The sequence below is a fragment of the Ochotona curzoniae genome, unplaced genomic scaffold (assembly GCF_017591425.1).
Source record: "Ochotona curzoniae isolate NIBS_2020 unplaced genomic scaffold, NIBS_Ocur_1.0 scaffold_2453, whole genome shotgun sequence".
NCBI lineage: Eukaryota > Metazoa > Chordata > Mammalia > Lagomorpha > Ochotonidae > Ochotona > Ochotona curzoniae.
Genome location: NW_024467094.1, coordinates 29,381,916 through 29,450,531, shown reverse-complemented (window position 1 = coordinate 29,450,531; position 68,616 = coordinate 29,381,916). Strand labels below are relative to the sequence as shown.

Below are 68,616 nucleotides of genomic sequence, written 5' to 3'. Positions count from 1 at the left end.
AGCAGAGGGTCAGACCAAGGCTTGGCCTCGAAAGTGGAAGGTTTAGAATAAACAACAAGACCCTCTTTGCTTTGGAGTAGTGGAACGCTTAGAAGCTGAGCGAAGGTTCCTACAACTAAGCCTGGCCTCCCACGTAAGGGGGCACTAACACTTGCTCACACAGCCATTAGTGCCCAAGGATCCACCACCGAGCTCTCTCCTATCAGCAACGTCTCCCCCATCTGGGCTTTCAGTGATGGACAGGAGGGTCCCCATACAGAGGAGAGTGTCCCATCCCTGGCCGCCTTCTCAAGGCTGGGAGGAGAAACAAAATGCCGGGAGCCCCTGTTCTTTGTCCAGAGTGGAATAAGCAGTCAGCTGAGGACAGAGTTGGAGCCGGGGGTGCTGTGCCCTGCTTATTCCAAACAGAACTTGTGGGGCAGCGACACTTGCAGCTGGGCCCCCAGCTGCCCTGCGCAAGTGGAACAGCAACAGCTCCTTCACTATGGAGCTTACACATGACGACACACGTGTAGACCCTCTGCATGCACAGGGGCTCAGCCAGGACCCCAATACAGTCAGGTGTCGAGGTTACGCCTGGCTCCACATGGGTGCCCAGCGAGGATGGCAATGCTGGCACACATCCATTTCCAAAGCCTTACACATGGGGCCTCACACACTCATGGAACCTCCACACACACTCTCCACACTTGATCTTAGCCAAAAGGCCGAGAAGCAATCACACACACTCTCCACTCCCACCTGGATAGGCAGGTTTTGTCATAGTGGATACCTGCCACATCCCAGACCTGGCCAGCACAAAGACACATCAACATGGTGCCTCTGAGTGTTGGCAAGATGATGGGATTCGAAAGTAGATTGCTACAAAGTAGAGTGTTAGGTGCTGGGAGAGGAGAAATAAGCATCAGGTACTGTGAGGATTAACTCACTCTTGGGGGGAGGTTACAAGAGCCTATCCAGGGCCCAGCGCGGGGGCGCAAGTGGTTAAGTCCTCGCCTTGCACGCCCGGGATCCCATATGGGCGCCGGTTCTAATCCCGGCAGCCCCGCTTCCCTTCCAGCTCCCTGCCTGTGACCTGGGAAAGCAGCAGAGGACGGCCCAAAGCTTTGGGACACTGCACCAGCGTGGGAGACCCGGAGGAGGCTCCTGGCTTCGGATCGGCATAGTATCGGCCCGTTGCGGCTCACTTGGGGAGTGAATCATCGGACGGAAGATCTTCCTCTCTGTCTCTCCTCTCTGTATATCCGCCTTTCCAATAAAAAATAATAAAAATAAATCTTTAAAAAAAAAAAAAAAAAAGAGCCTATCCACGTACGTGGGCAGCCAGGGCAGAACTTCCAGAAGCAGAGCCTAAGTGCTCCTGGCCACCATTATGGATTTGAACTTTCTCCCTCAGCTACTCCCTAGTGCATCTGAAGAGCCCTTCCAAGGTCAGCTGGCCCTAGCAGTCCAGATTGTACCCCCTCAACCACACACAGACGCCCACCTTGCACCTGCTGCTCCCCAGGCCCTCCTTCCCAGGAGACAGGACCACTGGTCATCAAAGGAGCCATAACTGGCAGGTGCTGAGGCTGTCGCCAGGAACTTTGGAACAGGCAGAAGGGAGGGAGAGGAAGGGTTCCTGAGGCAGGGGGCTTGGGAGCTGGTACAGGGGGGAAGAGGGAGGGGGCTGGCTCCAGTGCCCTCTCCTCCGCTCCGCAGGTGTAATTAGCCCTGGCAGATGAAAGGGCGTCTTTGAAAGCGGGCGAGATCCTTGTCTGTCAGCAGGGCGCTCTGGGTGGCATCGGCAGCTTATCCTGAAACCACACACGGCACCAGAGCCGGGCTGTCTGGGCGCTGCCCTGGAGGTGGGGAAGCAGACCCCAAGGGATGGGAGCGCTGGCTCCCTACTCCCCCAGAATCCCAGCCCTGGGGTACCCATCTCTCTGGGCGGCAGCTTCTTAGAGCAGAGAGGGTTCCAGCACCCGCCAGTGCCTCTCCCAGCAGGGCTGCTGCCCCATCCCTGGGGCAGAAGGGACAGGGTGCTCTTTCTCCTCCCCTGCCAAACTGGACAAGAGGCCAAGGACAATGGCCTGAGGCAGTCCTTTCATCCTCAGATCTCAAAGCGCCATCTAATGAACCCCGCCCAGGTCGGGGACTTCCTCTGGAGTCCCTTTGGAGGGGTGTGGTCTGGGACCAGCCAGTTCCCAGATCCCAATGTGGATAGGAGCTCCCAGAGAATAAGGTCTGTTTGGCATCTGGAGAGTCTGGAGGACCAGCCAGGCAGCTGCTGACATAGAACTCTGCAGGGTGGATCTCAGGGGAGCCTGTGTGAGAGATCCCCAAAGGGGACGATGTCTGGTTTATCCATCCTTCCCAGCACAGATGGATTCGATGACTCTTGCACATGTGCAAACTGCAGGGCACTGGATGTAAGGGAGAGAACATGATTCAGCATTCAGCCTTTGTAAAGCCCTGAAACAGGCCCCTAAAGGGGTGGGTGAGCCCCTGCTCAGGACACCTCATCTCACACTGGAGTGCTTCTTCCAGTCCCAGATATTGTACTTCTGATCGAGCTGCCTGCTAATGCACTTGGGAAGCGGTGAATAATGCCCCAAAAGCTTGAGTTCTTGCCACTGACATGGGAAACCCAGAGGGAGTTATTCTTCTGGCTTTGGCCTGGCCCAAGGCCTGGCTTTTGTAGACATCTGGGGGAATGAAGCAACAAATGGCCCCCTCTCTTTCTCACTGTTAGTCTGCCTTTCAAAGAAATAAAAACTTGGAAATGCTCCCTCCTCCCCCATATTCAAATCTATGCTGTTAGAAGTCAGAATGGAGATTCTTTACCTGTGAGGGGTCTAGTGACAGAAAGGGTGTACAATGGGCACTGTACAGTGGGCACTGGGGGTAGTAACCACATTCTGGTCCCTGAGCTCTGTCTATTACTTAGGCATGTGCTCTTGGTGAAGATCCATCCAAGTTTTTTTTGTTGTTGTTGGTGGTGGTTTTTTATTTTTTATTATTATTTTTTTTAATTTTTACTTTTCATAATACAGTTCCATGGGCCCAGGAATTTCCCCATCCACCCTCCCGGATCCATCCAGCTTTATGGCTGTGGTTTATGTGCGTCATGTAATGTTACAACACTTGTCTATATGTGTGTCATGGATCTATAAATATTTACATTGAGGACAGCATGGTGGTGCAACGGGTTAAGACACAATTTGGGACTATTTCATATCAGAGGCCAGTTGCAATCCCAGCTACTCCATTGCTGGTCCAGTTTCTGTTAATTTGCCTGAGATGGAAGCAGAAGAGGGCTTAAGAGCTTGGGTCTCGGGGCCCGGCGGCGTGGCCTAGTGGCTAAAGTCCTTGCCTTGAATGCCCCGGGATCCCATATGGGTGCCAGTTCTAATCCCAGTAGCTCCACTTCCCATCAAGCTCCCTGCTTGTGGCCTGGGAAAGCATTCGAGGACGGCCCAAAGCTTTGGGACCCTGCACCTGCGTGTGGGATACCCGGAAGAAGTTCCTGGATCCTGGCTTTGGATCGGCATAGCATTGGCTGTTGCGGTCATGTGTGGAGTGAATCATTGGACGGAAGATCTTCCTCTCTGTCTCTCCTCTCTGTATATCTGACTTTTCAATAAATAAAATCTTAAAAAAAAAAAAAAGCTTGGATCTCTGCTACCTACATGGGAGACCTGGGAGACCTGGTTAGAGTTCTGGGCTCCGGCCCAATACTGGCTATCTGCAGGCATCTGGGAAGGAAACCAATAGATGCAAGGCTTCTCCCTCTCTCTCTCTCTCTCTCTCTCCCTCTCTCTCATGCCTGCGTACACACACACACACACACACACACATACTCTCTCTCCTTTTGCTTTTGGAGCTGGCTCTGTTGTACAGCTGGTGATGCCACTGCCTACAGTGCTGGCATTGTATATGGGTCCCAGCTGCTCTACTTCCGATCCAGTTTCCTGCCAATGACCTGGGAAAGCAGCAAAGGATAGCCCAAGTACTTGAGCCCCCACCACTCATGTGGGAAACCCAGATGAAGCTCCTGCTTCTTAGTTTCAGACTGACTGTTGCAGTCATCTGGGGAGTGAGCCAGCAGATAGATCTCTCTCGCTCCCTTTTTCTTGCTCTGTAACTCTGCCTTTCAAATAAAGAAGTAAAAGTTTAAAATGAAGAGACAAATCTTTGAGAGTGAAAACTTTTTGCATGTCAGGGCAAGATTTGATTTGATTTCCTTATATCTGTCTCTCTCCCCAGCTAGAAGCTCAGCTCACTCCAGCATGAAGGCCTGATAAGGCCAGATTTTGGAGAATTTCTTTCCTGTGTCTGTGAGTCAGGAGGAATATGAAGCTGTGCAGAGTCAACACGCTGGTGCAACACCTTGCACCCCGCCCCGCCATATGCTGTTCCCTGTCCCCCCACTCCGGAGCCTGCCAACCCCTTACCTGTCCAACCCTGTTAAAAGCCCCTGCCAGGGGAGCCAGTGAGATGGGAGGCTTTTGTTTGGCCCCACCTCTTCTATTAGCTTCTGACATCCGTTGCCAATGGGATCCCACCCTCTCTTTTCCCTGTGGTCCACTCTGCCCTCTTCCTCTCCTTCCTGCACTTCAAGGTCTATCCAAGGCAGTGAGGGTGAGCTGGAGGGGTTTGGGGAAGGAGCCAGTGCCCCCACCCCGGATTCATCAGATCACACCCTGCTCTTTCTGCCTTTGGCCTCCCAGGAAAAGGCCAAGAGAAACAGCTTTCCTCTGCTGCTTTGGGAGGAGTGGGAAGTAGGGCTTGGAGCTGGACTTCCTGGTAACTGGTGTGTGTGTGTGTGTGTGTGTGTGTGTGTGTGTGTGAAGGTCTTAAAGGAGGTAAGGAAACAAGCAAAAAGCCAGAGGGGGAGATGAGATGCCATCTGGCGTTCAAAGCTTACTGGGCTTTGGCAGCAAGGAACTCCTCCCAACACGCATGAACACAATGCCCACATGTGTCCTTGCTGCTCCCCAGAATCCACAGCCCCATCAGACATGGAAAAGCTGACCTTTGGCCTCATCAGACCTTTGGCCTCATCAGAATGCCCCCCCACCCACCCAACGTTTTCCTTCTAATGTTTATTTATTTGAAAGCCAGAGTTAGAGACAGACAAACTTCCATCCACTGGTTTACTCCCCAAATGGCCACAATAGTCAGGGCTGAACCAGGCCAAAACCAGGAGCTTCATCTGGGTCTCCCACATTGGGTACAGGAGCCCAAGCACTTGGGCCATCCTCTGCTGCTTTCCCGGGAGCATCAGCAAAGAGCTGAACTGGAAGTGGAACAGCTGGAACTTGGATGGGTTCCCATAGGGAAAGCCAGCCATTTGGACAGTATCTTTATGTGCGATGCTACAATTCTGGCCCCATGGGGGACCCCCTTTCTGCTCTGAACTCAGTGAGTGTCCCCCTGGTGACTTGGTCTCCACTGATGTGATGGTTACCATCCCCTGGAGTCTAGAGCGTACCACCTTCCCTCCTTTTTGGGAAAATCCCAGCCCCCTCCCCAGTCTCATCCTCCCCAAGTCCTTTCTTTATGGAGAAGGATGTGATTACTTCTGCTCATCTTTCCAGCAAAAGAATCATAAGCATCCACAACCACGTCTGGAGCTCTGAAAATACCTGGGTGAGCAAAAGATGCGTGTGTGTGTGGGAAGTTCCTCCTTCCTCCATTCCTGTTGCTGCCCGTTGGTTGTTCTGACTCCCAGAGAGAAGTGTTGCCCACAGCCCTCAGTCACTACGTAGCAGGATCTGCTGTGCGCCTGTGTGATCGCCTTTTCCCAAGGGTCTCCGTGTCTGCCAGTGCCTCTGATTCCTCCTTCCCTTCTATAACTCAGGTTCCTTTCTTTCTTTTTATTATTTTTTTTTAATTTTTACAAAGTCAGATATACAGAGAGGAAGATCTTCCGTCAGATGATTCACTCCCCATGTGACTGCAATGGCTGGTGCTGAGCCGATCCAAAGCCAGGATCCAGGAACTTCCTACAGGTCTCCCATGCAGGTGCAGGGTCCCAAGGCTTTGGGCCATCCTTGACTGCTTTCCCAAGCCACAAGCAGGGAGCTGGATGGGAAGTGGAGCTACTGGGATTAGAACGGGTGCCCATATGGGATCCCGGGGCGTTCAGGGCGAGGACTTTAGCCACTAGGCCAACATGCCGGGTCCTCGAGCTCCTTTCTGACGTTGATGGTTTATTCTCCAGGAGGGACCCAAGAGTTAATGTAATGTGACGAGAACGGGAGGTTGATTTTCTCTGACTAGAATTCCATTTGTCCATTCAATTTCTTCTTCCTATATGGGCACTGGTACAAATCCCTACAGCTCCACTTCTGATGCAGCTTCCTGTGAATGCACCTGGGAATTAGCGGAGGATGGTCCAAGTCCTTGGGCCCCTGCACCCACATGGGAAATCCAGAAGCACCTGGCTCCAGGCTTCAGACTGACTCAGCTCCAGCCACTGTAGCCATTTGGGGAGTGAACCAGCAGATGGAAGATCTCTCTCTCTCTCTCTGTAACTCTGCTTTTCAAATAAATACAACTTTAAAAAAAGATTTAGTAATTCTGTGAAAGGCCAGGGGGTGGGCTGGAGGCAAGATCTTCCATTTGCTGTTTTATTCGCTCCCCAAATAGCCACAATGGTTGGGTCTGGGTCTCCTACCTCCTTTGCTGCCCTCACAGGCCTATGAGTGGGAAGCAGGATCAGAAACAGAGCAGCCACAACTTTGATCACTGTTCCCTTATGGGATGCTGGTGTCACAAGTGGCATCTTAAGCCAGTAAGTTACAAAGCCACCCCCTTGGTCTCCATTTTTGTCTTTTATCTCCATTTCTCTTTTTGTCTCTTTGTCTAGGTGCCTTTGCTCCCACATCATTGCTCCTGCAGCCCAGGAGCTCCCTTCAGTTTCCCATTGTCTCTGGGGGCTCCCATTCTGGGGGTAACTGTGTCTCAGCCTTCTCCCTCTCACCCCTTTTCAGCACACAGGTAAACAGGTGGTTGAGAAATAGAAAAGAAAAAAAAGAGGGAAAGGAAGCGCGAGCCGGGTATCTTCTCCCAGGTATCAGGGTCGCAGGTAGCTCCAATCCTAACTGGGAACGAGTCCGGACAGGTGCAGCTCCTGTCCCCCGCATTGCGCAAGGCCAGGCGCGTGCCCGGAGTCCCATCTCTGCGCGGGTCCAGGGCCAGCAATGTCCTCCCCTCCCGGAGAGAGACCCCCGGTGGGACTGCTCCACCTCCACCCCCTCAAAAGCCAGCCTGCGGGGGTAGGGGACAGCAGCAAGGTTGTTTGCCGGGAAAGGCCAGTCTGGGCCGTGGGGGGAGCTGCAGGCCGGAGGGTGAGTAAGGCCCCGCGGACGCAGGAGGCTGTGGCGGCGGCGGCGGCGATGGGAGGAGGGTAATTACGCGGGGAGGCTCTCGCCACAGCACGTCCCCACAAATGAGAGGCCCCGGGCCCCAGACACCACACAACAAAGCAGGAGGCAATTATTTGGCTCCAGTGGGAGGGGACAGCCCTTTGCCGGCCCACTGCTGTTCAGCGCCCCGGCCTGGGCTGAGGGCGCGGCAGGTGGGGTGCGGGGAGGGGAAGGGACCACTCTCACCAGCTCCAGAGCCAGGGCCCCGAGGGACTCCCGCTGGTTACCCTCAGAGAGGGGTCGTCCGGGTGCGCGTGCGAGAAGGCAGAGCCGATGGGGGCGTTCAGCCAACGTGGAGCCTCCCTCCAGGACTGGGGAGGCATCCTTGGGCATCTCGCGGAACAGCGTTTAGGGCCCGGGGCCCGGCCTCGTTAGCAAGGACGCAAGGCGCTTTGTGGGTCCTTGGGCAGTCAGTGGCCAACATGTTAACCGCCTCCCCTCGCCCGCGTCTCCAGCTGTGGCCACACTACTGGCAACCTAGAGGCTCGGAAGCAGGTGGGGGAACCACAGAAGAGGGAACAGAAGCCAGGGAGATTCCAAAGCACAAGGCCTGGGCCCGGCAGCCACGCAATTAGTATGCAAATCGCATGCAAATTCCTTATCCGCCCCTCCCCCCCAGGACCAGGCCCATTTGGGAGAAGCACAGGTCTGATCATTTGGAGTGGGGTGGGGGCGGGGACCCAGAGCCTGCTGGCCTCTCTCTCCCTGCACGCCCTCCTAGCCACACCGGAAGGCTAGGAGCCAGTCTGACCTATGCCTTGGAGTCTCTTGGGACCTTCCTAGGAAGGACTTTCCCCGTCTTAAGATGAAAGAGCCCAAAGTACAGATGGGGAAAAAGAGGCCTTAAGAGATTAAGGGACTTTCCCGCACTCTCACAGCCCACCTGGAGGATGATGGGGCGCCTGGAACCTTCTCCCAACAGCCTTAGGTCATCAGCGCCTGCCAGCAGGGGGAGGAGGTCAGGTTGCAACTAGGAGCCTGGAATCTGGTCCCTACTTCGCTTGCACCCTGCTGTGTTAGGCTAGACCAGGTCGTTTCTCCAGTTGGATGGCCAGCCTTCTGGGATCAGAGCCTCGGGGGTGCCACCAGGAGCCCTGGCAGCTAACAGCATCCTCCCTCATCCCTCCCCTTTCTGTTCCATATCCAAGGAGAGTGATCCCCAACCTCTTTTTTTTTTTTTCGTTTTCAAAATCCTGCTCTAAGTTTCCTGGGGGACACTGCCCCTCATTTACCCTGTTCCTTTGTGTTAGGGTCTCCTCGGTCTGGGAAAGGCCCTTGGCTTGCCCTCAGCATCTCTGCCTGCGCCCCCACCCCATCCCTTGTGCCCCACCTCCACCCCAGGCTGGAGGAGGGGCACTGTGTCTCCTCCATTAGAGTAGGGGCTTCCAAGGAACAGGGGCTGCCTTCAGGGTGGTCTGTGCCTCCACTGTGAGATTAGAACCTGTGCAGGAGGTCCTTTGCCTCTTCCACCTGCCCCAAGCCTAGGTTGGGCGAGAGCCCTTGCACAGAGTGGAGGGGGCATGGACAGGCTCCCTTTTGCTGATTCCTCCTCAAACCGCCCCCACCCCCGCAAACCTGAGCACCCACCACAGCACCTTCCTCTTCTGCCTAGAAGTGGTTCTTCCTCTTTCAGAGAACTCTGGCTTGGCAGCGTCCTGCTCATCCTCTCCTAGTCCTGTCTCCTCCATCCCTGTGTAGGGCCTCAGGGCAAGTATTTTCCATTTCCCAAGTCAGTGCATTCCAGGTGTTGGCTCCCAGGCTCCCTACTGCCCCAAGGGGCCTGAGAACCCAGCTTATCCTCTTGTTCCTCCACTATCAGAGCTGCCTGACCAGCCCAGAAAGCCTGGAGCCTTTGCTCCCCAGCGCCCCCCTCCCTAAGGGCTGCCACCCCCTGCCACCCCAAGGCGCCTGAAGTCCTCCCCATCTGGCAGCCCTGGGGTGCAGCTGCAAGTGTCTTCCTCCTCCACACCCTCTCTGTCTTCACCTCAGGGAGTCTCCCCCTTTGCCAGCCCCCACAACTGTTTGCCTAGTACATTTGTTGATGGAGCCCAAGTTAATTGATTGCAAACAAAATACCAAGAAGCAGCAGGCAGCCTTGGTACCAGAAGGGATTTCACACCTGAAAGACTGTTGTATCCTGGATGTGGTTTGGGAAAGCTGGGGCTCAGAGAATGAAAGGGGCTTGCTCATGCCTTCCTGACAGGGCTACCTGGCATGGCTGAGCTCTCTTCTTGCCCTCAAAACAGGAGCCCTGCAGCCCACCTTGTGGGATCTGAAACGAACCGAGGGTCTCACCTGTTCCTGAGAGAGCTCCCTACTCACCTGCAAGCTGGTTGGAAGTCTCTCTTTCTGACATGCTGCCTTTCAAATACATAAATAAATTACCAGCATTGTAGCACAGTATCCTACGCTGCTGCTGGGGATATTGATGTTGATGCTGCTGCCGTTGATGTTGAGTTTGGGGCTGACTGCCATGCTTCAGATCCAGCTCCCTGCTAACGTGGCTATCTAGCTCCCCGCTAACGCAGTAAGATGTGGCCCTTGTGGGAGACTCAGATGAAGCTTCTGGCCCCTAGTTCTGGCTTGGTTCAGCCCCTGACTGTTGCAGGCATTTGGGGAGGGAACCAGCCCCTGGAAAATCTGTGTCTCTCCACTTTTAATATTCTACTTTTCAAATAAGTTAGCCAAATCGTTTAATAATTAAATAATTTTAAAATAAGTATGTATTTTATTGGAAAAGCAAATTTACAGAGAAGGAGAGACAGAGAGAAAGACCTTCCATCTGCTGATTCACTCCCCAAATACCTGCAATGGTCAGTTCTAAGCTGATCCAACGCCAGGAACTTTTTCTGGGTCTCCTGTATGGATGTAGAGTCCAAGGCTTTGGGCCATCCTCTGCTGCCTTCCCAAGCCTTAAGCATGGAGCTGGATGGGAAGTGGAGCAACTGGGACATGAACTGGTGCCCATAGAGGATCCCAGTGCTTGCAAGGGGAGGATTAGCCTGTTGAGCCATAGCATCAGACCCTAAATAATTCTTTTATTTTTAAATTCTTTTTAAAGATTTATTTTATTTTTATTGGAAAGGCAGATATACAGAGAGGAGAGAAAGAGAGGAAGATCTTCTGTCCGATGATTCACTCCCCAAGTGAGCGCAACGGCCGATACTATGCCGATCCGAAGCCAGGAGCCTCTTCTGGGTCTCCCACGTGGGTGCAGGGTCCCAAAGCTTTGGGCTGTCCTCGACTGCCTTCCCGGGCTACAGGCAGGGAGCTGGATGGGAAGCAGAGCTGCTGGGATTAGAACCGGCGTCCATATGGGATCCCGGGCGTGCGAGGCGAGGAACTTAACCACTTGCGCCACCGCGCCGGGCCCCTTTTATTTTTTTTAAAGAATCTTTTATTTTTATTAAAAAGTCAGATATACCTAGAGGAGGAGAGACAGAGAGAAAGATCTTCCATCTGATGATTCACTCCCCAAGTGGCTGCAATGCCCGGTGCTATGCCGATCCAAAGCCAGGAACCAGGAACCTCTTCCGGATCTCCCACATGGGTGTAGGGTCCCAAGGCTTTGGGCTGTCCTCGATGGCTTTCCCAGGCCACAGGCAGGGAACTGGATGGAAAGTGGGGCTGCCAGGATTAGAACCAGCTCCCATATAGGATCCTGGCATGTTCAGGGCGAGGACTTTAGCCTCTAGGCCATGCCGCTGGGCCCCCTAAATACTTCTTTTTAAAGAACATTTCTGTGAGTACCATGTTCAGCTTAAAGACATGTGACACAGGGATTCTGGCTGACATTCTGACAACATCACCTTAACAGAAAGCAGAGACTCGGGATCTCCTGGCAGTTCTGAGGCTGTTGCAAAGGGCAGAGGAGGAGGCCTGGAGTGACAGGAGGATTAGCCAGCCTGGAAACAGTCAATTAATGACTGCTTACTGAATTCCTACCATGTCCATGGCACAAGACCGGACACTGGAGGCGGGTAGAGCATGAGGGTGGGTGCGTCCCAGCTTGAGTTACACAGCACCATGCAGACTGCTCATGAAAACCTAAGATCCCGGGGCCAGACATGTGGTAACTGCAGGTTAAGCCTCCACTTGTGACACCAGCATCCCAGATGAGCAACAGTTCACATCCTGGCTGCTCCATCAGTTTGCCTACTGATGCACCTGGGAAAGCAGTGGAAGGTGGTCTGAGACCTTGCACCCCTGCATCCATGTGAGAGACCCAGACGAAGTTCCAAGCTCCTTCCTGGCTTCCACCTGGTTCAGCTGTGGCTGCTGTGGCCACTTAAGGAATGAATCAGAAGATGGAAGATATCTCTTTGTCTCTCTCCCTCTCTCTATCTCTCTTTAACTTTCAAATAAATTAGTAAGTCTTAGGCCTAGCGGCTAAAGTCCTCGCCTTGAACGCCCCAGGATCCCATATGGATGCCGGTTCTAATCCCGGCAGCTCCACTTGCCATTCAGCTCCCTGCTTGTGGCCTGGGAAAGCAGAAGTTCCTGGATCCTGGCCCCAGATTGGCATAGCATCGGCCATTCACTTGGGAAGTGAATCATCAGAAGGAAGATCTTCCTCTGTCTCTCCTCCTCTCTGCATATCTGACTTTCTAATTCAAAAAATAAATAAATTAGTAAGTCTTAAAAAACACAACAAAACCTGAGTTCCCAAGCCCTTCTGTATGGTCAGTGCTTGGGGTCCCAGGAAGCTGCATGTAAACCAGCACTGCCTCTCCCTTTTCACGCTGGCAGGTGCCCTGCTTCTCTCAGAATCCCCAAATCCAAGAGCCTTTAGGAGGCAGCAGGGCAGGGAGGGCGCAGGGAACAAGAGTCAGCTGGGGCAGCAGGTGACACGCAGCGTCTTCTCCAGCTCCTGGTGCTCCAGCACCACCATGGGGGGCTGCCTGGCTTCCTCCCCAACCACAACCCTTTTTCCCTGCAAGCTGGTGCATACCCTCAACCTCCACAACTGTCGTCTCTGGGGTCCCAGGGCTCCTTCTCCTGAGTCGGCATGTGAGCCCTGGTGGAGAAAGATGGCAGAGACCCCCTGAGGCTACAGTATATCCCACCCTCCTGCCCTGGCTCTCAGAAGGCCTGCTGGAGTCAGCCTGGAGACAGAGGCTGAGAGAGGAAGGGGTCTGAGAAAGCAGAGCTGGAAGTAGAGAGGCCTGGCGAGGGAGAGGCTGCCCCTCCTCCCCTCCAGCACCCGCCTGGCTTTTGCTTGGTGGGGGGGAAGGGTTGCGGAGACATCTCCTCTCCCGGAAACTCCAGGCCAGACAGATAAACACAGTTGGAGGCAGAGACTCGGCTGCTTTATTTATGGGCCGGGTGACAGGCCCTCTCCTGTCTCAGAGTCACTAATCTACCGGGCGGAAGAGACACCCACCCCCTCACCACCCTCATTCCTCCTTCCTGGGACTGGGGCTCAGCCAGGCTCTGGCCTCCCCCCCCCAGCCAGTTGGGCCCCCTTCTGTGCCAACTCCTGCTGGGCTGTGGGGAGACACCAGGGGTTCCAGCAACTGCCGGTTCTTCCCTGTCCCCCATCAAAACCGGGGACAACCCACTCAATACCCCACATCAGGTCAGCCTACTCTGTCTTAAGTGAGCCCCCAGGAAACACAGGCTCTGCTGGAGATGGCATCCTGGGAATGCAAGGTGCCTGGGACATCTCAGGTGGTCCTTCTGGCCTACAAGGGGGACAATGCAGGTGCCCTAACTTGGCAAGCCCAGCTGGGGTCTGTCCAGACACTGTGGTGCCCCCAAGCAGAGCTGACGGTGCTACTTCACGCACCACTTCCCTCTAACGCACCCCTTATGCCCGGGTCTACCCCAGATGTCTGCTCAGAGGGAACTAACTCAGCCTTAGGGAGTTTGGATCCCTCAGGCCTGCAGGTCGGAGGTCAGAGAGCACCAAAAGGTCAGGGAGAGGAGAGGCGAGGGAGGGGGCAGATCTGTACCTGTCAGTGGCTTTGAGGAGGGCACTCAGGAAGCCTTTAAGAGATTCCTTAAAGATTCAGGGATTTGGCTCGTGGGATCAGACCGCCCCGGCTCCCTGACTCACTGTGGCCTGACCCAGACGGGACCTGTTCGACTCGCCTCTCTCTTTCATTGAAGTGACTTTGGGTCATCCACGGGCCAGGGAGGAACTTCACCAAAATGACAGGCTCCCCACCCCCTCACTGCCTCCCCAGTGGCTGGCACCTTATCCTATGCCCCCCTCCCGCCCCGCGCGCCCCGCACCCCCCGCCCTCAGCTTGGAATCCTGGCTCAGATTTGCTATGACGTCTTTCTGGCGCTAGAGTGGGAACTAAATGGCACTGGCTGGCTCTGTGATCCCCACAAACCCAGTTCACATTCTCCAGGAAGCTGCTCCTCAGTAATGCCACGCAGCCCTCCGCCCCCTATCTGTTGCCCGCTGTTGTGGCGTCACTTCAAAAATTCCATTCATGTGCTCTCTGCCCTTGCTTCTGGTCTCTGCTGCCGAATCAGGGATGCTGTGCTGACTTCCCTCTCAGACTGAGAAGGCTCTGTGGTTAGGAACCACGCCTCCACTCTCTGACTAGCAGCCCTGCAACTGTGTTCCTCCGGGTCTTCTGAGCAGAGGCACCTGTCCACTGGCCGGCGGGGGAGCCACTGGTGGCTGGGTGGGGGGTGACGAGGGAAGGACTTCAGTAGAGGCACATTCTTTTTTTTTTTCTTCTTCTTCGATACAAGGAATCAGACGACAGCAGAAGCCAGAGAGAGGGCTTTTCGATGGAATTAATTTTCTGTCTTTTTAAAATTAAGATTTGTTTATTTTTATTGGAAAGTCATATTGACAGAAAGGAGATAGAAAGATCTTCCATCTGCTGGCTTACTCTCCAGGTGGCCCCACCAGTAAGCCAGCTGAGCTGATTTACTGATCTGGAGCTGAGCTGATCCAAAGCTGGAGCCTCTTCCAGATCTCCCACACGGGTGCAGGGTCCCAAGGCTTTGGGCTATCTTCCTCTCCTTTCCCAGGCCACAAGCAGGGAGCTGGATGGGAAGTGGAGCATCTGGGACATGAACCAGCACCCGTATTGAATCCTGGCACATGCAAGGTGAGGATTTAGCCACTAGGCTACCATGCTGGGCCCATCTTTTATTCTTTTTTCTTTCTTTCTTTTTCATTTTACTTTATTTATTTATTTATTTGTTTTTGATAATCTTACTTAGTTACTTAGGGCACAAAGGGTCAAGGGCTACAGGAAAGTAGGCAATACCATTGTTTTCACACTAATATCATCATTTTTTCCCCTGTGTCTGGGGTCATCCCAGGTCCCCGAGTTATCTTAATTCATAAATTATAATTGCATATATTCCTAAATAGAGGTGATTTCTAAGTTGCAGTTGAAAAGACAAAACAGAAAAAGAAAGTGGTTTCGCAAAGGTGTCCCCAACAGCTCCAGAGTCCTTCCTGCCCCGCTCCCTTCCACTCCTGCCTGGGCACCCTGCTCACCAAGTGTCAACCTCCATGGCCCCACCTGGGGGTCTATACTCAGGATACTGCCAGGATGGGGAAGCAGGCCTCTTCCCAGGCACAGCCGCCAGCTTCTAGCATCGCGCTGTCCAGAGAGGCAGTTTCGATACTTGTCAGAGTGGCTTGGGGACCACTTGGATGCCACACACGTGTTTCTACTTAGGACAGGCAGTGGCTGTGTGTTCAGCGTGGCTGTATTTTCACTTCCACCTGTCCACTCCTGCCTCTTCAGGTGATTCTGGGAGAGTCTGCAACCCCCAACTACACCACCTGCTGGGTGAGCTACTCTATCAGGTTAGAGACCATCCCTCCCACGCCCTGCGGCTGTGGGCGCTTGAGGAGTGAATCAACAAAGGAAAGATCTTCCTCTCTGTCCTCCCCTCTGTATATCTGACTTTCCAATAAAAATAAAATCTTTAAAATGAAAAAAAAAAGATTAAAAATTTTTATTGGAAAGTCAGATTTACAGAAAGAAGGAGAGACAAAGATCTTTTATCCACTGGTTCACTTCCCAAATGAGTGCAACAACTAGAGCTGAGCCAATTCAAACTCGGGAGCCAGGAGCTTCTTCCAGTTCTGCCATGCGGGTGCAGGATCCCAAGGCTTTGGACCATCTTCTTCTACTTTCCCAGACCACAAGCATAGAGCTGGAGGGGAAGTGGAGCAGCCAGGACACAAAACAATATCTATATGGGGTGAAGGTGGGGGATTAGCCAATTAAGCCACAGTGCTGGGTCCCCTTTTCCCCCATCCATCCTCTCCTTGGTCCTGCTACCCTTTCTGCTGTATGGCTCAGGGCTACCCTCGCCTGTCACAGCTTCCCCTGCCACCTTCTAGAGAGAGTGGACTTCACCTGTCCACATGGGTCACAGCTCATTCCCACCAGGCTGGAAGCCTACCCCTCTGGCTATGGCCTGCTAGATCCCCTAACCCCAGTTTCTTAAAAACAAACAAACAACAAAAAAAGTGGTTTTCATTTCCATTGGTCTAATTTTATGATCTAATGGACTAAGGTCTTAAAAATTTCTTTACTGAAAGAGAGAAAGAAAGGGAACTCTCCCATCTACTGGCTTACTCCCCAAATGCTCACAATAGCTGGGACTGGACCAGGCTGAAGCCAGGAGTCAGACTCCATCAGGGTCTCCCAGCCACCTGTGCTGGCCCTGTGGGCATACATCAGCAGGAAGCAGAGCTGGGGCTCCAAGGCCTTCCAAAGTGCAGAATGTGGATGCCCCGGGTAGTGGCTTAACCCCTATGCCACATGCCCGCCTACGTCCAGGTTTCTGATGGGCAAAGCTGCTGCTAAGAGGAGAGGAGACGTGGGGGCTGGGAGGACTCCCTTTCTCTCAAAAGTTGTCTGCAGTGCTCGCCAGAGCTCTCCCATGCTGAGATCTTCCTAAGGAACTCACCTACACGGTTTTCCTTATTTATTTATTTATTTATTTATTTATATTGGAAAGGCAGATTAACAGAGAGGAGAGAGAAAGATCTTCCATCCCCTGGTTCACTTCCCAAGTGGCCTCAACAGCTGGAGCTGAGCCAATCCAAAGCCAGGAGCCAGGAGCTTCTTCTGGGTCTCCCAAGTGGGTCTAGGGTCCCAAGGTTTGGGGCTGCTTTCCCAAGCCACAGGCAGGGAGTTGGAAGAGAAGTGGAGCAGCTGGGACACAAACCAGCATCCACTGGGGATCCCAGTGTGTGCAAGGAGAGCATTTAGCTACTGAGCCATTGAGCTGGGTCCTGCATATTTTCTTCTCAATCCTCACAACCCAAGATGGGTCCTATTATCACTTCCTTTTACAGACGAGTGAATGTGGGACAAGCTGTGGCTTGTGGGGGAGCATGGTCACAGTAATTTTTCTGTGGTCAGCCAGGAGTGACTTATGGACAATGCTCCACCTTAGAACATTTAGGAGAGAGGCAAGGGATAGGCAAAGCTTAACCTCCCTCTCCTGGGAAGACACCTTTCTAGGTGGGGTTCCAGCCTGATGTGGGGCAACAAGACATCATACTCTGGGAGTTTCTTGTCTGAGCAAGGTGTCATGTTGTACTTGGAAAATCAGGAATGCCTGTATCCCTGCTGCCAACATCTAATGTGGCACCAGAGGCCGCCACAACCCCGCATCCCTCACCAACGCTGTCCTGGTGTTCTTGTTGGAAGGATGGACACACGCACCTGATCCCCCATCCCTGCTGACCCGGAAGCAGGAAGACAGCTGGGAGCCACTGCAGGCATCTTGGGATTCCCAACCTCTCCCATTTCCTCCTCTTCGTCCCAGCCAAACTCCCAGGATTATGACAGCGTGGGCAGTAAAAAGTGCCTAATTGGTTGTTGTCCAGCCGAGGAGGAGGCTGTTCCCCATTTCCCTCCGCGGGGGCGGGAAACCGGCTGAGTCAGTTTCACTTTTGCTATTGCCCAGTTTCCCCGTGGTTGCTGGGTGCTAGTGGAAGCGCAGGGTCCGGTGGGAGTCAGCAGTCTGCCTTGAGCCTGCGCCCCCCGCTGGGCATCTCCCGGGATGAAAAGGACTCCCGGGTGGGGGGGTTAGTGTTAAGGCTAAAGGCCAAGTGGCCGACTTGTCCCCACTGGCCCCTGTAGGAGCTGGGAGAGGTCCTTTCCCCCTAGACTCCATAGTGCAACGTTGTCCAGCTGCAGCAGCAGAGGACACTCAGGTGGCATTTGGGGCTTGGTTAAGATGCAGGTGCTGCGCCCTGCGCCATAGTCTAGCGGCTAAAAGTCCTCTCCCTGAACCCTCCAGGATCCCATATGGCCACCCGTTCTAATCCCGGTAGCTCCACTTCCCATCCAGCTCTCTGCTTGTGGCCTGGGAAAGCAGTTGAGGACGGCCCAAAACCTTGGGACCCTGCACCCGTGTGGGAGACCAGGAGGAGGTTCCTGGATCCTGGCTTCATGTGGCACAACACTGGTTTTTGCAGTCACGTGGGGAGTGAATCATCAGACGAAAGATCTTCCTCTCTGTCTCTCATTCTCTATGTATATCTGACTTTCCAATAAAAATAAATAAATCTTTTTTTAAAAAAGATGCAGGTGTTATGGCAGGCAGGCTCAGCCGCTGATTGAGACGCCTGCATCCTGCTGGGGACTGCCTGCTGTCCTGCACTTCTCTTCCAGCTTCCTGCTGATGTGCCTGGGAGGCAGGAAGTGATGGCTCAGGTGTTTCGGACCCTCTGGCTCACAGGGAAGATCCACATGGAGTTGGAAACTCCTGATTTCTTTCACCTTGGTCCAGCCCTGGCTATGGAGGGTTTGGGGAATGGACTAGCAGTTAATTGGGAAACCTCTGTCTCTGCCTTTCAAATAAAATGAAAATTAAAACAACAGGGGTTCTTATGCAGTGGTGTGGCAGGCTAATCTTTCATCTGTGGTGCCAACAGCCCATATTAGCATTAGTTCATATCCTGGCTGCTCCACTTCTGATCCAGTGCGCTGCTTTTGGCTTGGAAAAGCAGCAAAAGATGGCTCAAGTCCCTGGACTCCTGCACCACTGTGGGAGACCCAGAAGAAGCCCCAGGCTCCTGATTTCAAATCGGCTCAGCTCTGCTGGTTTACTGCATTTGGGGAGTATGGGAGTAAACCAGCAGATGGAAGATCTCTGCCCCACCTTCTGTGTGATTCTGCCTTTCAAATAAAAACAAATGAATCTTTAAACAACAACAAGAGCAGAAGATAGAGACTCTGGAGCCGGACTGTCTGTCTGGAATTCTGACGGTGCCAGTTGTCAGCTGTGTGATCTCTAGCAAGCTACTTGAGCTTGCCATGCCTTGGTCTGCTCATTTGGAAAGTGGGGGTGGTTATGGCAACAACCCTACAGGGCAAATAGGTTGGAATGGGGTCGATGCCTGTAGAACGCTTGGAGCATGACTGTGTGTGTGGCACCTGCTCGGTGCCCACTGGTACGGCCCTGATTTGTAGCTGGGATGTGGGGCTGCGGCACATGCCTGGGTGGGGAATGCCGACTGAGATGACCCCGCCTCACAGGCCCTGGTCTTCCCAGTACCCTCTCCTCTCTTCTAGTAGCAAGGACCCCAAGAGCCAGGAGAGTGGGTGTAGCCTTGGTGTGTAAGCTCCCTGCCTGAGAGCCTGCCCCCCCCCCAAGCCCCTGCACGGTGCAGCCCCTTGCCTTCCTGGGCCCACACCCAGGCCATATCTGCTGAGCACAGGGGGTGTCTTGAAACATATACGTTGCCCCCCCACACACACACACACACCCCTGGCAGGAGACTTGCTCTGTAACACTCACCATTTCTGCCCTCCCCAGTGGGTCCTATCCTGCTTCCTCCAGCAGGACATCGCCAGGCTTGCCCCAGGCCTGAGGCCCACCCCAGCACCTGCCACCTGACCCCCTTCCTGATGACCATCAGACTGGGAAGTTAGAACCATGTTTCATTATTCAATTCACTGGACTGGATGGACGGGTTACCAGGGACCCTGTGGTCTCAGCCATGCCTGGCCCCCCTCTTCCCATCCCGTGGCCCCCCTCTTCCCATTCCCTGCTGGGATCCAGGAAACCGCTGTGCTCACTGGGCTGGCTGCCACCTCCAACTGCACCTGGGGGCTTGGCAGACACATAGCCACCTGTCTTCGGAGGCTCAGGTGGAAGCAGGCAGACAGCGGAGGCCATGGACCTGCCCTCCAGACACCCCCTTGGGCACTGGAAGGTGGGAACACACCATTCAGTTACTGGGTCCCAACCAGCAAGGCAGTGGCAGACAGGAAGGCAGCAGGAGATCCCGGGAAGTCCCTCACTCACCCCTGACTATCTCAAAGGGGCCCTTGCCCCTTCCCTGCCACTGCTTGGCCAGGGACTTGCTTACAAGTGTGTGTATGTCTGTGAGTTTGGGGGTACATGTGTGAGGGGGAGTAGGAGGGAGCTCCTTGGTCCCTGGGGGGGGGGGTGGCAGGGAAATTTATGGGACTGGGAGAGGCCCCAGGCAGAAGCTATGGAGCCAACAGAGGAGCAAGGGAGAAAACCTCTCTGACATCCTAACATGAAAGTGGCAGCGCAGCCCCAGGCTGCGGGGGTGAAAGATTTACAGCTCTTGCACAAGGTCTGGAGGCCCGGAGCTGCCAGGACACTCCGGAGCCAGAATAACTCCCCGCCAAGGCCTTCACCTTTCTCCTCTAGGAAAAAAAAAAAAATTACTCACCAATAGAACAGGTTGGAGCTGCCAGGAAGATGGTTATCACATTGGGACCCCGCCCCAATGGGAGGCTGGGTTATTCCTGACTTCCTCCACCTCCCCCAACTCTCTCCTCTTTGCCCCTCAGGTCAAGGGGAGGCACCTGGGGGTGGAAGGGGAGCCAGGGGTCACTTTCCAGTCCTCTCTCACCGCCAAAGCAGACTCAAGTCTCTGTGCCCCCATTTCTCTGCCAAGGGTGAAGGCAGCAGAGATGTGGCGCTGGATGAGCCCACTGGCCTGGAAGCGGGGCAGAGGGCGGGCTGGGGCGGAGGGCCAATTCTGGGACAGCCCTAATCCTCCGGGGATATTTTCAGTGTGTGTCTGGGGGAGTGGGGACATGGATGACTGGATGAGGACAAGAAGTAGAGTCCCTGGGGCTTGATGATCACCTCTCGTTGCAGCCAGGAAGCCCCAAGTCTGTGTTGGGGGGGTCTCGTGACTGGGAGCTGCGAGCCCCCGTCCCACTCCTCCCTGCAGCTGTTGCCCACCCTCATGGGGCTGGGCTGAGTGTCTGCCTGAGAGCTGGCCCTCTGGCTCCTTCCTTGCCCCTGGGAAGGTGGCTTTAGGGTAGCTGCCCTGTACCACAGGGGCAACCCAGATGACTAAAGATGAGGGTTAGACTCTGGATTCCACGCCCCATCACACTGGTCCCCTGCCTGCTTGGAGGAGCCCCAACCTCAGCCAGGAGGGAGGCGGGAGCATGGCTAACCACTTAAAAGGGCCAGGTACAGCATGCAGAACAGGTGAGCAGCCAGAGCCTTTGAACTGGAGGGGGTGAGGCTGTTGCTACCCGCCTGGAAGATGGCAATTCCAGGCCGGGACTCACAGCTCCTGTGGAGAGGGCTGGGACACCACAAAAGCCCCCCTCCAGTCCTGTCTCTCACAGAGACAGCCAACTGAGTAATGTGTCAGCTGCTCAGCCAGGTGGGCACCGACTTGCCCACTGGCAGGCTCTATCCAGAGTGGCCCATCAGTACTCCCCAAGGGGCAGGCTGGGAACTGTGGGGAGGGGACAGAGGACAACTCTGCCTCTGGGGTGGTATGGGCGAGGAGGGGGCTAGCCAGCAACTGTGAGATCCCTTGGCTTGCTGATCGGCAAACTGGGAAGGAAAGATGGCCAGCTCTGTGGCCTGGAAGGCAAAGAGGACCCAGGGCCTTGCCCCTGCCTCTGGCTTCTGACTCCAGGCTCGGAGTGGGTCGGGCTGGTCAGGACCTGCCTCCAGCCTGCCTTCCTTCCCCAGCAGGTCGGTGATGGTGGTGGAGGAGAATTACTCTCCCAGTCCTGCTTTCCCCCCCCCCCCCCCCGTTTTTGAAGCCAGATCAAAGGTGGGACCCAGCTGGGCGCCCTAGTAAAATCTCAGCAATGTGGAGCCGCAGAGTTTCAGAGGTGAAACCAGGAGCTGGGGGTGGGACCATCCCAGGGCAGGCTGGCTGTAGGGGTCAGAGGTCAGATGGAAACCAGAGCCAGGTGTGGAGCCAGTGGGCCAAGCTAGAACCAGAGACCCAGAGGTGCACACACACCAGTCTGCTCCGCCTCGGTGGGCACTGCTGCTGCTCGACTTCCAGCCCTCTCCTCAGCTCTCTGCCCCCTCGGACACCTGCTCCCTCCAAAGTCTTACTTCATACAAGCAGGAAGTTCTCAGCTGTGACAGACTCCCTGTGCCCACTTCTCCTTGCGGCTTCCACCTCCCCCATCTGCCTCGGAGCACTTTCCTAATGAAAAATTGAAGAGGAAGTCTTTGGCCATGCCCCGGAAGCACCCCCTTCTCTCTTACCCTGTTCTGGTGTTGTCAGGGAGGGGAATCAGAGGAATGCCACCTTGACACAGGCCCATCTCCTGCTAGGAAGTCCCTTACCACTGTCTCCAGTGTGGTGGCACCGCAGGGGTTAGCGAGGTGCCACCCAGGTGTCTGGTGCTGTGAGGGCTGCTCTTGCAACCAAGGTCAAACACACTGTTGGGGGATTCCTTTCCCATCCTGAGAAGTCGCCTTTCCTTCCCCCACCACCTCCCAGGCCAGGAGTCCTGCAGGCTGGATGGAGAGGCATGGTTGGGACCCACGCTCTGCCAAGTCACGAGGTGTCCCACAGAACTGAGAAAGTCCCCCAAGCCTTGATTTGCCAGCCAAGCCTCAGAGAAGCCCCTGGTGACAATGGGGACTTCCCTGCTGCTCCGTGCTCTCTTTGCTCCACTGCTGCTCCTGAGGTCACTGGCAGAGTTGGGACTGACTGAGCACAGGTGTGTGTGTGTGTGTGTGTGTGTGTGTCTGCAGGCAGACATGCTTCAGCGGGTCTAGATGTGGAGGAAAGGCAGCTGAGTGCCACTTACAAAGCCTGTCACCAGGGCACATGCCACGATGGCCACTCCTCCCCCTTTCCTGAATCTTGCTTTCTCTCTCCTGCTGTAAGATATGGGTTCACTGTCCCTGCCAGGGAGGCCAGGAGGGCTACTGGGTAGGGACTCTGAAGAGCTTGGGCAGAGACAGATCCGCAAATACAGGGGATCATTAGAGGCATCGCACCGCCGTTTTGTGGGCTCCAATGTTGTTATTAATTTGATTAGTGTTATTGTTATCGCCATCATCGCCCACTTCCTGAGTCTCTGCCAGCTGGGTCCACGCTCCCAGGTGAAGATCCTGGGTTGGCATTAGCCAGCCATGGTGTCCTGTGGCCCACCCTCCAACATACAGGGTCTCTGGTAAGCCCCCTGGGAGGTTACTGATGTGGCTGTGTTTAAAAAAAAAAAAAAAAGTTGGCGGCATGGCCTAGTGGCTAAATTCCTCGCCTTGAATGCCCCGGGATCCCATATGGGCGCCAGTTCTAATCCCAGTAGCTCCACTTCCCATCCAGCTCCCTGCTTGTGGCCTGGGAAAGCAGACGAGGATGGCCCAAAGCTTTGGAACCCTGCCACCCGTGTGGGAGACCCGGAAGAAGTTCCTGGATCCTGGCTTCAGATTGGCATAGCATCGGCCGTTGCGCTCACTTGGGGAATGAATCATCGGACAGAAGATCTTCCTCTTTGTCTCTCCTCCTCTCTGTATATCTGACTTTCCAATAAAAATAAATAAATCTTTAAAAAAAAAAGTTTATTTAGAGGCTGGTGTCTTGGAGTAGTAAGAACTAGTTCGTATCCTGGCTGCTCCAACTTCCTATCCAGCTCCCTGCTAATGCCTGGGACACACAACAAAGGATGGCCCAAGTATTTGGGGCCCTGCAGCCATTGGAAAGGCAGACCTAGACTGAATGGGAACTAGATGGAGGCCAGGAACCAGGTCTCCCTCCCTGATTGGCCGGCCAGGGCTTCGTTTGCTGCCTCCCAGGCACATTAGCAGGGAGCTGGATCAGAAGCAGAGGCAGAACTAAACCCCACACGTTCTGACATGGGGATGCAGGCATTCTAGATCAGGTATCTTTAAGCTTTAATTTTAAAAAATTCTTAAATTAAAAAAAAGATTCATTTTATTTATATTGGAAAGGCAGATTTACAGAGAGGAGGAGAGACAGAAAGATCTTCCATCCACTGGTTGACTCCTCAAGTGGCCACAATGGTCAGAGCTGAGCCAGTCGAAGGCCAGGAGCTAGGAGCTTCTTCCAGCTTTCCCATGCAGGTGCAGGGTCCCAAGGCTTTGGGCCATCCTCGTCTGCTTTCCCAGGCCACAAGCAGGGAGCTGGATGGGAAGTGGAACAGCCTGAACACAAACTACCACTCATATGGGATCCCAACTTGTGCAAGGTGAAGATTTAGCCATTGAGCCATCATGCCAGACCCAATCTTTAATTTCATTTGTGAGGCAGAGAGGGAAATCTAACTACTAGTTCATTCTCTAAATGCCCAATAGCTGGGGCTGGGCCAGACTAAAGCCATGAGCTTGGAACTCAAAATTGGTTCTCTCACATCGGTGTCAGGGACCTGAGTACTTGAGCCACTGCTGGCTGCCTCCCAGGCTGCGTTAACAGGAAGCTGGAATAAGAAGTGAAGGTGGGACTGGCTCCAGGCTCTCAGATGTGCGCTGCAGATATTTGAAGAGGTGGCTGAAGTCCTGGGCCAGAAGGTAGTCCCTGCAATGGCAAGGAGTCACCCTGCAGAGACCTGAAGGTATGCGCCATCCACAGAGGAAGCGGTGAACAGGCCCGGACCACAGCAGGCACTTGCTTGGTAAAGGAACCTCCACTTCAGCAGGTCTGAACAGTGTGGTGAAAACGTTGGGCAGCTGCTTCTGGGAATGCCGTGGGCGCCCCCTGGTGGAGCCCAGGATAGCTGAAGAGACAGCTGTGCCTTCACCCCTGCAGCCTCATTTTCCCTAGGCTCACAAGCCTCAGCCCAAGGGAACTGGGATAGGGAGAACCAGGGAAGAAATGAGAACACTGTGAGGGGGAAGGATAGGGGGAATGTCGTGCTGGAAGATTCCATGGCAGTTGGTGGACAGCCACTACTGCTTTGGGCTGGGCTGGGCACCAGGGGCAGAGGAGTTGGTGAGCCAAGCTGTGGCTCAGGACCCAGTTCCCTGGGCAGTGGAGGGTGGGGACAGGGGGTGGAGGGCAGTGATGTGCCCTGGTACTAGGGAGTGCCAAGGAGATGTGTCTGCTGGTCTTCCCTCGTGCTTTACACTCACAGCCGAGGGGGGCTGAGCTGGACTGTGGATGGACTCACCTCTTCGGGTGGCTGTCCCCACAGCGTCCTCATTCTCTGGTTCTTCTTTGTAACAGTCAGGGATGCTTTGCTGAAGTCTGTGACCCTGACATGCCCGTGGGTGGGAAGCAAAGAGACAGACGAGGAGGCAGAAAATCGTTGGGGGGGAGGGGTGTTGGCAGAGGCTAGGGGGGTGACCTACAGTCTTCCCAGCCTGTCTGCCAGGCGGCCTGGGTGGCCGCCAGAAGCAAGGGGCGCCGCGGTCAGGGCTGGCCTGGCAGTGGCGGCCCCGACAGCACCAGCAGCGCCTTGCGGTTCCTCCCCCAGGAAACCCCAGAGACGATGGCTCTGGGTTTCCACTTCCTTCTCTCTCCGGTGCCCTCAGCACCCCAGTGGGAGAGACCCTCATGCTCACCCCCAGGGGGTAGAGGGGGTCAGCCACCTGCTGAAGAGGACAGGACATGGGCAGGGAGATAAATGGAGTCAGGGCAGTGGGTAAGAAGGCCTGAGCAGGCGGTAGGACTGTGAGTGGCTTTCAGAGGAGTCGGTCACTTAGTTACTCAACAAGCCCGTTGTGCAGCTGCTGTAAGGGTGGGTGAGGCAAACACAGAGAGGAAGGGCGAGTGGCAGAAATGAGGGGCTCTGCAGACCAGAGTTGGCACAGGACACAGAGCAGCGACAGCGCAGAAGGACCGGCATGGGAGAGAAGCGGGGCACACCTGGCCACAGCAGGGATCCGGCTGGAAGCACCCACAGCCCTGACTGCAGGAGGACCCAGCAGGTAGGGGACCCAGCGATCAGAAGGGGGCGTGTGGGAATGAGTGCGGGGAGTCCTCCCCTCCCTGAGACCCTGATTTCCCATGGCTGCAAGGCAGACTTTGGAACGAACTACAAGTTCTCAAGTCACAAGCATGGCCAGGGACACAGCGGATGTTCAGTCTGGCCTCGATGTCTGCTGAGACCAATGGGGCCATCTTGGAAGATGAGAGTGTGGTGGTGTCCGGGCCCTGGCTGGTCCATACTGGGTATGGGGGTACCACCTCCTTGGAGCCTCCACATGTACGCACGCTCTCGCTTACACATCCAGGGTCTGGTGCCACAGCCTGGAGGGAAGCAGCAGCCTGGTTTCTTCCAGCTTCTGTCCCCCGAGGAGGCCTGGCAGTGGCCCAGCAGGATGCCTCCCCCAACCTGCCCTAGCACCCCTGCACACCAGCAGGGCTGAGTCACTGAGGCTGGGTGGAGTCCAGCTGGCCGAGGCGGTGAGGCAATCTGAACTGGAAAGCTGGCCTGGGAACAGAATGTATGTTCCCAACCACGTGCAGATGTAATATATGCAAATCTTCATTCTTTAACTCTGCATACTTTCCTAACCATCCTCCCCACACTGGCCTCAATTCTTCTGGTTTTTTTTTTTTTTTTCCAAAAAAGATTTATGTATTTATTTTGAAAGAATTGCACAAAGAGAAAGAGATTCCATCCACTGGAATCCATCTGCTGGTTCACTCCCTACGTGGCCACAATGGCCAGTGCTGGGTCAGGCCAGAGCCAGGAGCTTCTTCAGAGTCTCCTGCTCAGAGTCTCCTGCGTGAGTACAGGGGCCCGAGGACTTGAGCTTATGCCAGCTTATGCCAGCTGCCATTAGCAGGGAGGGAGCTGGATTGGAAGTAAAACAGCTGGGACACAAACCAGTGCCCACATAGGATGTCGGCGTCACAGGCCACATCGCAACACTGGTCATTGGCCTCAGCTTCTACCGCAGCTCCCACACTGGCAGGAGTCAGTAGTGAAAACGGGAGCGTGAAGAACAGTGTGATGGAAGTTTTCCGCACGTGGCAAGAACCGCCCAGGGCGGCAGAACTCTCCAGCCAGGTGGGAACAAGGTTATGTGGCTTCTGGGCAGGGTCTGAAAGGGAGGGTGCCTCCGAGTTCAGTAAGGGTGTGGTGGTGCAGGAATGAGTGGAGAGAACCTGGGGCTTCAGGGACTGGCTAGTCTTTCCTGGAGGGCAAATCTGTGGGAAGGGAACGGAGTGGAAGAAGGGGGAGAAAAGGCTGAAACCACACCACGTGCACAGACTGACAGGAGCCAGGCACTGGCCGGCAGGGCGGAGGATCTGCTCTGCACGAATGATACCGCCTCACATCTGGTCAAAGGTCAAGATGGTGGACAAGGAGAGAGAGTACTTAAAAGATTCATTTATTTTTATTGGAAAGTCAGATATACAGAGAAAAGGAGAGACAGAGAAGAAGATCTTCCACCCACTGGTTCATTCCCCATGTGGCCACAACCACCAGAGCTAAGCAGATCCAAAACTAGGAGCCAGGAGCTTCTTCCTAGTCTCCGTGCAGGGACCCAAGGCTTTGCACTGTCCTCCACTGCTTTCCCAGGATACAAGCAGGGAGCTGAATGGGAAGTAGAGTAGCCGGGATATGAACCAGCGCCCATAAGGTGCTAACAGGTAGAGGATTAGCCAGTTGAGCCACAGCACTGGCCCTGGAAGATCAACATTTATTCCCAGGAACTGTGCTGACACAGCAGGGGAGTTAGAAGTGGCTTGCAGCCCCAGCATCCCGCGTGGGCACCAGCTTGGCTCCTGGCTGCTCCACTTCTGATCAGACTCCTCGCTAACACAGCAGTTGAGGATGTGTAAGTCCTTGGACCCCTGTGTGGGAGACCTGACATAAGCTGGCTCCTGGCTTCAGCTGAGTCCACTCAAAGAAAATTGAGTGGGGAGTGAACCCAGCAGATGGAAGCTCTCTCTTTCAAATCTTTAAAACACACATTTATTCATCAGTTACTGGGTATTAGGCCTTCTGCTCAGGGTTTGATTTTAACATACTGCCCCTTTCTGGCTATGCTGTCCACCCTGACAATTACGATGAAAAAAAGGCAGGGCAGAATAGAAATGTGTAGAATGGCAAAGAAAATGTGTCTTAGTGCAGGGGCTGTTGTGCCAGTACGAAAGGGTGCGACACATACTTCTCTCCCAGGGTGTGGGTGGGAGCCAGGGAGAGCGGGGTGGGTGGTGGGTTTCCAACCCCGGCTCTCACTCGGTAACGCACGCACAGGTCCCCAGAAGCCCACCTGCACAGTGCCCACCGGGCGCGCCCACACACCCAGGAGGTCAGCGGGCATAGCCCAGGTCCTGCTCCCCACCCCAGGCACTCTTCAAAGGCAGGCAGAACGGAGCAGGGCCGGCAGCCCCGGGAATGCTTCCAGACTCCCCAGCCCCGTGTCTACAGGGATGGCGGGGACGAGGTCCTGGTGAAGATTAGCCCGGGGCTTGGACTGTTGGAAAAATCCCTTCAGGAATGTCCCGCAGCTCCATGGCGGGCGCCAGATAGCCTAGCTGTTCCAAGGAGCCTGTCCCCAGGCGACGAGGCACTGAAGGGACGATTGGCGGCTCTTCCACTCCCCCGGCCTGGGGCTGAGTGGGCGCCGGCAGCAGGAGAGCAGGAGGAAGCCCTGCCACACCTGGGCGAGACTGGGCTGAAGGCGAAATGCATATGCTATTTATAGGGCCTCACCCTAAGGACTTGTGATTGGCTTTAGGGCAGATCGATCACTCATCTTTCTGGGTTAGAGGTGGGTGGAAGGTCAACCACGACCAATACAGGAACATTCTTCAGCTAAGCCCCACCCTACCCAGCTTCCCGTTGCTGTCCATCAACGAGCCAGTAGGCGGGACTTTACTTCCCGCCAATTGGCCGAGGAACACGTCGTTCATTCTGCCTTAGGTTTCCGGTTGGTGCGCGCTACCGTCCGTCAGTGACACTCCACAGCGCTATTGGCCAAACCAACGTCGCTCTAGATGCGTCTCGGAGATTGGCTCGTCGTGCTGTCGGTCCCCAATGAACCCAACGCTTACTGGTGGGCGCTGCCGTCGCTCGGGCGGTGGCGGGCTCCGGGATTGGCGGGCTCTAGGCGGGCGGTGTCAGGCTCTCGGTGGCGGCGGAGGCGGCGGAGGCCAGGGAGGAAGATGTCGTAATGAGCGGTGGGTCCTGGCCGCTGCCGGCGGGGTCTTTCCGGCCCCCAAGGGTCGGGAAGACGGGCAGAGGCCGCGGGGACGGGGAGTCGGCGGCGGGGGCGCCCCCCTGGGGCCGGGCCTGGCGTCGGGGCCCGGCTGCGGGAGGGGCGGGGGAGGGAGGATTCCCGCCCGGAGGAGGAGCGGGGCTGGCCAGCCCGGGCGGAGGCACCCGGAAGGGGGCGTTCGACTCCCCGCCCCCTCGGAGCCCGCTGGGCGGGAGGGCGGCCGCTTCCGGGGACTGGCGAGAGCCTTGGGCACCTGGGGCGAGCCTGGCAGCCCACTCGGAGCCGGAGGGGATGGGGGGGCCCTCCTGCGACACGACTTAGTGACCGTCGTGTCCTGGTCTGGGGTCGGGGGTCGGGGTGGTGTCCTCTGGCCCCGGAGCGTGGATCTGCCATCCCAGGCAGGAGGAGGACAAGTTTGAGAATTGGCTGATGTGTATGGGGGCGGGGAGAGAGAACACCCACCATCCCAGAAATAAAAGTGGATTCTTCGTGCGCCCCACTTTCGCCCCAAGGGTGCCTGCTGGGGCTCAGCTGCGCCCCCGCACTTCTTGCGGCTCCAAAGAGACTGTGGTGGGCAACCAGGTGATCTGTCCTGGTGGCATTCTTTGATTTTTGATTCAGAGATCCTGCCTTGTTTAGACCCTCGAGGTTCTTGGAGAAAGGCGTGGGCCGGTAGATGTGCTTTAGATCAGGAACTGGCCCGGTGACCCCTTAGAGCAGGGCTTATCTGTTTGAAAGGCTGGAGTAGGAGAATCTTCCATCAACTGATTGTGCCCTGGCCATGACAGCCTGCCCCCGGCCAGTGCTGGAGCCAGGAGCTTCAACTCCCAAGGACTTGGGCCATTTTTTTTTTTCCTGCTGCCTTCCCGGGAGCAGAGGAACTGGATTAGAAGTGAAGCCGCTGGGACCTGATCCAGCACCTTCAAGGGATGCAAGTGTTGTAGGCTCGAGACAGGCTGAGTTTTTAGGGCTAGAAGGTGGAGCTGAGGAGCTGTTTCACAGCAGAGCAGTCCTTTTTGATAACTAACAAAGAAACCCATTGTCTGCAGTGGTGCGCCTCACAGCAGTGCCTTTGACATTCTTGGGTGTTAGGAAGGGGGTGAAGCTGGTAGACCTGTCAGTTGGGCCGGTGATGTCATTGTTCCCCTAGCTTCTGACAGGTTTTAACACCTGTTGGAATTGGGTGCTTGGCAAGTTTTCTAGTTTCTGGCTGGCTGAACTCTTGTGATTTAAAGTGACTACAGGAAGAAGTGACTGACCCTAGAGCTGGGCTGCTGAAGGCACAGCCTCTGCTAAGGAGACCCATGTAGCATTTGTTCATGACCCAGTTGTCACCTGACTGCTTGGCGGGGACAGCTAGCCCCAGGAGAACTTTGGCGTCACTGTAGGCAGCACACAGAGGTCAGCTTTGTTAGTGTTTGGGGTCCTGGAGTCCTGCGAATGCAGGGAGAGAAACTTCTAGAGGATTTTGTCAAATATCTTGGTAGAAGAACTTTATGGGAATTGGCAGGTGAGATAGTGTTGGAATGTTGGCGTATTCCTTTTTTTTTTTTTCCAAAGACTTATTTTTATTGGAAAATCAGATTTACAGAAAGAAGGAGAGACAGAAAGATCTTCTATCCACTGATACACTGCCTAAATGGCCTCCCAGGTTGGAGCTGAGCCAAACTGAAGCTGGGAGCCAGGAGTTTCTTCCAGGTCTCCCACACAGGTGCAGGGTCCCAAGGCCTTGGGCCATCTTCAACTGCTTTCCCAGGCCACAAGCAGGGAGCTGGATGGGAAGTGGAGCAGCCAGGACATGAATCACCAATTGTATGGAATCCTGGCGCATGCAAGGTGAGGACTTTAGCCACTAAGCTACCATGCTGGCCCCCCTCCCCCTCATTTTTTAAAATGATTTATTTTGGAGTTATAGAGAGGTAGAGATCCTTCATCTGCTAGCCGACTCCCCAGTGGCTGCAGCAGGCCAGATTGCTCTGGGTCTCCTGGTGGGTGCAGGGGCCCGAGCACTTGGGCTATCCTCTGCTGCTTTTTCGTAGATGTGCCAGCCAGGATCTAGATTGGAAATAGAGCAAGTCTCAAAAACTGGTGCCTGTATGGGATGCCGATGCTGCAGGCTGTGACACAGTGTCGGCCCCAGCCTTGGACTTCTGGATTCTTTCTGTGGTTCACAGCAGCCTTTTGGAGAAGTTGCAGGGTCCCTGGCACCAAGCAACAAACAGTGCTTTGCTGTAAATGTGTGAGCAGTTAATTCCCAAGCTTACTTTCACCGAGTATTGCCCAACTAGTGTCCTAATAAAAACATTTTAAGATGGCTTCAGCCAACCAGCCAGCCTGCCAGTATTGGCTTGGGCTCAGCATACTTCCAGACCTAATTCACCTTCATTTCTATGAGAGAAATGCAGCAGGTTTTTTGTTTTTACTTTTTTTTCTTTTCTTTTTTAAGATTTGTTTTATATTTGAAAATCAGAGTTACAGAGAGAGAAATATCTTCTACCTGCTAATTTACTCCTCAGATGACCAGAATGGCCAGGCAGAAGTCAGGAACCTGGAATTGCGTCCGGATCTCCTGCGTGGGTGGCAGGAGCCCAAGCACTCGGGCCGTCCTCTGCTGCTTTCCCAGGTGCATTAGCAGGGAGCTGGGGCAGAAGTGGAGCAGCCGGGACTCAGCCTGGGCTCCCATGGGTTGATAAGTTGACAGTGGACAGTGATGGACAGTGAACACGGAGTGAAAACCACAGAGACGTGTTGCACTGAAGCGTGTGCAGCACATTAGAAAGTTTAGGGGTGTGGACTGTACAAGGGTTACGTGGTCTCATCCAAACCTCATTGACTTTCTTAGGGACGTGTCAGGGTGGCCTGTTTGGGGTGTTTCCTTGGGTGGGGCTTATGAATGTGTTACCTGGATTTGAGAATTTGTTCCCAGCATGGGCCAGACCACGCCTGTCCATTTGTGGACCTCGAAGTATATAGCATTAGGGAATACATGTGCTGCTATTTCTGTTTGCTATTGATTTTGGAAATGCATGTAAGTCTCTGTGTGATTTCTAGATCGGTTGCAGGAAGGAAAAAGAAGAAAAACCTTTTCCCTTTATTATTTCTTTCTCCATAGAGGCAACACTTGGTCCTTGCACTTCTGAAGCTTGGTTGAAAGTTTGTGCCTAGCATGTGCTTCCCGGAAGAGAGCCGAGCTGGGCTCGTTAAGCAGGGATGTCTAGGAGGCTTTGGGCCTGTGGTTCTGTCTGTCCTCTGTTGGAGCAGGCTGGAAGAGCGAGTGAAAAGCATGCACTGAGGGACAAGGTGTTAGGCTGTGGAGGACAGCGCTTGGGGGATGAGGAGATGGTGGCCCTCGTGGGTTTGTTCCAGTTGACAGAGTATAGACAGCAGCGCCCATCAGCGTGCTCGACGTGGGCCTCCTCTTTGTGGTCATCACCTCTCCCGTGGGATTTGGTGGCATCACAGAGTGGCCTCTGAGAAAAAGTGGGAAGCAAGGAATAAGGCTGCAGGGAGGGCCATGTGATCAGAAGTGGATTGTTGATGTCTAGTTGGCAGGCTCGGGTCAGCCTAGAAAAAAACCTGAGCCAGACGTTTCCTAACCCTCAGAGCAGTAGCTGGGAAGCCAGCCCTCTTCTCTCGGGGGAAATGAAGTCACCCGGCATTTTGGGAGCTGATCCGAGCCCGGGGTGAATGTGGAGAGTGACTCACACATACATGTGCCAGAGCAGAGGAGAGCGAGCAGCACGCGCGCCTAGGAAGATCCTGTGTGGAGGGGGTGGGGAACGCTTCTCACCCTGTAAGACAGTGTTTTTTTGTTTTTGTTTTGATAATAAATTCAGTTTATTTTTGATGATGTTTACACAGTTGAGAGGGATGCATGCCTATGTGGAGCACCGAGTAGGGCAGGAGGGGTCAAGGAATGGGGAAAGTGGATGGGACAGTTGCCTCTGGTCTCCTTTTTCCTTCCTGTATTTGGGCAAAGTGGGGAGAAAAGGAACCCAGCAACCCAACCACATCTGTACCGAGGAATGGGGGACGCCCAGCCGATGTTACCCCAGGATCCCCGATGTGGAGCATGTGGTACTGCTTAAGTGGCTTAGATAATTCCGAGATGCTATTGATTTTATTGCTACAGGGTTAAGGAAATCCTTCCCAGGTCCATTGGCTGACACAGTCCACCTTAGAGCCTCAACTCGCCCAGATAGTTGCTGTCAAAGCTTGGCTGGGAGAGTGGTCCAGCTTGCTCTGCCCTCGGTGGTGCTAGACATTCTCTGCAGGCCTCAATGAACTGGTTCTCCTCTCCGCCCTGAGCATCCGGGCATGTTGTCCACTGGCACTGAGGATGAAACGCTTTGGCACCACTTTCTGGGGCTGCTTTGGTCACGGGGTCGAGTTCTCCTGTACCCAGGCTCTCCCCAGCATCGTCTTCCAGGATCCCTTCTGGTCCAGCCCCGTGGAGTGTGACCAGGCAGGATGCAGACGAGCAGATGACACCGTTCTGTTCAGGAGAGAGGGAACCGAGGCTGGAGGCGGTACAGAGGAGCTCTGTTCAGGTGCCCTGGGATCTCAGCCATGTCGGCCGAGAGAAGCGCTGGAATGTCCTACCTGTGTGCCCCGCCCTGAGGTGTGTACACCAAAGGGGCTCTCCAGGAGCAGGACTGGACTGCGCTGGCCCCTGCTCAGGCGCTAGCCTGCGTGGGCTGATGTGTACATGGGCCTGGATCCCTAACGCTGCCCATGGCTTGGATTCTTGCTCAGGGCCAAGAGATGCAGGTCTGCCAGTGTCCAAGGCGGTCCTGCCCCACTGGCTCAGGTTTTCCTGGTTTGTTTGGCAAAAATGTATCAAACATCTGCTGGTTGCCGGGCCCTGAGAAAGAGAAGTCCCTGCCTTTAGGGAGCTGATCTCTTAGTGGGAGATGGTAACAGATATTTGTTAGATGCTGTGAGGTGCTACCGGGAGTATAGATGAGAGCAACAGGAAGAGTGTGTGGCGGGGAGGGGGCAGTGAGGGGCAGTTGACAGGCTGGCCAGGGAAGGTCTCCCAACTGCGGATGACCCAGGCAGGGAGTGGGTCAGGAGGGCGGGTCACACAGGGGATTTCTGTGTCATGGTGGGGACTTTGGCTCTTTGAGTGGGACATGGGACGCTGTCCAGGCATCTCTGAGCAAGGAGGAAGTTTAAGGGTTGCATGCGGATGCATGTTGAGACCAGGGTGACAGGGGTCAAGGTTAGATATCCAACCAAAAGGCTTTGTTGGTTATCCAGGTGAGGGAATGCGGGAACCTGGATCCCGCTGGTCAGGGAAAGGAGTCAGATTCAGAGTACATTTGAAGGTATTACCCATCATGTTTGCTGGCTGACAAGGGAATGGTGTGGGAAAGGCAAGTCAGGGCTAGCACCCATGCTGAGGTGCAGGATTAGGGGGACACCAGGCCCACCGATTGGGATGCCTGTTAGTACACCAGTGGAGACGGCAGCAGGCTGTCAGATAACACAAACCCAGACAGAATTTTGGGAGTCATCCTTACATAGAATTTACATGTTTTTCTTTTTGTTTTTAAACCATGAAACCCCCATCAGAATTGGAAAGGAGAGAAAGAAGCAGCCAGGGAGATTGAGAAATAACCAGAGAAGCAGGTGGCCAACCTGGCACATGTGTCTTCGAAGCCAAGGGAAGGAAGGTCTCCAGGGGGTAGTTGGTTCACCGTCAGACCTTCCACAGAAGAGGAGGGTCTGACCATTAGATGGCGGAGCAGGGCCGAGATGCAGGCAGTGCGGTGAGGTTGGGTTCAGGAAGGGCAGGGAAGTAACCAGGGAGAACAGCCTTAGGGCACTCTTGCAAGGAGTTCTGTGTAGCTATGAAGGAACTTGTGGAATCATGAACACATGAACACCCCCTCAGATGCATTGTGGCACGGCCGGTGAAGCTTGGGGTGCCCACATCTCATATTAGTGTTCTGGTTTGAGTCCTGGCTGCTGCACTTCTGATGCAGCACCCTGCTAATGCATCCTGGGAGGCAATGATGATGCTGCCACTGACATGGGAAACATGGATGGAGTTCCTGGCTCCTGGCTTGGGCTTGGTCCAACCCTGGCTGTTTAGTGCATTTGCAGGGTGATAGAGGATCAGTCTGAGTATCTTTCTTCCTATCTGTCACTGTGCCTTGATTACACACACACACACACACACACACAAGAAAGAGGAGAAACAGAGATCTTCCATCTGCTGATTTACTCCTCAAATGGCTGCAATGGCCAGGGCTGGACCAGGTTGGAGCCAGGAACCAGGAGCCTCCTTGGTGTCTCCCAAACGGGTGCAGAAGGTCAGCTGCTTTCCCGGACGATCAGCAGAGAGCTGGATTGAAAGTGGAGCAGCAGGGACTCAAACCATCCCTCATCTGGGATCGGCTTCCCTCACCATGCCACAGTGCTAGCCCAAAATCATTAAAACAAAACAAAAAACCTGGAAGCTGCAGACACAGATAAGGGTCATGGCTGAGGCTGGGGTATGAGTTTGAAGTCAGGAAGATAGGAGACTCAAGAGGAACCCGAGTAGGGACAGAACCTCCATGCCTTGCCTTCCCCTTGGCCTATTGAGAGGTTGCTGCCCAACCCTGCTCTTTCTTTTAAAAAGTCACTGCAATGTGTTTTACAGCTGTTGGGCTCTTGTGTGCTGGTTATTCTGATTGCTACATGTTTGCTTCTCTGAATGATCTGTGCAGTTTGGAGTGTCACAGGGTGCTGTTCCCCCATCAGCTTCCTTTGAGGTCCAGCTTTGTTCTCTCAAAGCAGCCACGGCTTGCTTTTCCACTCAGCAGCTCTGAATTCTTCCAGGCTAGCTAACTGGGAAAGCCTGGGCTTAGAAACTGCGTTGTTGGCCTTTGGCCCAGCTAAGCTGACCAAAATAGCCAAGAGAAGGACTGTTTGCACAGAGTGAAATTCCTCTAGGGGAAATACCACAGCTGAGGGCCAAGAAGGCCCTGCTATAGGGTGCAGGCAGAGACAGAAAATCAATAGAAGCCCAGTGGCTCCCAGGCCTGCATGTGGAATATCTGCCAGGTTCTCTCCCAGGGAGTCAGGCACCTAGGGGTGCCCTTCCCTCTCACTCCCTGTGTCTCCCCAGTCCTGTTTTGGGTGCAGTGACCAGTAGGAGGCCTCCAGCAAGATGGCCGAGAGCTCAGGGTCCCTCTTCAAGTCAGCTGTCAGAGAAAAGACCACTGGGACAGACACAGTCCCTGTCCTGGGCTGGGGACTGCACTGGGGCACATTACAAGAGCACCTGCCCAGCGAGGCTCTCCCTGAAGGGGTGAGATGTACGTGTACACGCAAGGGTCAGGCTAGCCAAACGTGAGTGAGCACATGGGGGCCACAGGTGAGTGAATGTGGCAGATTTGGAGTCCAGAAAAGTGTGTTGGAAGTGAAAAGGGCTGAGCTTGACCCTGTGGGAGCAGAGGTAGGGGTTGGGACAGGGAGGGGCAGATTTTCTGGCTTCTGTGAGCTTATCTTCAGAGCATCTGGAAATCATTGAGGGAACTAATCGGGGTGTGGGGGTGGCTTTTAAAAGATTGTGGAGGTTGGATAAGAGGGGCTGGGCCAGATCCTATCCTAAGAAGGATGAGAAAATGGTGGGTGGGGCCAGAGTCTTCAGGGTCTTCAGGATTCAGTGATTCCCTGGGGAAGTTTAACCAAAGACTGCAGCAGTTCACTGAGAACAGCCATGGCCCACCCTGGGGAGCTCTTTTCCAGCCACCCCCTTCATTAGCTCCCTGGGGATTTAAAGGGTGGTGGGTGTCCCCAAAGAGCATTGCTTCACCTCAAGGCAGATGCGAGGGGGAAGGCTCTTCAGGGAGCTGAAGGAAGGACTGTGGGACCTGAGGGCGCAGAAGCTGGGGACCCCCTAGGCTGGTGATGCGAGCATGTCCGGGCCACACCTATGTGGCCAGCACAAAAGAAAGGACCCTGTGAGAGAGATCTGGGATGGACAGATTTGAGGGGAGGTGTGGGGGAGGAAAGGCAGTGCTGGAGGGGACAGGAGGAAGAGCCTGGAGACCCCTAGGCTTCTCTGCCAAGTTGGGGCTTGAATACAACTGCAGTAAGAAGGCACTCAGGCGTGAGCCTATCAGGCACCTGGCTTTGCTGCCCCAGCCAGCCCAGGGGCATACCCCCTGCGGTCTGTCTGGGGCATCTCAGAGAGGCACTCTTGCTGTGCCATAAATCGCCCACGCCCAGGGACTGCTGGGAAAATTTTAACCAACTTGAATGAATGGAAAGCCTGACATAACTTTGGAAGAAATGTAGCTTTTCAAGAATGTGTGGAATCCCGCTTACACTGCTGCTAAAAACAAAGGTTTTAGTAAAATTCAGTAAAAAAAAAAAAAAAAAAAGCAAATTGCTGTTAAAAGCCAGTGGTGCTACTAAAATGGTGGTGGTGGTATAAAACAATTACACAGCTGTGTCTAAGAGTCCCTTTGCAATCTCCATATACCATGTAGCCTCACTCTGACTGGTATAAAGGAAAAGAGCAACTTAGGTCCAAATTACGTATTTTAAAGAGAAGGTTCCAGATCAGTGAGGTTCTAAGGCACATTTGATCATCCTGTAGCCTTGTTAGCTGCGTCTCTCCATTGGTGCCTAGCTGCCTTGCATTCCCTAGTGCCCGCTGAGCTACTGCTGTTTGCCCTTTGGTGGTTAGCCCCAGGAAGTAATTCTGCTGGGGCATGGAGAGCTGTTCTGTTTTGGTCTCCCAAACTGCAGGCCAGGGGCCATAAAGCTCAGGGTGACATTGTGCGAGACCCCCCCCCAAACCCTGGCCTGAAGTCAGGAAGGAAAGGAAAACCAACAGAAACTGCCACATTGGCATGGCCATGTGAGCTTGCCCCGGCAGGTTCTGCTCCGTTCCCAGCAGAAGAAGCCCTTGGAGCCTGACCTGGGCTCCAGGCAGCTGCCCCAGAAGCAAGGAGGATGATGGGGGTGTGCTCAGCCAGGTGCCATCCAAACTATGTGCGCCCTGTGTCGCTCGGCCCCGACACAGTGGAGGGTATTGAGGGCACTCGTAGCAGTTGTAGCTGAGCCAGCCTGGGTCCAGGGGTGCCCACCAGGAGAGCCCCTTCCTGCCTTCCCAGCGGGTTAGCTAGTGGCTGACAGCTCCTGTTGCTGCCAGTAGTGTAGTCTGAGAAGTAGAAACCCTCCGAGGCCTTTTGCTCCAGTGTAGACAAAATAAATCCAAAGAAAGGAGAACATGACCTCAGTGGAAACTGATCCCACCTGTTGAAAGTTCTCTCTTATTACGCTGAAGTCCCTCTTGACTTAGTCTTAAGGAAGGCTTGGTGTCTTCCTCTGAGCCAAGGGTGGAATAAATCTCCAGGTGGACATTGCCACCCTGACTCCCTGACCACAACCATTGCCAATTTCCTTGGAGGAAAAATCTTCCAGAATGGAACCAGATGTTCCAGATGTGGCATAAAAGTGTTAAGCACCCGTGTGAGTGCAGTCTTGATACAAGTCACTTTTGAACTTGTATTGAGCGCTGTCTAGACTCAGCTGTTCTCATGTAGCTTTTGAGTCAAAACCGCAGGCTTTCCAAAGTTGTCAAACTCATGTCTTCCTGTCCTGCATGTGACCTTTTTTTTAACCTAAGTGCAGGATTTACTCAATTGTCAGCCACCCTGCATTTCTTGGTTCCCCACTGTCTGCCTGGTCTTCAGCTCCAGACTTTTCCTGGACCTAGGGAAGCCTGCCAGAAGCCTGTGTGGGCGCCAGTACCCAGCTTGCACAGTGGGGCTGAGAGGTGTGGCTCCCCTCCCCTCACTAGGGAAGGGCTCTTCCAGAATTCTCTTCCAGTCTGGAGCCTCAGGCTCTTTTGCATTTGCTAGTTTTAAAAGCCCTTTGGACACAAATACACCCGAATTGTTTTTAACCCTCCTCAGCTTTGTGACAGGTGTCAGTTTAACTTGGCTTCCAGACCTTTGCACTGTTGCAGATTTAGTTGTGGAAAAGTGATTCCAAAGTCTGCAGGGCATAGAACCAACGGAGCCTGAAGTAGAATGGAAAGAATATCTTTGGAGTCCACCATGTGTAATGAGGGCACGTTTTTGTTTCAGGGTTACCGTGGCCTGAGCCCTGAACAAGGACAGTATGTGTAAGCACCCATGTCAGTGCAGTCTTGATACAAGTCACTTTTGTAATTATAGCTCATGACTAGATAGTTTGAACTTTAAAGAATTCTTTTGAATTGACTTAGATTACATTCATTTAAAGTGTTACCATTTGATTTTTGTGTGTCAGTTCATTCACCTAGCTCCTAGAGCAAAGGTCAACAGGTGGCCAACGCTGGGATGCAGCCCACTGCTTCCCAGTGCTGGAATCCCACACTGGAGTGCCGGTGGTGTCCTGGCTGCTCCGCTTCTGATCCAACTTCCTGTTCATGTGCCTGGGAAGGCGGTAGATGTGAAGGCCCAAGTAATTGGGCCCCTGACATCCTTGTGGGAGACATGGATGGAGTTCTTGGCTCCAGGCTCAGGCTTTCCCAGCCCTGACTGCTGTGGCTGCTTGGGGAGTAAAACAATGGATGGGAGTTATCTCACCCCTCCCCCTCCATCACTCCCCTCCCTCTTATCCCTCCTCCCTCTCTCTCCTTCTCCCTCTTTTTCTCTCCCTACTCCTCTCTGACATTCTACCTTTCAAATAAATAAAAATATTTTTAAGTGACTAGAAAAATTGCCCATGAAGTCTAAATCAGTACTGTCTCTCTGGGTGGATGGCGTCTGACAGAACACAGATGGCTGCTTCCTGCAGAAGCAAGAGGCAGACCTGCTTCTCCAGGCCCGGGTTCTGCAGCTCACCTGCGGCACACTACTGCCAGGGGACAGTCCTCCCGCTGCTGAAGAGTCAGCGTGCTTGGCTCTGTGCACACACACCATGAGTCAGATGTGCAGGACTACACCGTCCTAGTTAGCACACATAGGTGGATGGGAGCTCTCTTCAACACACACGGACCCTACAGTGTGCAATACTTGTCAAGCCAAGAGCATCCAGTGAGATAACACATGATGTTTATTTGTTTTTAAAGTTTTCCTGGGGCAAGTGGACTTAGTTATTTGAAAGAGTTGCAGAGAAAGGGAAGGAGCTATCTTCCAACTGCTGGTTCATTCCCCACGTGGCAACAGTGGTTGGAGCTGGGCCAGGCTATCAGAAGCCTGGAACTCATATGGGTCTCCCATAGGGGGCAGGGTTGAACTGTCCTCCACTGCTTTCCCAGGTGCAGTATTAGGGAGCTGAATCAAAAATGGAACATCTAGGAGTTAAACCTTGGCCCGGGATGGATGTTGGCTCTACAAGTAGCAGTTTAACCCACTGTGTCACAATGTGGGCCCCTCATTTATATTGGGTTAGAAATGGAGCAACCAGAGCTCCATATATTTTTTTGTCTACTTACTTTTAGTCTTATTTACTTAGGGGCAGGTATTGTGGTATAGCAGATTAAGCTGCTGCCTGTGACACTGGCATTCGATGTGAGTCCCACTCCATCTCCCTGTTAATGTACTTAGAGAAGCAGTGAAGAAGACCAAGTGCTTGGGCCCCTTCCACTTCTGTGGGAGACCCCAGACGGAGTGTTAGACTCCTGGCTTCTATTAGGGCTACTGCCATTTGGGGGGTGAACCAGTGCCCCTCAGATAACCAAGACAAATATTTACATAAAATAAAAATGGGGGCAGGTGTCACAGTACAATGGTAACCAGGACACCTACATCCTGCACTGGAGTCCGAGAACTCAACACATGGCCGTTTGGTTTCCTATCCAGCTTTGTTAGGGTGCCCCCACAGCTGGGTCCCTGCCACCCACATGGGAGTCTAGCTCCGTCTTTAAGGCCTGGGAAAGCAGCAGAGGCTGGCCCAAGACCTTGGGCTCCTGCACCTGCATAGGAGACCCAGAAGAAGCTCCTGGACCCTGGCTTCAGATCAACTCACCTGTTGGGAGGAGCTAGGGGGAGTGAGTCAGAATGAAAGGTCTCTTTCCTTTTTCTCTAGCTTGGCCTTGCCAATAAAAATACATGACTCTTTAAAGAAAAAGATTATAATAATGAAAAATCAAGAATAAAGAGGCCTCTGAGGAGATACTCGTGGCCCCTGGTTCTGGGACCTCCCCAACATTTGAGGTAGTGTTGGTTGTACTTAGGTGGGGCATGTTCAGCTTGGCCCACAGACCATACTGCCATTCTGCCCACCTGTTCTCCTTGTTCATAAGAATATCGTGAATATTTTAGCCAGGTACCTTTTTGATGTATCCTGTTCTGAGGTGTCCATTGAAAACTTTGTCCAGGAGGGTTTGCTTGCTGTGACTGGGGTTTTGCAACCAGGTGCCTGCTCATTGAGATTCCTCCTTCCTCCTTGGCAGCTGCGGAGCTGTTCCATCATTGGTTGTGAGGACTGCTGTCTGTGTCTTTGTAGGACATGCCCACACGGTGCAAGTGACCACAGTCTCCCTGCTCTGGAGTGTAGCTGGCATGGGCGTGGGCACAGTGGCCATCAAGTGTCTAGGAGTGCCTTCTTAGCCCATCACTCATTCTGACCTTCAGTTCCTCCTGCGCCCTCTTTTTGTCTTTTCTCACTTAAGAAAGGGAGTGGTGGATCTGGTTCCAAAACCTGGTGGCTAAATCCTCGCATGTGCTGGGATCCCTTGTGGGCACTGGTTTGTATCTTAACTGCTCCCCTTCCCATCTAGATTCCTGCTTGTGGTCTGGGAAAGCAATAGAGGATGACCCCAAAGCCTTGGGACCCTGCACCCATATGGGATACCCTGAAGCAGCTCTGGGCTCCTGGCTTTGGATTGACTCAGCTCTGTCCATTGCAGCCACTAGGGGAGTGAACCAGTGTTCAGAAGACTTCTGTTTGTCTCTCCTGTCTAACATAAATAAATCTTTTTTAAAAAATGAAAGGCATACATTTAAAAAGAAAAAAAAAAAGCAGATTGGTTCTGTTTTCACCCATTTCTGCATATTTGGTTGTTAACTCTGCTTGGTCTTGGTACTCCTCCTGGCACCATCCCTGCTGTTAAAGTGCAGGTTCCCATAGAAACCCCCCGGAGCCAGGTATTGGTATCTGGGACCCTTGTGCTGGGCTGGTGTCTGGCTGTAGCAGGAGCCAACAGGAGCCAGGTTAGGGCTGGAGAACTAGCTGGGCACCTACACTGCCTACGGGGCTCACAGCAAGTCAGCAGTGAGGGCGCCATCCAGTGGCACAGCTTGGGACTGATGAGAAGTTCTGCTAGTCTGAGCATCTTGCAGTTATTCTAGACTCTGATGGCTGAGGGGACAGGGCAGGGGAAGACCTCTGAAGGCTGAGGAAAGAAAGAGGAGGTGGGTCATCCACTGACAGAGGCACGGGACTCCACCCCGCCTAGGGGTGGGAGTGGAGGGGACGGTTACTGCCCTCTGTTGGACAGCAGTGATAAACATGCTTCAGCCTGAGGTGGGGAGCTTGGGGGCCTCATGCTGTATCTTTCCTTCCAACAGATCCACAGACCAGCATGGCTGCTACTGCCGCTGTCAGTCCCAGTGACTACCTGCAGCCTGCTGCCTCCACCACCCAGGCGAGTGCACTGGGCGGGCCCTGGGGGGGAGGACTCTCGGGTGGTGGGGGCACCACTACGTGTGAAACTGTGGTCCTCAAACAACAGGACACAGGCCTGGGGTGGCTCAGCTACCCATGCTTTCCAAGTTCAGAAATCATGGCTGTTTGCATCAGGTGCCATAGTTGGGTATCGGGTGATGGCGGGGGACCTTCCACCAGACCCTGCCTGCAAGGCTGTCTCATTGTAGCCCTGAAAAATAGTTCTCCCCGGTATGTAAAGCCAAATGCACAGTGCCAAGGAAAACCCCGCCCAGGAATTCCCCCCTCCTGTGGCCCTCCCTCCCTTCCACAGTCATCCCTCAGGGATTGCTCAGTCCATGTGGCGGGGGCAGCTCACAAAGCCATCCATGTGGGGTTGTGGAACTCTCATCAGAGATGTGGGGCCAGCTCGCCATCCCTGTTAGTAGACACAAGGTCGAGGGCTGGGAGAGGTCGCCTCTTGCCGCTGACCCACCGCAGCCATGGGCAGCCTGTGCAGGTCCCTCCTGAGACTGCTGCCACCCGCCTTTTCTGCCTGACTTAACCAAGAAACCAGCAGGACAGGAGACAGGGAATGTAGCAGGTTCCTGTTCCAGAGGTGGGATAGGGCCCCATGGAGGGCTGCGCAGAGGAGAGCCTGTGAAGGGCAGAGGGGCTATGAGCAAGGGGCCTTCCTTTCTCACTCTTCTTCTCTGTTGGATTCTTGCAGGACTCCCAGCCATCGCCCTTAGCTCTGCTTGCTGCAACATGTAGCAAGATCGGTCCCCCCGCTGTTGAAGCTGCAGTGACGCCTCCTGCTCCCCCACAACCCACGCCCCGGAAACTGGTCCCCATCAAGCCCGCCCCTCTCCCCCTCAGTCCTGGCAAGAACAGCTTTGGGATCTTGTCCTCCAAAGGAAACATTCTTCAGATTCAGGGGTCACAGCTGAGCACCTCCTATCCTGGAGGGCAGTTGGTGTTTGCCATCCAAAATCCAACCGTCATCAACAAAGGGAGCCGATCCAATGCCAACGTCCAGTACCAGGCGGTGCCTCCGATGCAGGCGAGCAGCCCCCAGACCATCCAGGTGCAGCCTAGTCTCACCAACCAGATCCAGTTCATCCCCGGTACCAACCAGGCCATCATCAACCCCTCCCCATCCAGTCACAAGCCCGTCCCCATCAAGCCAGCACCTGTCCAGAAGTCCAGCGCCGCCACCACCCCGGTGCAGAGCGGAGCCGGTGTGGTGAAGCTGATGGGCGGGGGTGGCAATGTGACACTCACCCTGCCTGTCAACAGCCTTGTGAATGCCAGCGACACTGGGGCCCCTGCTCAGCTCCTCGCCGAAAGCCCCCCCGCCCCTGTGTCCAAGACTAACAGGAAAGCCAGGAAGAAGAGCCTGCCTGCCTCGCAGCCCCCCGTCGCTGTGGCTGAGCAGGTGGAGACGGTGCTCATCGAGACGACCGCAGACAACATCATCCAGGCAGGCAGCAACCTGCTGATTGTCCAGAGCCCCAGCGGGGGCCAACCAGCCGTGGTCCAGCAGGTGCAGGTGGTACCCCCAAAGGCCGAGCAGCAGGTGGTACAGATCCCCCAACAGGCTCTGCGGGTGGTACAGGCTGCATCTGCCACACTCCCCACCGTCCCCCAGAAGCCTTCCCAGAACTTTCAGATCCAGACAGCTGAGTCGACGCCTACTCAGGTACCACATGCTTTCCGCACCTGCCTCCCTCTCCTTTGGGTCCCCCTTGGCTTGCTGGTCGTCTCGAGATATAAACTGAGGGTATTCCTAGAATCCTTTGGGGCAGGCTGTGTGTGGTCATTCCTGCCTGACGGCTGGGCTGCCTTCTTCTCAGAGCACTTGTCCTGAAAAGTAAGCGATGCTTGTCTGTAAAAATCAGATGAAACAGTGGGGACACTCTGGTCCTTTTTCTTTTTCTCCTCTTTTTTTTTTTTAAAGATTATTTATTTAATTGCACAGTCAGATATACAGAGAGGAGGAGAGACAGAGAGGAAGATCTTCCGTCCGATGATTCACTCCCCAAGTGAGCACATTGACCAGTGCTGCGCTAATCCAGAGCCAGGAACCAGGAGCTCTTCCTGGTCTCCCACACCAGTGCAGGGTACCAAGGCTTTAGGCCATTGTCAACTGCTTTCCCAGGCCACAGGCAGGGAGCTGGATGGGAAGCAGGGCTGCTGGGATTAGAACCGGTGCCCATATGGGATCTCAGCGTGTTCAAGGCAAGGACTTTAGCCACTATGCCACGGCTCCAGGCCCTGGTCCTTTTTCTTCATAGGTGTCCTTTTGGGGGATGAGTAAAGGACAGATAGGTACTTGTTAATAATTCAGTTTTTATTACAGAATTAAATACTTAGAACAGTAACAAGAATGAAAAAATTCGGGCCCCACACAGAGAGCAGGGACCCATGAACTTGAACCATCCCCTGCTGCCTCTGAGGGTGCGTGCGCATCCAGTTGGCAGCTAGGATCAGGAGCAGTGTACCTTGTACCTGGCCACTGATGGGAGGTAGAGGGTTCTGGGTGGAGTCCTAACTGCTTGGCCAGATATTTGATCCACGAACTGTTCCAGCTTTGGCCATTGGCAGCTCTGTTAGCTTGGCTTCTGTGTCCCTTTGTCACATGTCCATGGTTGGAATCAGCTTTCCCGTGATGTTCATATGCCTTAAACCTCCCCCCTTTACAGTGCGCAAGGCAGTGGTTTGCAACATATCACAGAGTAGTGCAACTTCAGCATATTTTCATCACTTCCCAAAAACCTTATCACGTTCCCTGCCCTGTCAAGCACTAGTCCGTTTTGACTCTGGCCTGACCTGTAGATTTTGTAGAAGTGGTCAGGTGAGTCCTGCGTCTTCCCTTCGCCTCTGTCTGCAGTTTGTCTGTTGCAGCGGGCCTCGGAACCTCGTTGCTGGGTCTGCCTGGCCACAGCCTTAATGAGCAGTTCCGCACTGTCATTCTCTCCCCCCCATCTGTCTAGGTCAGTGTGGATTCACGGGGTTACAACTCATCCTCAGGATTTTAATGTTTTTGTTGTCCCAGTGGTGTGTCCTCACACACTGCTGGCATTCTGTGAGCATTTCTTCTGTCCCACAGCTGCAGAGTGCCAAGCTGTTCTTGCTTTTTCTCTGCCTCCATCCCAGAGTCAGCCATTTCTCTAAGGAGCATTGGTTTTTTTTAGGGAGTGTAAGATTCAAAAGCCAAGGTCTATCATGGTGCCAGCCGACCAGGGCTCCCTGCGTTCTGCAGGCCCCTGCTAGGGTGTGATGGCCAGTGTAGGCCCAGCAAAGGGCCCAGACATCCTGAAAACAAGGGAGACGTGTGCAAAATGGGCACTCCTCTTCCACTCCACCTTCACTGGTCGAGCAGCTGCCAAGTACAGACACTGTGTCTCCTGCTTGCTGGCACACCAGTGCAGAATTGCCTCATGAAGCAACTGCTTCTCTGGGGAGAAGCTTCAAGAACAAGTTGAGGAGCAGCTGTCATATGAAACAGGAGAGATTTCCCCGAAGACCCCCGATGTCAAGAAGGAAGAAGCTGCAGTTCAGGCAGAGGAAGTGGCTGCTGAGATCACAAGCAAGCAGGAAACAGGAGACCAGATGCATGAGGGAGACGCACCTTCTGTGAGTGCCCTGGGGTCTGGGAAAAACAGCAGTAGCATCCAGAGGAAGCAGAGGAGGAAATGCAAAAGCTCCAAGAGGCCCACCTCTCTGTTTCCTGATACCTAGAAGAAGCAGTGTCCGTCCCGGGAAGAGTTGGTTAGTAGTGGTCTCCATGAGCCAGGTGGCGGTGTGAGCCTCCCCCAGAGGAGGAAGCCCTCAGCGCAGAGACAAGCACCTGCAGTGGCAGGACAGTCCCTGAGCAAAGTGGGGAGGCCCCTGCAGGGTGGAGCCGCAGCAGGCGCCATGCCAAGGGGAACAAGCAGCTGCACACCCTGTCCCGGGAAGCCCCAAATGGACCTCCCCCAATGCCTGGGTGGGGCCGATCCTGGGTCACATTCCCCAACCTGCCCTCTGCCCCAGAGACAGCACAGTCTAAAAAATAAGGGCCCTGGGGACCTGGTGTGGTAATCTAGTGGCTAAAGTCCTCGCCTTGAACTCACCGGGATCCCATATGAGCATTGGTTTGTGTCCCAGCGACGCCGCTTCCCATCTAGCTCCCTGCTTGTGGTCTGGGAAAGCAGTCGAGGACGGCCCAAAGCCTTGGAATCCTGCACCCATGTGGGAGACCCAAAAGAGGCTCCTAGCTCCTGGCTTTGGGTTGGCTCAGCTTTGGCTGTTGCAGTCACTTGGAGAGTGAATCAGCAGATGGAAGATCTTCTCTGTCTCTCCTCCTCTCTCTATATATCTGACTTTGCAATAAAAATAAACCTTAAAAAATATGAGGGCCTCTGGCCTGGTGTGGTCACCTAGTGGCTGAAGTCCTCACCTTGCGTACGCCAGGATCCCTGGGTGCCTGTTTGTATCCTGCCTGCTTCACTTCCCATCTAGCTCCCTGCTTGTGACCTGGGAAAACGGTGGAGGACGGCCCAAGACCTTGGAAATCTGCGCCCATGTGGGAGACCCATAAGATTCTCCTGGCTCTTGGCTTCGGATCGGCTCAGCTCTAGTCGTTCCAGTTCCAATACTGGAAAGTCAGATTTACAGGAGGGCCTTAGTGCAGCTAAGCCTGTTGCTCCCAGCCCTTCCTGGTAGAAGCGGCTGAGGCGTAGCTGAAGGAGTTGTGCTTGTGTGTTACCGAGGAAACACAGTGCACAGTTACATTGTTTCTCTGTATACCAGAGTCTTCCAAAATCCATAGAAAATATACTGCCAAAAATAAATAAATATGGATATCAGAGTTTTTTGCAACAGAATGAACTTACTCTCAATTTCCATTTTTCCCATAAACTTTTTCAGAGTGGAGCATTTTATTGAAAAGTGGTTTAGTCCACAAGAGCAAAGCTCATGTCAGTACCTGACTCCCCAGATTCTTCTTTCTTTTTACTTTTCCTTGCCCTCAGCCGGAGTGGCCTGGCTTCCTAGTGGGGCCCCAGCCCCCACACTGCAGATGAGGGTCCAGTGTTGACATCAGCCCGGGCCTTTGCACATTGGCCAGGCCCAAAAGAGTCAACTTCGATGGGGACCTTGCTGTTACCCTCTGTGCTGAGCAGTCGTCTTGGTCATGTAGGAGGGCAGGGTAGATGCAGGCAAGCTCGGCAAGGAGGCCAGGCTGTGATCGCTGGGGATGTGGGGAGGGGCTGGCGTTGTCAGTGCAGCAGTAGGTGCTGGATGAAGTAAGGGTCTCACCGTGACGTAGCCTTAGCCCCTTTCCCATGCTGAAACCCGGGGTTTCCATTTGCCACCTTGTGCCACTGCTTTGCTCTAGCTTTTTCCTGTTTCTGTTTTCATGGTTCGCACCCACTGTCCCTAACACTTGCTTTCTGGCTCAGTCTTCCCCACAGCTGTGCCAGCTCTCCCGCAGGGATGCCATCCTTGGCCTGTTGTGCCAGTTGCTGCTGCCATTCCCCTGCGAACACCACCCTGCGCCCGGTCGTTTCCCCACTGAGGCACTGGCAGGCCCAGACTGAAGGCTTGGATCCACAGTCCCGGATTTGTTCCCGAGGCCAGCCCACGTCTTCCCTGCCCTCCTGATGTGGGAGTGTGTGCCTGTTTTGTGCTGTCCCACCAACAGAGAACATTGTGTTTTTCTATCTTAGCCAAGCCATATTGGAGAACAAATTGTTTCTCAAAGGCCTGTGGCTCTTGGAGACTAACAGGAAGCTGTTTCCATTTGTTTGACGGTCACTGGTGGTGCACTGACTTATGACTGTTAAGTTACGTTTTCCATGCTATGCAAGTTAGCTGATTTCAAATCAGCAGCATGTGCCTGTTTAGCACAGGGGTTCACCCACCCTTGGTGAACGGCAGGCTATGCAGGCATGAGTTGGGGCTGCCTGAAGGAGAGCCCTGGGCAGGCAGAGGTGCTGCCAGGGCCCCCCTGGGCAGGGAGAGCTGCATGTGCTGGGGCACTGACATTGTCCTTGTCGCCCCTCCCAGGTCTACATCCGCACACCTTCTGGGGAGGTGCAGACCGTCCTCGTCCAGGACAGTCCCCCAGCAACCGCTGCCACCACAGCTACCACGGCCTGCAGCAGCCCTGCGCCCCGAGCCTCCCACCTGAGCGGGACCAGCAAAAAGCACTCGGCTGCAATTCTCCGAAAAGAGCGACCCTTGCCAAAGATCGCGCCCGCCGGGAGCATCATCAGCTTGAATGCAGCCCAGCTGGCGGCAGCTGCCCAGGCCATGCAGACCATCAACATCAACGGGGTCCAGGTCCAGGGCGTGCCTGTGACCATCACCAACACCGGCGGTGAGGGTTCCTGGCCAGGGGAACCTGGGGGCCAACCCTGGGATGCCCAATAACGACAGAGAGGATGCTGCTTGCCACTTGCCCGGTCCCTTTGCACTGAAGAGTATGTCCACGGGTACCTACCTTCCCACTTGGTACTTACTGCGGTGCTGTGAGGTGGGCTGAGGCACCTGTGGTTCCCAGCTGACAGCCAAAGACCTTGACTGAGCTGCAGCGTATACGCAGGAACACTTCTTAAGTAACTTGCCAGTTAGGGGTGTTTGGTTTTGTTTTGTTTTTTAAGGATTGATTTGAAAGGCAGAGTGACAGAGGGGAAGAGGCAGAAATCTTTTATCCTCTGGTTCATTCTCCATGTGGTCTAAACAGGGCTGAACCAGGGCAATACCAGGAGCCGCACGTTGTCTCTTGGCTGCAGGGTATCGGCTGTTTTCTGGTCTCTCACATGGGTCGCCAGTACTCATGTACTTGGGCCCTGTGCTGCTGCCTTTCCAGGCTCATTAGCGGGAGCTGGATCAGAGGCAGAGCAATGGGGACTCAAACCAGCACTCCAGGATGGGATGCTAGGAGTGGCAAGTGGTGGCTTAACACACACACACACCTCACACCCCCACACTGGCCCTGCATGCTTGATAAAGGCTGATGACAGATGTTCAAGGGAAACACTGAGTAAGGGGAAACGTGGAGGGTCTCTTGGAGCCTTGAGTTAGGGTTGGAGGAAGTGGGGTGATTGAGCTGAAGGGAGTGGCTTTTCCACGCCACCCAGCAGTCATGCTGATCTTTCACTGTGAGGGGCCTTGCCAAGAACCAGCGGGAACATGCTGCTGTCTGGTCCAGCTTCCCTGTGTGCTTTACTGGCCCGAGGCAGTGAGTGCTCCCTGACTGCTGTCCTTGATGGATGTATACATTTGGTTTTTCCATCTGAGGTGGCACTGAGGGCAGGACAAGATGTCTTCCCAAGGCCCCATCTAGTTGATTCCCTGAATATTAGCACAAACCCCTGGAGACTTCAGAGTTCCCGTCTCACACGGACATGAGACCAGAGGAGAACCAAGCCAGTGTTCCAACACAGGACACCTCACAACCAGCGTCACGCGGGCAATGGCTTCTCTCTTTTTTTAAAATTCTAAGATCTATTTATTTGAGAGATGAGAAACAGGAAAAGGAAAGATATCTCACATTTTCTGATTGATTCCACACATGCCCGCAACAGCCAGAGCTACACCAGGCTGAAGCCAGGAGCTAGAAACTCCCTGTGGATGACAGGGACCCAAGGACCGGGGCTGCCACCTGCTGCCTCCCAGCTCCTGAGTGTGGAGTGTTGGAGACTGAATCCAAGCACCTCTAGAGTGGCCGCAGATTGTCCAACCGGGCCAGTCAGGAAGTAGTGGCTTAGGGCACTGACTGCGGAGCCGCCCGGCTAGGGCCAGATCCCACTCTACCTTGGAGTAGCTGTGTGACTTGGATCCATTACTGAGCCTCAGTTTTCTTCCTCTGTAAAGTGGAGACGGTGGTACCTGTTGCATGGGATTGTGAAGATTTAAATGGGTTGATCCAAGGGTGTTTTAGAAAGTTTGTGGAAAATGAAACTAAAAAGGTAAAAAATTGACACACTTGCCTAGGAGAGGACCTCAGAAAGTTCATGAAAGATGTGTCTTATGGAAAGAACTACACATAGATGTACATTTTTTCTTTGCAGCAGGATAATTTGATCCTGTAGTTCCGTTTTTCCGTGAACCTCCCGACGTCCCCATGTCTAAGTCTGCACTGCGGTTTCTGACATGCAGCAGGCTCTCAGCTCCATCGGCTGCTGTGGTTACTATCTGCCTGGAGTTTCAGGCATCCCCGTCCTGAGCTGTGGCCCCCTCATCCCCACAGGGCAGCAGCAGCTGACAGTGCAGAATGTGTCTGGGAACAATCTGACCATCAGCGGGCTGAGCCCCACCCAGATCCAGCTGCAGATGGAGCAGGCCCTGGCGGGAGAGGCCCAGCCCGGGGAGAAGCGGCGTCGCATGGCCTGCACGTGTCCCAACTGCAAGGATGGGGAGAAGAGGTAAGCCCAGAGGGGGTGGCTGCTGGCTTCCCCACACCCATCCCTGGGATGCTGTCCACAGCCTTGCTTCCTGCCCTTCCTGTCAGATGCCACATCCTGGCTCCGCCCTGGGCCAACCTCATCTGCTCCTTTTCCCTTTCTCTTCCCATCTCTCTCTGTCCCTGCCTCCAGGTCTGGAGAGCAGGGCAAGAAAAAACATGTGTGCCACATCCCTGACTGCGGCAAGACCTTCCGGAAGACCTCCCTGCTGCGGGCCCATGTGCGCCTGCACACCGGCGAGCGGCCCTTCGTCTGCAACTGGTTCTTCTGCGGAAAGCGGTTCACACGGAGCGACGAGCTGCAGCGGCACGCCCGCACCCACACAGGTCAGCCCCCACTTGCCACCCACGGCAGCCCCCACACTCCCAGCCATGCAGGGGACCTGCCACACTGAGCCAGAGCTGTACACAGACCCAGGACCCCCCAGACAATCCCTCCAAGGCCTTCCTTCATCACAGGGTTTCCCAAGCTGCTGTCGGTAAATGCCGCCCTCTTTCACACATTTGTGTTCGTTCATTTGACAGGTGTGGGTGGAACTGGGCAGGCAATGTCCCACACTCTCTTGGATGGCCTGAGCTGGCTCTGGCAGTCTTGGAGGGCACCATTTCCTAGAGGCATGAGAGCGGGCCAGGGCATGCTTTAGTGATGGGCAGTGGGCACAGAGGTCCTCAGGCTCTCGGTTCGGGCTCTCCCCCACTGCCTCACGCTGCCCTGTATTCTCTTCTTATCTCATGATTTTCTTGGATTGTTTCCTGCTGGACTTTGTGGATGCCCCAGGCCCTCATGTATGTCCTTAACAGTGTCATATTTTTATACCACAGATTTGCTACCATAATGATACCTTTTTATGAAATGGCAACAAAAAGCAGAGCTAGGAGAGAAGCCTTCATCCACCTGCACCCAAAATCTCTTTGGTCCATGGCACACTCTGCTATAGTGACTGTCCTGGTGAGCAGAGCTCTGTCCCAGGCCTGGAGTTGGGTGACATGTGACCCAGAGTTCTAGCAGCTGACCAGTGGGAGGGACAGGCCATACCCTGGCAGAGGTCCCAGGTGACAGTGCTGGGACAAAGGACATGGCTGAGGGCTGGTAGGGCTTTCTGTTTCCTTTGAGATAGGGTTGAAAGTTGGACAGCCCAAGCTCAGAGGGGCAGCCGGCTGCCCTGCAGTCAAGACCAAAGGTGCAGGAGCCAAGCCTGCAGGGGCGAGGGACAGGCGTGGGAACAAGGCAGACTGAGGGAGGCGAGGTGTGCTTGGAGAGCTTGGTGGGTAGAGGGCGCAGAGCCAGTGTGTGAGCAGGTGAGATCTCGTGCACTTGTTCGGAGCCCAGTGGGATGGCACATGCGCATGGATGTGACAGGTGTCTTCTCTTCCCAGGGGACAAACGCTTCGAGTGCGCCCAGTGTCAGAAGCGCTTCATGAGGAGTGACCACCTCACTAAGCATTACAAGACCCACCTGGTCACAAAGAACTTGTAAGGTCAGCTGAGGTGGGCAGCCCCCCAGCCACAGCCCCCCTGCCTGTCCCACCTGGGCCTCTGGCAGAGCGGGCCCCTCGCTGCCATGGGCCTGCCATCAGCTCCCTCCTGCGACTGTGCCCACAGGAATGGGCTCTGCTCCTGTCCCCTCTTCCTCCTTCCCTTCCTTGCCCTGGAAGCCCCTTGGTTCTGCCTTGGCCCTGCCCCATCTCTCACAGTGAGCCCCTGGCCTGCCCAGACTGTGGACACTGGTCATGCCCAATGAGACGTTCTGAACCAGGACGCGTGGGAACCCTTATTTCCAAAGGAAAAACATGCATTTCACTCCGTCGAGGAGCAAAGTGAGCCCCCGCCCCGCCCCGCCCCTCCCCCACACTGCCGGAGTCCCTAGTGCCAGCCCCCACCTCTCCTGTGCCACCCGGGGCCCTGCCCCCTAGCACTCCGCTGGCACCCACCTCGGGAGAGGCCAGGAGGCCACCTGTGCTCCACATAGCCAGTGCTGGCCCAGCGTCCCCGCAGCACATTCCAACTTTGTATTTAAAATTCAAGCCGCCCGTGGACTCCTGCACCCCGCCCCCTTCTATGGAGAACGCTGCCTTATACTCCAGATGATGAGCACTGTGCATTGTGTGTGCTTTCAAGAAGTTTTATTTAATTGCTCCCCCCTTCCTTTTCTTGTTACTCAGCTCCCCACGCCTGCTTTCAGTTTAGGATTTTGGGGGGGCAATGACATGCATATGAAATTTTTTTTTTCCACTCCAGCCATCCTCTTTCCTAAGTGACATAGCATTTCAGGCCAGACCCGATCCAGATCCAAACACCCGAATCTCCCACCACCCCAGCTGCCCTAGGCCTCCCCGTGTACAGTGTATATTGTATCATAGTCAACCGTGTCTACTACATGTTTAAAAACATATTGCTTGTTATTTTTGAGGCTTTTAAATTAAACAGAAATCCAACTTTATTTTTAGTTGTTAACTGCTTGAGGTCTGTTTTATGAATTGAGTGACAGATTTGTTATCCTTTTATTAACGATGTGCTTTGCTGGTCAGTGCTGGACTGACCTAAATTTTTTCTTGCTAATAAATTCAGTTGCCTGAGGCAAAATCTGCACCTTGGCAGTTCCACTTCCTGTGTCTATTACTGCGAAACGCCAAGGCGAGAGCCCCAACCTCTCAAAGCCGACCAGCTTGGGACGGGACCACTGCGCAGAGGTGGGGTACAGCGTGCAAGGCCACCCTCCCAGCCCCCCACCCCCGCTGCTGCACGTGCCCTGGGGCTCTGGCTGGAGCCCCCCAGAAAGCCTCCAGGGACCCAGGCCTGCTGCTGGGAAGAGGGAGGATCTGCTTTTTGCTTGTGCCCATCAGGTTAGCTGGACCCACCCAGAGCATCCCAGGCACACTGGCTCTGCACTCCTTCTGCCCCAGGGGGAAGCTTCGGCTGCCTGCAGCTGGAGCTGGAAGAAAAGAGCCCAGAGGACCTTGGTAGCCACTCCTAGATCCTCGGGAATCTGTGGCCCCAGGCAGCTCGGGCACACCCTGGCTATGGGCTCAAGTTCTCCTGACTTCTCTTCACCCAGCGCCTCAGAAGGGCAGCGAGCTGATGAGGCCTTCCGCTTTTGTCCCATGCTATGGATCTGAAGTGCTACTGGGGGTGTTTTGGCCAGGAGGTCACAGCCGATGGAAGTTCAGGCTTATGACAGTCCTCCTGGGGAGGGTGGCGCCACACAGGGGTCTGCAGAGCTGGAGGGGTGAGTGGGCCTGAGGCTGGCAGGAAGTGCTTTTCCCTCACCCTCTAGAGGCCATGGCCAGGCACGCCCTCTGCCCGACAGTGCCCGGCTGCTTTCACCCTGTGTCTCCCCAGCGTTGTCTGTATGGGGGGGGGGGCCTCACACCCTTCTCCTCTCTGCTCAGCAATACTCAGCGCTGTAGCTCACCATCCCAGTCATCAAGGTCACCCATCTGAGAGAGAAGGGGCTAGAAGGGGTTCTCCCTCCAAGGCAAATCATGCCAAGAGTTTAGTCCCAGTGTTTGGAGCATCGACATCCCACATCAGAGGTCTGGCCTAGCCAGGATCTGTGTGTTGAGGCATTTGGCTGTGACCAGCATACGGAAGATCCTCCATCTCTTTCTCTGTCCTTCAAGTAAGTAACAATAAATGGTAGGGCCTGGAGCAGTGACTCGACTGGCTAATCCTCCCGTTTCAAGCACCAGGATCCTACAAGAGCACCGGATCATGTCCTGACTTCTCCACTTCCCATCCAGCTCCCTGCTTGTGGCCTGGGAAAGCAGTCAAGGATCGCCCAAAGCCTTGGGACCCTGCACCCGCGTAGGAGACCCAAAAGAAGCTCCTGGCTTTGGATCAGTTCAGCTTTAGCCACTGTGGCTATTTGGGGAGTAAACCAGCAGATGGAAGATCTCTCTGTACATCTGTCTTAACAGTAAAAGTAAATAAATCTTGGGCCTGGCATGATGGCTCAGTAGCTAAATCCTCACCTTCCCTGCATCAGCACCCATGTCCTGGAGTGTGAAAGGCAAGAATTTAGCCACTGAACCATCATGTCGGGCCCTCACTCCATATTTTTTTTAAGTTTTTTTTTTTTAATTGGCAAGGCAGATATACAGAGAGAAAGGTCTTCTGATTCACTCCCTAAGTGGCCTCAACAGCCGGAGCTAAGCCAATCCAATGCCAGGAGCCTCTTCAGGTCTTGCACGTGGGTGCACGGTCTTTAGGTCATCCTCTGCTGCTTTCCCAGGCCACAAGCAGGGAGCTGGATGGGAAGTGCGCAGCTGGGACATTAACCAGCGCCCATATGGAATCCTGGTGCTTGCAAGACCACTGGGCCATTAGGGCCCAAAAAGTAATTAAAAAAAAAAAAAAGCTGAATGAAAACTTCGCAACCCTATGTCCACAGCCTGGAAGTAGCTCTGCACGGCTACTTGCTCCCCTGTCCCTCACCATCGCTGGTATTAACCTGGGGACTAATCTATTATCCAGAAATGGCAAAATGTATAAAGTGGGAAGCTCGGCCTGGCAGAGACCCAGAGTTGGATGGCGACAATCCTTGTGCCTGGTGAGGGAGAAGCCCATGATGCTTGCCGGCCAATTCCCCTCTGGCCCTGTGCCACTTAGCAGGGTTCTTCTAACCCTGCCCAGGGTTTTCTGACCCTCCGCACGGAACTGCAGCCAGCTCACCCACCCCTTCCCCACTTCAGGGGCCTACGATTTCCACCCCACTGCACACCGACCCCGCATACCGGCCGCTCCGCCGCTCCCCGGGACTTGGGCTGCAGCAATTCCTATACTTTTCCCAGCGTCCTAGGGTGGGTTCGAACCGCCAACCTTTACAGTTAACAATCGAACGCGCTAACCGATTGCACCACAGACGGAGAGTCTCTGCACCTTTAACAAGCCTCCGAGTGGGTCTGAACGCCGGAGACAGCATTTCCTGGTCTCTCTCTGCTCCCGCCTCCAGAGAAGCCCATTGGCCCACTGCCTTTCTAATTGACCGCTCTCGGTGAAGCTCCAACCAATGGCCTCTCCGCATCTGACTTCCTCTTCTGATTCTGCTCTCCCATTGGCTGTGGGGTCCCGTTCACTTGTCTTGCCGTCTGACAAATCCTTCCTTCTCCCAGCGGAGACGCCCCCGCCGAGATATTGGTTCCGAACCTGGCAGAGCCGGAGCCCCCCGCCCGGCGACGCCAGGTCACGTGACCGGCGCCCCCCATGACGTGCGGGCTGCGGGTTATCTCAGTCAAGTTGGGGCGACCTGCTGAGTGGCCGGCTTACCTGCGTCACCTGTGCGATCACGGTGCTGCCATGGACCTGGGACCCATGCGCAAGAGTTACCGAAGGGACCAAGAGGTGCTGGCCCCGGGCAGGGGACGGACGGGGAGGAAACGCAGGCCGGGGCTTGCAGGGCGAAGGGCCGGGGAGGTTTTTTCTTCACCTGGAAATGGCACAGAGGCTGCTTCCTGCTGCTGTGTTGTGTGAGATCATTGCCGTGAGGACCACATGAGTTCATGTTTGCAAAGCCTCTTAGAAGCTCCATAGTCATGTGTATTTATTAAATCAAAGGAAATTCCTCTGCAGGCCTTTGAGGAGACTCAACTAGCCTCCCTGGACCCCATGAAGCAATTTGCCACCTGGTTTGAGGAGGCTGTCCAGTGTCCTGGCATAGGGGAAGCCAACGCCATGTGTCTGGCCACCTGTACCAGGTGAGGATGGCCACAAAGCCCCCTGGGAGGGGATGGGCAAATTTAGGAGGATCTCAGCTCCGTGGGTGTGAGCCTCGAATGGGGGGCGGGGAAGGAGGCTGTGTGACCTTGGGGAGGTTACTCGTCCTCTCCTGGCCTCCACGTCCTCACCTAGAAGCCAAAGAGCAGAGCGTGACCTCCAGTTGCAGTGATCAGATGCAGCGCCCTGTGCGACTCCTTGCCTCTCACATCTCCGCATCTCCCCAGCCCCGTTAGCGCTTTGCAAGCCATGCCTCCTGGGGCTGCTGTGTCAAGAGCAGGTTAACATGCAGCCACCTGCCATGCCAGCATCCCGTATCGTGGTGCTGGTTTGAGTCCTGACTGGTCTTCCTGTGATCCAGCTCCCTGCCAAGGTACCTGGGAATGCAGAAGAGGATGGTTCAAGTGCTTGGGGCCCCTGGATGGAGATCCCAGCTCCCAAGCTTCTGGGCTGGCTGGGACCTGACGACTGTAGACATGTGGGGGAGTGAACCAGCACATGGAAGGTCTCTTGGTCTCTTTCTCTCTGTGTCTCCCTCTCTGTGTCAAGTCACTGCTTCTCAAACCAATGAACTTGATCTTCGCAAACAATAAGAAGAGCTCTCCTCCTGGGAGCCCTCCGTAAAGCTCTGTCCCTCTGCTGACAGCATGCGTGGGGCTCGACAGCGTCATTCCACGTACAGCCATGTACCCAGAGAGATGCCCGACCTGCCTGCCTTTCTCTGTTCTTTGCCCCTTCACTGCTGTGCCAGGCCTTTTGGCAAGGCTCTGCACCACCCCCAGAACCCCGAACACACAGCCTCCTGTCGCTGTACCTTCTACGCAATGCCATGTTGGCCCCCGCTCCTGGGGTTACCATCCCTGACACTGTGGCCTGAGCAGCTTAAGCAGTGCAAGTCACTTTGTCGGTTCTGGAGGCCACAAGTCCAAGATCAAGGTGCTATCTGGAATGGGCTTTTTTTTTTTTTTTTTTTAAGATTTATGTATTTGAAGGACAGAGTGACAGAGAGGGAGAAACAGAAAGATCTTCCATCTGCTGATAAATGGCAGCAATGGCCAGGGCTGGGCCAAGCCAAAGCCAGGAGCCTGGCACTTTATCCAGGTCTCCCACATGAATGTCAGGGAGCACGTGGGCCATCAGCTGCTGCTCCCTCAGGCCTGTTAGCAGGGAGCTGGGACTTGAATTAGCACTCACACCGGATGCTGGCCTTCTGGCTGCTTGACTTGCTGCCCCACAATACTAGTCCCACAGTTGGCTACTTTGTAGCATGCAGATGGCTGCTTCCTACCAAGCCCTCCCGCAACCTCTCATACTCTGGTTTTCTTCCTCTTTCCATAAGACACCAGCCCTATTGGGCAGGGGCCCCAGCCCTGTGTTGGCATCTAACCTTCCTGACCTCCCTCCAGGGCCCATCTCCAAATATGTCACTCTTGGGCTTCAATATATGGCTTCTGGGGACAGTGATGTCCCACTTGTATATGCCAGGACAAGTGCTCAGGAGCACATGGGAAGGGGAGAGCTAAATTGGGGTGAGTGCACAGGGGGCATTGCTGGGGGTGGTACCGGGACATCTCAGGGCAGGGGCACAGAAGCTGGACCCTGGAAGTGGGCCCTGACCCGGCTGTTCCACCGTTTGCCTTCAGGGACGGGAAGCCCTCCGCCCGCATGCTGCTGCTGAAAGGCTTTGGCAAGGATGGCTTCCGCTTCTTCACCAACTTTGAGAGCCGCAAAGGAAAGGAACTGGTGAGGGGGTCCCTGAACATCTCTCCTGGGACTGTGTGCCCGCCGTCTGTTCCACACTTGGTCATGGCAGAGCCTGTCTGCCCCCGCCTCCTGACCTTCACCCTTTCCGCCCACAGCAAATGAGCCACAAGTGTGCTCCCCACCTCTACTTGCGTTGTCTAACAGGCACCTGCTCATTACCCATTTCTTCATATCTCAGCCTAAACGTTATCTCCCTCAGCAGACCTTCCTGGGCCCGGACGCTGAGTCAGCTCCCAAGCCTTGCTGGCCCCGAGGCCTTGTTGCTTTGCCATCTGCTCTTTCCCCAACTGGCACCTGTGCCTGTGATTCTGCGTTACTGTCCCTTAGACTCAGCAGCCGTCTCTGTAGGAGCAGAGGCTGTGTTTTGTGTTCACCATGGTACCCCTAGCACTGCGTGGTGTCAGATACAGACCCCTGGCACTCTATGCATTTGATGAACCCACAGAACATGGCCTTGGCTGAGTTGGTGCCTGCCAGAGACAGAGATCCATGGGAGAAACAGCCACAGTTTCCCTCTGCAGTTGGACTGGCTTCAGCCCAGCTTGGGCACATTGCTGAACCTCTTTGAGCCCATTTCCACCTTGGGGACCGCAGGCAGGGAGATGACAGTGAGGGCATCTCACGGAAGCCTGTGCACTGCACACCCCCAGCACCCCCAGCGCACCACAGCCCTGCAGCTCACTGGATGCTTCCTCTCCCTGTCCTGACATCTCACTCTGGATTTTCTCCCATTTTCAGAACTCGAATCCTTTTGCATCCCTCGTCTTCTACTGGGAGCCCCTTAATCGCCAGGTGAGTGAGCACTCCCAGGCAGCGCCGGGTGGGTGCAGCTGGCAAGAGCCCGAGTTTTTAGAGGAGCCTAGTGAAGGATCCCAGACTGGGCAAACCAGCTGCTTTAGCTTCGTTCCTCTCCCCGCCCCCGGGTCTCTCATAGCTCTCAGTCAGTTAACGTAGACGCATCCAGGAGTGCTGGGGGCAGATGGCAGGAGAGCAGCAAGGAGGCTGACCTGGGCTGGCAAGGAGGGCAGGTGGCATTGGCCGCCTCTCAGCCAGGGCCATCCCCTGAGCAGGTGCGTGTGGAAGGCACCGTGAAGAAGCTGCCCGAGGAAGAAGCCGAGAACTACTTCCATTCCCGCCCCAAGAGCAGCCAGATCGGAGCTGTGGTCAGTCGGCAGAGTTCTGTCATCCCCGATCGAGATGTGAGTGTGCGCCCCTGTGGCTGTGCCCGGCATGCCAGGGCTCTTTCACTCTCCCACAGATATCCCTTCGGGGAGTAGGGGACCGGCCACCCACTGATGGCATGGTGCTGGAGGCCAGGCTAGCCCACCTTGCTCACCTGTATCCCCTAGCACCCTGGCCCAGAGCTCATGCTCACAGAGCCGTTACTGAATCAGCTGCCCGTCTCTCCTCTGCACCCCCTGCACAGTATCTAAGAAAGAAAAACCAGGAACTGGAGCAGCTCTACCAGGAGCAAGAAGTGCCCAAGCCTGAGTACTGGTGAGTGACACCTGGTGGCCATCTAGACCTCAGGAAGCCATCCGCAGAAGCCCAGGCCTGCCTATCTCCTAGCTGTCCTCAGCAGCTGCACCCAGCAGCTTCCAGCCAGGACAAAGTCTGGGGACAGGAGAGTGACCGGCCGGACAAGTCACAACACTGAAACCACTGTTTCTCTCTGTAGGGGTGGCTACATCCTGTGCCCGCAAGTGATAGAGTTCTGGCAAGGCCAAACCAACCGCCTGCATGACCGGATTGTCTTTCGGCGCAGTATGCCCACGGGAGATATGGCATTGGGGCCCATGACCCACAAGGGGGAGGAAGGCTGGCTTTATGAGAGACTGGCCCCTTGACTTTGATCACAGCCCTGCTGGCCACTGGTGAAGCTGAGGGAAGGGAGCTGAGCCCCTTGGGAACTGACCCTCCTCCCCACCCTGGCACCCAGGCCTCAGCCCTCTGTTGGCTCCCCGTCGACTGCTAGAGTGAGTGTGACAGTGCTGTAGAGGATGACGGAGGGTGACCGCTGGGAAGTGGCAATACCCAAATAACCTTCTTGACCTCACTTATGATTTATTTCTTGGAGCAGCTCCCTCCCCCCCGGGAATGGCAGTGGCCACTACTCCCTTTGGGGTGACTGGATGAACCCCGGTACCCCAGCAGCCTTACCAGAGATACTTGAGTCACACTGGTTCAAGCTGATGGGCTCCAGCATAAGCTCTAGAACCTGTCCAGCCAATCAGATTTTCTTGCCAATAATTTGACTTTTTGAAATGGAGAGACAGGGCCCCGCCCTGCAAAGCCATTGGAATCCATAAAAAATAAATTCCCAGAACCACCATGGGCCCTTCCCTCCCACATCGGGGCTGTGCAGTTTTTATTCTCTCAGTTCCTTTGTGTGTGTGCTTTAGCTAGAATTGATTTCTGGGGTTTACAACAGACAGAACCTGGACGCACCTCTTGGTGGGACACTCACAGCCTTTACCCCACTGATGCTGCCTTCTGTTCCCTGAAGCACAGCTGCATGCTCCCCGGCACCCACAGTTGGGAATTTTGGGGTGAGCAGTCATCTCAGTATGGCACATGACTGCAGGCCATCAGGAGTGCCCGGGAGGGGGCAGGCTGGTGGTCAGGGAGGGAGGATGCTGTCGCTAGGGCCACTCAATCCCGGCCAGTCAATCACTCTGGGAAGGGATTCAGGTATTGGTTACCTACAGCCCAGGAAGAATTTACTCAAGTGTTACTGTCCATGTTTGCTCAAGCCAATCCCGTGTGTGTGTGTACACGTGTTGAACTTTTCAAATATGAAATTGAATTATTGCAGGGATTTTGCTTTCCAAATTGTTCCCACACTCCATATCCCCTTGGCCTACTCGCCACCTCTGCTGGTGACCATCCTGGGATCCCCAGCTGTCTCCCATGCTGGGATCCCCCAGGCATTTCAGAACTCTTGGTGCCTGGGTCGCCCTGCTCTCTCTTGAGAGCAGCCTGGGTCCTGGGGAAGCTGCAAGCCGCCCTGGGGGATTCTGAGCAACCAAGGTCATGAGCACCTGCGCTTGCCGTGTCTTGTGTGGTGCTCCAGCAGCAGCTCTTGGGAGTCCATCTGAGCCTCAGGTCCACCCTGGCCCCCGTGAACCCAATTCTGCAATTTATTTACCAGGCTCCCCAGCTTCTAAGCCAGTGGCACACCCCGTCCTGTCCTGCTGGTGATACCTCGTAACCCTTGGCTTAGTCCTGCGCTGAGCTGTATTAGATATTTGTTCTTGAGCAAAAGCCTGCTGGCTACAGAGAGGAGCCAGGCTAGGTAAATGTTTGTTATGACTAAGCCACGATCAGAAAACTATTATTTGCGCTGGTTGGCATTGAACTTGCTACTCTGTCCACTATTTCCTTCCACTGACTGGGCGTGGGTTTTACTGGCATTGACAAGGGCTGCTCCTAGGACAGCCCCTTTGTGGGTCCTCCCACCCAGCCCCGTAACCTGAGTGTAGAGTTAACCCTGGGTGTCCTCACCTTACTTCGCCTGCTGGTTGTGCTGCGGGCTGTTTCGTGCTTGTGTGTGTGAAGTGCCCCCTACCTGTTATTGGGGGCTATGTGCCACCCACCCCCCAGTCTCAGCTCTTCCTTTTCGGTCCTCTGCCTGTCACTGTACCAAATCAGTAATAAAGCCTGTCAACTGTGTATGACGTTAATGTGCTACTTGGCCTGGTCCCGCCCCATCCCAAGGAGGGGAATTGGAGAATTCCTCCCACCTCTATTCTCGGTGCTACGAGGGTTAGCGTCCAGCAGGGGGAGCTCGCCGCCCAGGCTGCGTCCCACCTGGGCAGCAGAAGCCAGTTGTAACTGGCCTTCCCTGCCTTCTCCCTCCCTCCACTTGGGTTGTTTCCCAGTGAAACTGGTCAATAACCTGCAGCCTCTCCCGGTTCCTCCTCCTCCTTGGATCTCCCGGAAACTTGGAGCTGCCTTGCTCCAACTCCCTGGGCAGCCAGACCTCCCTTTAGTGTCTAGGCTGCACTTCAACCAGCAGCCTCCCCAGCGCCCTGCTTATGGGTATATGGGAAATGTCCCTGGAAGATTCCTATGAGGATCGCTCTGGGCTGTGAGTTGGAACAGCACACAAGGCACACAGGAGCGATGGCAATAGGGGAGCAGGTGGCAGTGCAGGGCCAGTATTCGCAGGAATGCGACACTGTGGCCCAGGGCCTATGGGAAGGAATCCCAGGGCAAGCTGATGAGGGAATTCTCTGCAGGCTGGGGTCTTGGGGAACAGCCAGCCTTGGGGCTGTGAGGTTTCCTCAGGCTCCAAATGTGAGAAGCAGGTGCAGCGCCCCCCACCTCCCCTGCTGTGTCTGTGGTCTCAGCCTCAGGTGACTGTCCCCCCACTCCCAACCACCCAGCAGGAGGTGAGACTGCAGTGTGACAGGAGAGTGAGGCACAGACCAGCTCTGTCTTTAGTCCCGTCTCTGCCACTGTCAATGGCTCACCTAGAGCAAATGATGAAACCTAGCTGAGCCTCAGAAGGGGCTGAGATGATGGGATGAGGAGCCCTGGGGGTGTTTGGTCCATGGCGCCCATTAGCACAGGCAGGGTAGCTGGTGTTGGAAAAGGCTGGGCTCCTCCCAAGCAGATTTTCTGGATTAAATAACTCGTGAGACCCTTAGCACTCCACGTGGAGAGGAGTCCGGCCTCTGTCCCTCCCGATCTGAATGAAGGCCGCCTAGCTTGGGTGAGGCACCAACAAGGGGTCAGGTGTGTGCACCTGTTTGTGTTGGTGATGGAGTTCCTGAGCGACAGTTCCCTGGGAGAGGCCCTGGAGCCTTCTGGGAGCTGAGTGAATGCTGGACTGCAGGGTGTGGTGGCCACCGTGGCCTCTCCCTGTGATCCCCTCACGGGCACTGCAGAGGCGGCCAGCTACTTCTACCTCCCGCCTCTTGTGGCTTGAGAAAGACCAGAGCGGGCATCTTGGGAGAGAGCACCCTCCTCCCTCACTGAGTGGGGCTCCTTTGGTGAGAGAAGGGGGACAGCCATCATGTCCCTGAACACCTGCTATGGCCCTGCCTGTGGGCCACTTACCACTGCCCACTCCCTGTGAAACAGTACTCAGTGAAGCCCTTGCCATAGAGCCAGGAACCAAGACATAGAAGAGTTGCTTTAAAAAAAAAAAAAAAATCCCCAGAGGCACCCGGCTCTTAAGGGGTGGAGGCAGAATTTGAATCCTGATCCTAAGCCAAGCTGAGCCATTGGGGTCACTCACTGAAGTGCTCCCCAACTGTCTCAGAACCCCTGAAGTCCTCCCTGCCAGTCAGAGGGGACTGACCATTGAGAAGCAGCCGGCTCCTTCCTCGGCCTGCTCCCCCAGTTGCTTCGCTGTCACATCTGTGGGATCAGCTTGAGCCCAGAGACCCAATGTGCTTGCAGGAAGCAGGGGACAGACACAAAGCACAGCTCCACAGTGCCAGACGAGAGCATAAAGCGCCTCTGTTTCTGCAGCATCATTGATTATAAAGAGAAACCTACAATTCATTATTGTAGAACAAAAATCAAGGCTCCAGAACTCATCTCTGGGGCTGATCCATCTTAAATACAAGGAAGGGAAAGAGAGGCCTGGGCAGCCTGCTTTAGTTCCTACCACAGCATCCCCACTGCTGCCCCTGGCCTGGACCTCAGGTGCCTGAGCAGCCACCTGCACTGTGGTGACCAGAGGGCTCCAGTGGAGTCACAGATGGGGCCTGGGATGTGGCTCTGCAGCAGCTCCCCTGCAGAGTGTCAGAATCCTCTGTTCTTCCACACCTGGGGAAAAGTTCCAGGAAGTTCACCGCTTGTCTTAGGAGGTGAGTTCAAGTTCAACGCCTCCCACCTCTGGCTCCAAGAAAACCAGCCCCCATCACGTGGCTTCTGCTCAGGGTTGGTCCAGGGCACAGAAGGTAGAAGGAACAGCAATTCAGACTCAACCTTGACCCTGTGCTCCGGGGAGGAGGCGGAGTCTGGCTGGCTCCTGCTGTCCAGTCCCTGGGCTGTGGCCACCTTGGGCCCTGCCACTTCTTTAAGGTGGGTTCTTCCTTTCTGGGTTGGGGGGTCCGCCTCCTTGCACTGGAATACTATTGTGCATTGTCGTCATCATCGGGGGAGGATGGGGAGACGCTGGGATCTCCTGGGCCTTACACGCGCACGGGCACAGGAGCACCAATCTAACAGCACACTTTCCTGGTAGCAGGCACCAACCACCCCAAAGGCTTCCACCACCACCCCAGAGGCCAGCGTGGCAAGCTCCTGCCTCAGACCCGCTGATGGCAGGGGGCTGGGAGGTGCCAGCATCCTCGCCTGTCCCTGTCATTGGCCTTTGTCCTCCCGTTCATCAAAGAGGTTGGGGTTCTCGGCCAGTGTGGCACGCACCTTCTTCTTTTCCTTGAAACGACCCGAGTTGGAGACCTTGACGTGTTTGCCCTTCGTGCCCTTGTCCACCATCTTCCCCAGGCGGTTGTTAAAGTCACTGCTGGGGCTGTCTGCATCAGGCCGTGGCGGCTCAGCGCTTCCCTCCGTCTGCACGAGGCCATCAGGGATCTCATAGAGTACCTTGGGAGCGGACTTCTTTTTCCGGAGGAAGGTCAGTTTCCACCAGCCGACCTCTGTCATGGCGCTCCCGGAGCCGAGGAGGCAGGGCTTTGCTGCTGAGCAAGGTTGGGGAGACACGGGTTAGTGAGGGAATGGGTACCTGGGCAGGCCCTTTCTAGACTCAGGATCCTGAAGAATGGGTGCTGGCATTGTGGCACACAGGGGGTTCAACCGCAGCCTGTGATGCACTGGGCACTGGGTCCAGTCCACCTACTGATGCACCCGGGAAAGCATAAGGATGGCCCAAATACTAGGAGCCCCTGCCACCTGTGTGGGAGACCCAGATGGAGTCCCTGGCTCCAGGCTTTAGCCTCACCCAGCCCTGGCTGTCCTGGCTGTTATAGTCATTTGAGGAGTAAACCAATGGATGGAGAATCAATATCTCTCTCTCTCTTTCTCTCTCTCTCTATCCTTTTCAAATAAAGAAAACAAGGGATTAAATCCATGACATTACAGATAAAGTTACCACCTGCTAGCACTGGCATCCCATATGGGCACGGTTCATGTCCCAGCTGCTCCACTTCCAATCTGACTCCTTGCTAACAGCCTGGGGAACACTGCAGAGGGCGACCCAAGTATTTGGATCCCTGCCACCCACGTGGGAGACCCATGGAAACCTCTGGCTGCTGGCACTGACCTGGTCCAGCCCTGGCCATTGCAGTCATTTGGGAACAAACCAGTGAATAGATTCTCCCCCACCTCTCTCTAAAACTTTGCCTTTCAAATGAATAAAACAAAAATTGGGACATTCTAGAGAAGACAATAAGAAAGAAGGGTCCGGCGCGAGGGCCCACAAGGGCAGCACGGACAGGGAAGCTGCTGAACCAAGGGGACAGTTACACCATAGAGCCACAGCAGGGTTGTAGGGCCTGAGGGAGCACCTGCTGTCCCGGGGCCTCACGGCACCAAGGCCTTTGACAGTTACAGCAGCCGAGTCCCCCCCCACTACGCCTGCCAGGCCTCACTGCCCGGAACGCACAGTCACACACTCAGACAGACATATCCTGAGGTTTTGCTTGGACCCCATTACAAAATTAAACAGAATCTGTGATACCTACAACAGCACACAAGACAGACTTCCCGGTGTGGGGGGGGGTGCGGGGGCGGGCGGCAGGATAAGTCAGGTGCTGAGCTTTTTCAAATGGGGAGTCAGGGGGACCTCAGGCTGGCACTGTCCCAACCTGGAGACCTCTTGACAGGTGGCTTCTCCAGGCCTCAGTGTATCACTTAGCTCCACTGTCAGTCACTGTTCTCGGAAGTGTGGGCACACTTGACCGAGCAGAGCTCCTGGGCATGGCAGTGACCCCTGAGAGATGGTACCCTCCCCCAGACAGGCTGCACAAGGTCACAAGTTTCACAGGAAGCTGGGAAGCTGCAACACAGTGAGCGAGGTAGGATCCAGAGCAAAATGTAGAGGCGGTGGCCCCCGTAGCATGCAGGTTGCACTTCCTATCAGGGCACACAGACTTCTCCACGCATGAGCCATGTGCCCCAACCCAGAGTGGCCCACTCTAGGAACCCCCTCTCACACTGAACCCTGTCAAGGAGTCATTTCAGCCAGCAGAAGCTCTGAGAGGTGACAGTACCTGGCTGGCACTGAGGGCTGGCTGGGTGAAGGTAGGAGCTGGGCATAGCTGATTGCTGAGGGTTAAGATCAAGCAAGGAGCAGGCAGAGGGATGATCCATAAGGACATCTTGGGGCCTGGAGAGATTGACAGTCAAGTTCCTACGACTGTTGGGTGGCTGTGACAGCTCTAGGGAGGAGCCTGTAGAGGCAGTGAGCATTAGGTAGCTGGGTGAGTGGGCAGCTTGCCTCAGCACCAGCAAATGAATCCATCACTGCCTGGAGGGACTGATGGTCCCCACTCTGTTTTCTAAAAACACCCAGCAGGAGCCCTAGTGGTTAAATCCTTGCCTTACTTGCACTGTGCACCATAAGTGCACCGCTTCGTGTCCCAACTGTTCCACTTCCCATCCAGCTCCCTGTTTGTAGCCTGGGAAAGCAGTTGAGGATGGCCCAAAGCCTTGGGACCCTGTATCCACATGGGAGACCCAGAAGAAGCTCCTGGCTCCTGGCTTTGGATCAGTTCAGCTTTAGCCATTGTGGCTATCTGGGGAGTGAACCAGCGGATGGAAGATATTTCTGTCTCTTCTTCTCTCTCTCTCTCTATAAATCTGACTTTCCAATAAAAATAAATAAATATTTATAAAGAAAGAAAGAATAAATAAAAACGCCCAGCAGCAAGTTGACCCTGTGATGATTAGAGGTCTTCTTCATATAGGAGGCAAACAGGACATCTCCTGCCCACTCTGGTTTTCTGCCTTCCAGAATTGTCATAATGAGTATGAGGTATTTAAGAGAGGAGCCCAACGCTCGGAGGCCAAGGTTGCATGTCAGCATTTACTGGGTCAACCCTACCCCAGATTCCTGCTCACCTCTTTTTCAGGGAAAGTGAACTCCACAGGGCCAGTCACTATATCCCTGTATCTGGGCTCAAACAGCCAAAGGAACCAGGGGCACTCCTGGGCAGCCGGTACTTGGCGAGGGAAAGAGAGGGCGAGGGTGGCCGGATAACTAGATCCCCGAGCACCCTGGCGAAGGGGGCACCCTGGGGCGGCCTGAGAGGTTTGCTTTGGCAGCCTGCCCCTCCTGAGCTTAGCACAGCCTTGCACAGAACTTGGTGTTCCAGAATGGGCTTCTGGAAGGAGTTGTAGGGAAAGAGAGGGTGCTGGTTAGCTTAGCTCTGCAGTGCCCGGGTGCTTGCCTGATTGGAGGCAAGGCACTCTGCTCCATCATCGCCTAGCTGGTGCAGCCGATGGGCTTGGGGGATGGAGGAAGAGAAGCTCCAGGCTGGCAGCTCCCTACTCTAACCATCCAATGCCCCGGCCCTGTTCAGGACCACAGCTGCCCCTGTACTGCTTATCATACACCTGTTCAAACGTCTCTCAAGTAGGACTCTGTCTGCTTTTCCATTTGGGTAATGGATCAGATTGCCAGGAACTTGTCAGAATAGCCTATGTTCCTTGCCCAGGAGCCTCCTCCCAGGGGACCTTTGTCTCCTGGCGTCTCCCTGCCTGTTGGGGAGGGCATCAGAGCCCCAGTGTTTGCCTCTTTAGGCAAGCACAACATATGGAAATGTGACGTGGCAGAACGGGGAACTTACTGGCTATTCTTTCGCTTTACACACTAACCCAGCTATAGGAATCTTAAACAGGGAGCCTATAACATGAAGCAAAATCTACAGAACTCCAGAAAAGGAGGTTGTTGTGACATTGCCAGATTCCCACCAATGCAAAGAACAGGATCTCTTACAGCCAGAAGCCCCCGCCTGCGCACAGAAGGCTGGAGGCAACTTGGGATTTGGCATCAACCCAGCATTTAGCCACAGCAGTGGTGACAGTGGTGGGCCCTGCCGTATGCTTCTGGAGGGCCACAGACTGGCTGTGCTGAGGGCTGAGTGCTTGCCCCGAGGCCCTGTAATCCGTGGGATGATGGGAATCAGCCCCCTGAGGTGTCAGCTCCCCTCGGCTGTTTGGCCCAGCTTGAGAGCCCAAGGGGACAGCCAGACTCTCCCCCTCAGCTTTGCCAGTCAGCACCATGGCACACATTTGGGTGCCCCAGGACAGTCACCCTCCCATACCACCTAAGCCCAGCTGGGTTCTGTGAACAGCCCAAACTGGACCAGGCCCCTTTCTGAGATGGAACAAGTTAACCATTGACTGAAGCGGGGGTG

General features: G+C 54.6%; 3 protein-coding genes across 4 annotated transcripts; 2 read left to right on the top strand and 1 right to left on the bottom strand.

Moving 5' to 3' along the window:
- Positions 1-28,045: 28,045 nt before the first annotated feature.
- On the top strand, positions 28,046-53,390 carry SP2 (Sp2 transcription factor). Of its 2 annotated transcripts, none has more exons than XM_041000436.1 (7): positions 28,046-28,725; positions 42,272-42,348; positions 43,078-44,049; positions 48,402-48,714; positions 50,590-50,764; positions 50,936-51,129; positions 52,180-53,390. In XM_041000436.1, the coding sequence occupies exons 1-7, from the start codon at positions 28,719-28,721 to the stop codon at positions 52,278-52,280; spliced, it is 1,839 nt and encodes a 612-aa protein (XP_040856370.1). In that variant the 5' UTR covers positions 28,046-28,718; the 3' UTR covers positions 52,281-53,390. The 2 variants fall into 2 exon arrangements, with proteins under 2 accessions (XP_040856370.1, XP_040856369.1); XM_041000435.1 differs by lacking the exon at positions 28,046-28,725 and adding an exon at positions 30,566-30,599.
- Positions 53,391-55,901: 2,511 nt separating this feature from the next.
- Positions 55,902-61,951, top strand: PNPO (pyridoxamine 5'-phosphate oxidase). Its single transcript, XM_041000926.1, has 7 exons — positions 55,902-56,143; positions 56,372-56,496; positions 58,159-58,258; positions 59,018-59,071; positions 59,350-59,478; positions 59,706-59,776; positions 59,958-61,951. The coding sequence occupies exons 1-7, from the start codon at positions 56,006-56,008 to the stop codon at positions 60,124-60,126; spliced, it is 786 nt and encodes a 261-aa protein (XP_040856860.1). The 5' UTR covers positions 55,902-56,005; the 3' UTR covers positions 60,127-61,951.
- Positions 61,952-64,514: 2,563 nt separating this feature from the next.
- PRR15L (proline rich 15 like) lies at positions 64,515-64,903 on the bottom strand. Its single transcript, XM_041001452.1, has one exon. It carries the CDS (start codon positions 64,901-64,903, stop codon positions 64,601-64,603), a length of 303 nt encoding a protein of 100 aa, XP_040857386.1. The 3' UTR covers positions 64,515-64,600.
- Positions 64,904-68,616: the final 3,713 nt, after the last annotated feature.

What these genes read in the sequence shown, in the direction of transcription:
- SP2 (XM_041000435.1), top strand. Translation starts at nt 30,578, where the DNA reads ATGGAATCCTGGCGCATGCAAG. An exon ending in GGAATCCTGGCGCATGCAAG is followed by an intron (nt 30,600 to 42,271) that starts GTGAGGACTTTA and finishes TCCTTCCAACAG; the next exon opens with ATCCACAGACCAGCATGGCT. An exon ending in CTGAGTCGACGCCTACTCAG is followed by an intron (nt 44,050 to 48,401) that starts GTACCACATGCT and finishes CGCCCCTCCCAG; the next exon opens with GTCTACATCCGCACACCTTC.
- PNPO (XM_041000926.1), top strand. Translation starts at nt 56,006, where the DNA reads ATGACGTGCGGGCTGCGGGTTATCTCAGTCAAGTTGGGGCGACCTGCT. An exon ending in GTTACCGAAGGGACCAAGAG is followed by an intron (nt 56,144 to 56,371) that starts GTGCTGGCCCCG and finishes ATTCCTCTGCAG; the next exon opens with GCCTTTGAGGAGACTCAACT. An exon ending in GCCGCAAAGGAAAGGAACTG is followed by an intron (nt 58,259 to 59,017) that starts GTGAGGGGGTCC and finishes TCCCATTTTCAG; the next exon opens with AACTCGAATCCTTTTGCATC.
- PRR15L (XM_041001452.1), bottom strand. Translation starts at nt 64,903, where the DNA reads ATGACAGAGGTCGGCTGGTGGAAACTGACCTTCCTCCGGAAAAAGAAG.